The sequence below is a fragment of the Ovis canadensis genome, chromosome 8, assembly GCF_042477335.2.
Source record: "Ovis canadensis isolate MfBH-ARS-UI-01 breed Bighorn chromosome 8, ARS-UI_OviCan_v2, whole genome shotgun sequence".
Lineage (NCBI taxonomy): Eukaryota > Metazoa > Chordata > Mammalia > Artiodactyla > Bovidae > Ovis > Ovis canadensis.
Window position 1 is genome coordinate 28,653,466 of NC_091252.1, and position 72,089 is coordinate 28,725,554.

A 72,089-nucleotide genomic window follows, 5' to 3' on the forward strand; every position below is an offset into this window, starting at 1 on the left:
CATGGCACATGAATCAATAGATGGAATAAAGCTATACACAGAGAAAAAATTGTGTAGATCTACACACACACACACACACATGAATATGTGTGTATATATATATACACACACACACAAATACATGAACGCAGCTTTTTAAATGTTGATAAGTTGAATAGGTCTAAAGTCTAGTTAATAGTTATGTTCAAAGGTAGTTCCCTGATTTTGAAGTTGTACTACCTCTGTATGAAGTGTCACAATTGGGGGGAAGTCGGATGAAGAACGTATGAGTTTCTTTGTATTATGTTTGTAACTTTAAAGAAAAAAAATAGCCTGAGTCAATTTGGCTGTTTGCATCCCACCCTTATCTATCACTAACTTGACTGTTGAACAAAACAGGTTATCTTTATTTCAGAAATTTTAGTTTTGAGACAATTATTATTTATGCGATTTCAGTCACATCTGAGTAACAGTTAAGGGGAGAATTAATCTGAAAATAAGGCTGCTTTTATTTCTTTATATAATCTTAGTATATCTGTTGTGTGAACTTGAGACAGACACATAATCTTTCTGTTCTTTAAGTTCCCCATAAGTATTCAAAATAATGGTTGCTAATGGTATTCACTGGATTGTTAAAAAAAAAAAAAAGCAAGGGAATTTCAGAAATCCATTTATCTCTGTTTCATTGACTATGCTAAAGCCTTTGACTGTAGATCATGACAAACTGTGGAAAGCTCTTAGAGAGATGGGAATACCAGACCACCATACCTGTCTTCTGAGAAACCTCATGTGAGTCAAGAAGCAACAGTTAGAACCCTGTATGTAACAACTGATTGATTCAAGATCAAGTGAGGAGTACGATAGGGCTGTCTGTTGTCACCCTGATGTTTTATCCCTACACTGGGTACATCACGAGAAATGTCGGGGCTGGATGAGTTACAAGCCAAAATCAAGATAGGCGGGAAAAATACCAACAACCTCAGATATGTGGATCATAACACTTTAATGGAAGAAAGTGAAGAGGAACTAAAAAGCCTCTTGATGAGGGTGAAGGAGGAGAGTGAAAGAGCCAGCTTAAAACTAAATATTAAAAAACAACAACAACAACAAAAAAACTATGATCATGGCTCTAACCCCATTACTGCTTGGCAAGTAGAAGGGAAATGGTGGAAGTAGTGACAGACTTCCTCTTCTTGTACTCTAACATCAATGCGGATGGCAAGTGAAGCCACAAAATCAGAAGATGTTTGCTTCTTGGCAGGAAAGTGATGACAAACCTAGACAGTGTGTTGAAAGCAGAGGCATTACTCTGCTGACAAAGTATATAGTCAAGGCTATGATATTACCTGTGGTCACATATGGTTGTGAGAGCTGGACTGTAAATAAGGCAGTACACCAAAGAATTGACACCTTTGAACTGTGGTGCTGGAGAAGACTCCTGAAAGTCCCCTGGACAGCAAGGAGATCAAACCAGTCAATCTGAAGGGAGATCAACCCTGAATATTTACTGGAAGAACTGATGCTGAAGCTGAAGCTCCAGTATTTTGGTCATCTGATCTGACGAGATGACTCATTGGAAAAGTCCCTGATGCTGGAAAAGATTGAGGGCAGGAGAAGAGGACATTAGAGGATGAGATGGCTGGATGGCATCAGTGATGCAATGAACATGAACTTGGGCAAACTCCGGGGGATGGTGAGGGACAGGGAAGGCTGGCATGCTGCAGTCATGGGGTCTCAAAGAGTCGGACACAACTGGGTGACTGAACAACAAGGTATAAGGAGGATGAAATGAGTTAGCATAATGAAGCACTTGGACCACATTTCTAGATGATATTATCTTAATGATCAGTATTTGCTAGTAATTTCCAGCAAAATGCCTTGCCCATATTAAAAGAATACTTTCAATTATATTTATGTCAACTATTTTTAAAATCACATTATTTAATTGCTTATTTCAGTATGCAGTACTAAGCAAAAATGTTTTAGCTACTTTTGCTGACACTAAAGCTTTTAATGTTTCTAAATTAATGGACATTCTTATAATCATAGATCTCAAGAGTCCATCACAAATAGCAATTTAATGAAGACAGTATACAGTAGCTATCCCTTAAATATTTATTAGATAGTGATTTATCTACATTTTGTGGAGGTCTGATTTTCCAAGAAGACATTGATTTTGCAAGAATATATAAATTTTGACCAACTCACACTGTTTTAAACAGATTCATTTTTTTTCCTTAAATATACACATGGTTAAATAGCATTTGATTTATACTATTATTAACCAGTCAATAATGAAAAAGATGAAAAACATAGTTAGCTAAGTTTGAGTTAAAGGAAGAGGAGGAGGAGATGGGGAGCAAGGAAATGGGAGTGGATACAGAAGTGGAAGAGGAAGGGGAAAGGTAGGGGAAGGAAAAAATGGACAGCATTCATGACTGACACTTCAGAAGGAATATAGGTACCTATTGGCCTCAGCAATATGCCTTGGAGAGAATATTCTTTCTCATTGAAATGGTCTTGGTACTTTTGCCAAAAATCGATTCATGATAAATACAATAACTTATTCCTGGACTTTCCATATGAGTCTTGCAATTTTTCTCTATTATTTCAAAGACTGTTTTGGCTATTCTGTGTCCCTCACATTTCCGCATGAAAATCTGTAGAATATTTTGAAAATATTGTTTTATCTCCACAATATTAATTTTCCCATCCGTAAACATGGTATTTCTATTTATTTAGGTCTTCTTTAATTACTTTTATTGATTTTTTTTAGTACTTACTGTACAAGTCTTGAATCTTTCTTGTTAAACATATTCCTAAATGTTTTATTCTTTCTGATGCTGCCGGAATTAAGGTTGATTTCTTAATTTCACCTTTAGATTATTCATTGCCAGTTATGTAGAGATACAGTTGACTTTTGTATGTTGATTTTGCATGCTGAAATCCTTACTGAATTTGTTTATAAAGAACTTTACTGGATTTATTTATTTATTTTAGTTTTTTATTTTTTTAATTTTAAAATCTTTAATTCTTACATGCGTTCCCAAACATGAACCCCCCTCCCACCTCCCTCCCCATAACATCTCTGTGGGTCATCCCCATGCACCAGCCCCAAGCATGCTGTATCCTGTGTCAGACATAGACTGGCGATTCAATTCTTACATGATAGTGTACATGTTAGAATGCCATTCTCCCAAATCATCCCACCCTCTCCCTCTCCCTCTGAGTCCAAAAGTCCGTTATACACAGCTGTGTCTTTTTTCCTGTCTTGCATACAGGGTCGTCATTGCCATCTTTCTAAATTCCATATATATGTGTTAGTATACTGTATTGGTGTTTTTCTTTCTGGCTTACTTCACTCTGTATAATCAGCTCTAGTTTCAACCATCTCATCAGAACTGATTCAAATGAATTCTTTTTAACGGCTGAGTAATACTCCATTGTGGATATGTACCACAGCTTTCTTATCCATTCATCTGCTGATGGACATCTAGGTTTATAAGGAATCTTACTGGCTTTCTTTATAAGCTCTAATGATTTACGTCTGCATGTGTGTCTGTTGCATGTTCCTCAGGATTCTATGTGGACAAGACTGGGTCATCTGCAAACACAGATAGTTTTACTTCTTCCGTTCCTATCTGGATATCTTTTATTTCTTCTGCTAAACTAATTGCCTTGGCTACGATCTCTAGAAGTGGTTAAAGAGGTTATCTTTGATTTGCTTTTGCTCTTAGAAGAAAGGTTTTAATTTTTTATTTTATCATTCGAAATGTTGTCAGTTCTGGTTATTTTGCAGATGTTCTTTCAGATCAAGAAGTAGCCTTATCCTTAGTGAGTTTTTCTGAAAATGTGTTGGTTTTGCCAGATGCTTTTTCTGCATCTACTGAGTTAACCCCATGAGTTATCCTTTATTCTGCTGATGTGCTATATTACATTGATCTTCATAAGTTGAATGTATATTAATCTTCTATCCTACAACATTGCTAGACACACTTGTGAGTCCTAGTAATTATTTTTTTTCAGATTCTCTATAAAAAGTTTTAGTCATTTGTGAATAAAAGAGGTTGTATTTTATCTCTTCCAATCTAGAAATCTTTTTTAAAATTCATTTGACTTGCTTTATTGCACAGCTGTCAACACTAGTGCTTTGTGTTGCCAGTGGATATCCTTGCCTTATTCATGCTTTTAGGAAGAAAGCATTCAATCTGTAATCATTAAGCATGATGTGAGTTTTAGGTATGGATGCTCTTTATCAAGCTGAATGAGTTACTTTTGTTGATAGTTTGCATAGAGGATTTTTTTTTTAAATCAGGAATGAACACTGAATTCTGTCAGATGATATGTACTATATCTGTGAAGATGATCATATAGCATTTACTTTTTTTAATTTGTTAATGTGGTGAATTATGTTGATTGAACTTCAAATGTATATCCTAAAGTAAAATCCACTGAATAATAATGTCGTTGCTGTTTAGTTGCTCAGTCATGTCTGACTCTTTGCAACCGTATAGACTATAGCCCACCAGGCTGCTCTGTCCACGGGATTTTTCAGGCAAGAATAGTGGAGTGGGTTATCATTTCCTTCTCGAGGGGATCTCCCCAACCAGGGGACATCTTCCTAAGCCACATATCCTGCTTGGCAAGCAGATTCTTTACCACTGAGCTACCCATTCATATATGTTATATTTAATTTGCTAAATCTTTGTTGAAAAATTTTACATTTATGCACGAGAGGTGCTGATCTATATAGTTCACTTTTCCTTAACATCTTTACTTGGTTTTGGTATCAAGATAATGCTGACTCCATAGAATAAGCTATAAAGAAGTAGTCCTGCCTTTTCAATTTTCTGGAAGAAGTTATGTAAGAAGTTGGTATTATCTCTCCCTTAAATATTTATTTGAATTCACCAGCGAAGCCATATGGCCTACAGGTTTTGTTATAGATAACGTTTTAACTATAAATTCAATTAGAAGAAAAGATCAATACAGAAATATTGAAGCTGTCTTGATTTTTCTTTAGTGAGTTTCAGTTCATCTCATTCAAGAAATTTGTCCATTTAACCTAAGTTGTTAAATTTATTGGCTAAATTTTCTTTATTCCATTATTATATTTTTCATATATGTAGAATATCAATGGATACTAGACATTTGATTCATGATATTGAAAATTTGTGTCTTCTTTCTTTTCCCACAATCAATCTAACTATACATTAATCAATTTTACTGACCTTCTCAGAAAAGAGAGTTTTGGTTTCATTGATTTTTCTCTATTTTTTTTTCTACTTCCTATTTTATTGACTTCCTCTCTGATATTTATCATAGCGACTGAACTGATGCTCTTGCTTACTTCTGTATCTTATTTCTGAAATTATGAAAAAATGATAATGCATTTACAGGAGACTTGGAAAATACAGAACAAAGTTATATATAGCTTTACTATATATTACAATTGTTTGTGTAAAGAATTTTAGTTGGTGTTTCAATACCAAACTCTCAGAAATTAATAGAATGAATGTACAGGGAAGTAGAAGAATACAGTAGACCTGAAAAGCCTTATGAACCAATTCAAAATAATTAAGATCTACACAATTTTCATACAGCAGTAGGATATAAATTCTATTTAAGTTCCCATAGACTATAAACTAGCAGACACTGGAACATATCCAGAGACATAAGACCAGGTGCATGAATTTCATGATCTAAAGGTATTGAAATGATACCGAGTCCATTTTCCTATTACTGTGGAATTATGTTAAAGATCAGTACCAAAAGATATTTGAAAACAGCTCACATATTTTCAAGCTTTTGCATAATATATATGTAAATAGTATGTATAATATATATATTAGAAAAGAATTTTTGCCTAGATAAAAAAATTGTAATATTCTGATTCCACTTGTTTGACTTAGTATGAATAGAATGCTAGATTTCTAATTTATATTCATTCAAAATTTTGATGTAGTTCCATGTATTTGGAATCTAGTATTACTACCAAAATCAAGAAAGTTTTTTATCTTAATGATTTAAAAAAAGATGAAGGAGGCTTGAAATTTCGAGTCCAATTTTGAGAATATAAGAAATATGCTATGAAAAAAAAGATTAGCATTAACTAAAATACAGATTTTGCTTTTGTCTAAATCTCACAAAATTTATGCTAGCATCCATTATTTGTTTTCATACCTTATGCTTTTGCTTATGTTGGATTCAATGAGCTCTCCTTTTGTTTGTTTAATTTTGGGTTTTATTTTTGAAGCTGACAAAACTGATTTGAGAATTTTCTTCCTTTGAACATATGATTTCATTCTCCCTCAGTTCACAATATTTTCTAGTTTCCCTTTTTCTATATTACTTTATCTATGGGCTATTTAGAAGTGTTGTATTTAGTTTCCATAAATGTGCAGATTTCTTCAAATAGTTTTTGTTATCTTTAATATTATTATTAGAGAACATACTTTTTACTTATGTCTTTTTAAAAGACTTGTTTATTATTTAGTGCATTTGTTAAAATCATTGGCTTTGAGCAATTATATTGTAATTTGCTTTCATGATGTTTTTCTCTTATTTTTAAATATTGAGCCATTATTTGTTCAAGTAATCTTCCTCTACCTCTGCTGAGCCTCTTCAGACTAACCTGTCCCACCGTCCACTGATGTTATGATCAGTTTGAATTTGTCGGTGTGTTTCATAGTGAATAGTTTTTGCTGTAATGTATTCAAATTCAATCATCTTATTTTGCCATATACAATACTCCTTTAATTCCATCCATGGTATTTTAACTTAAATATTAAAATTTTCATTTGCAGAGGTTTAGTTTAATAAATGTATAGGCTTCATTTTAGACCAGTTTTAGGTTCACAGAAAAATTGAGAGGAAAGTATAGAGATGTCATATACTTCACTAGCATATCCTACACTGACTCATTCACTATCGAATCCTATATCACTGTGGTATATCTGTTACAATTGATGAACAAATTTTGACACACCATTATCAACCAAAGCCCATAGGTTACATTCCAGTTCACTCTGTGTTGTCCATTCTGTGGTTTTGGACAAAAGTAGAATGACATGTCACCATGGTAGAATTACACAGGATAGTTTCACTGCCCTAAAAATACTTTGTGCTCAGCTTATTAATCCCTTTCTCCCCCATCCCCAGTCATTGATCTTTTTAGTGTCTTTATAGTTTTGCAGAGTTGGAATCAGTATGTAGCCTTTGCTATATTTTGTTTCTTTGACTTAGCAATATGCATTTTAGATTCTTCCATGTCTTTTCATGGCTTAATAACTCAGCCCTTTTTAGCACTAAATGTTTTTCTATTTTCAACTGAATGTTTATTTCCTCACCTACTGAACAACATTTTGGTGGCCTCCAAGTTTGGACTATTATGAATAGAGCTGCTATTTGAGTGCAGCTTTTTGTTTGACATAAGACTTCAACTTCTTTAGGTAAATTTCAAGGAGAAAAATTATTGGATCACACTGTAAAATTATGTTTAGTTTTATCAGAAACTGCCAAGCTCTCTTCCAAAATGGCTGTACCATTATGCATTCCCAACAATGAATTTCTGTTATTGTATAACCTTGCCAGCATTTGATATTGTCAGTGTTCTGAATTTTTGCCATTCCTACAGGGATGTAGTGGTATTTTAACTTTAAATTACATAATGACATATGATGTTGAATATGTTTTCATACGATCGCTTCCCACCATATATCATCTTGGTAAGGTGTGTGTTCAAGTGTTTGGCCCATCTTTTAGTTGGGTTTTTCATTTTCTTGTTTTGAGTTTAATAGTTCATACATTCTGGATAGCAGTCCTTTATCACTCCTTAATGGATCACTGCCTTGTTGTGGTGAAAGGGCTTGCATAAATTGATGAAACTATGAGCCATGCCATGTAGGGCCACCTAATATGGGTGGGTCATAGCAAAGAGTTCTGACAAAACGTGATCCACTGGAGGAGGGAGTGGCAAACCACCCCAGTATACTTGCCGGGAGAACTTCATAAATTATATGAAAGGACAAAAAGACACAACACTGAGAGATGAGTTCCCCAGGTCTGAAGGTGTCCAATATGCTAGTGGGGAAGAGCAGAAAACTACTAATAGACCCAAAAAGAATGAAGCAGCTGTGTCAAAGCAGAAATGGCATTCAATTGTGGATGTGTCTGGTTATGAAGGTAAAATCCAGTGCAAAGAGCAATATTGCATAGGAACCTGGAATGTAAGTTCCATGAATCAAGGTAAACTGGATGTGATCAAGCAGGATATTGTAAGAATAAACCTCAACATATTAGGAATCAGTGAAATAAAATGGACAAGAATGGGTGAATTTAATTGAGATGACCTCTATATCTACTACTGTGGGCAAGAATCCCATAGAAATAATTGAGTAACCATCATAATCAACAAGAGTCAGAAACGCACTACTTGAGGCAACCTCGAAAATGACAGAATGGTCTCAGTTCATTTCTAAGCCAAGCCATTCAACATCACAGTAATCCAAGTCCATGTCCCTATCACTGATGCCAAAGAAACTGAAGCTGATTAGTTCTATGAACACCTAGAAGACCTCTTAGAACACACACACAAAAAGATGTTCTATTTATCACTGAGGATTGAAGTGCAAAAGTAGGAAGCCTAGAGATACCTAGAGTAACAGGCCAAGTTTGGCCTTGGGGAACAAAATGAAGCAGGGCAAAGGTTAACTGAATTCTGCCAAGACAATACATTGATCATAGCAAATATCCTTTTTCAATAACACAAGAGAAGACTTTACACATTGACATCACCAAATGACCAATACCAAAATCAAATTGATTACATTCTTTGTAGCCAAAGATGAAGAAGATGTATACAGTCAGCAAAAACAGGACCTGGAGCTGACTGTGGCTCAGATCATCAGCTTCTCATAGGAAAATTCAGGCTTAAGCTAAAGAAAGTGGGGAAAACCACTAGGCCAGCCAAGTATGACTTAAATCTTATTCCCCACGAATATTCAGTGGAGGTAATGAATGGGTTCAAGTGATTAGAACAGGTAAACAGTGCGCCTGAAGAACAATGGACAGAGATCCATAATACTGTAGAAGAGGCAGCTAACAACAGCATTCCAAAGCAAAAGAAAAGCAGTAAGGCAAAGTGGTTATCTGAGGAGGATTTACAAGTAGCTAAAGAAAGAAGGCAATGGCACCCCACTCCAGTACTCTTGCCTGGAAAATCCCATGGGTGGAGGAGCCTGGAAGGCTGAAGTCCATGGGGTCGCTAAGAGTCAGACACGACTGAGCAACTTCCCTTTCATTTTTCACTTTCATGCATTGGAAAAGGAAATGGCAACCCACTCCAGTGTTCTTGCCTGGAGAATCTCAGGGACAGGGGAGCCTGGTGGGCTGCCATCTATGGGGTCGCACTGAGTCGGACACGACTGAAGTGACTTAGCAGCAGCAAAGAAAGAAGAGATGTGAAAAGGAAGTAAGGGAAAGGTATATCCAACTAAACACAGATTACCAAAGAATAGCTCAGAGAGACAAGAAACCCTTCTTCAATAAAGAGTGTATAAAACTAGAAGAAAACGACAGAAGGAAAAAGACTAGATATCTCTTCAGGGAAACGAGATATCAAGGGAATTTTGCCTAAAGATGGACACAATAAAGGACATAAATGGTAAAGACCTAGTGGACACTGAAGAGATCAAGAAGAGATGGAAAGAATGCATTGAAAAACCATATAAAAAAGATCTAGATGAACTGGATGACTACGACGGTGTGGTCACCCAGCCAGAGCCAGACGTTCAGGAAAGTGAAGTCAAGTACTACTGCTAATAAAGCTAGTGGATGCGATGGGAATAAAGGATAAAGGCATCTATGTGTTGCTTTCAATACATGAGCAAATCTGAAAGACCCACCAGTGGCTGCATGACTGGCAAAGGTCAATCCTCATCCCAATTCCCAAGAAGGTAGGACTAAAGAAAGTGCTAACCATAGAACAATTGCACTTATCTCCCATGCTAGTAAGGTCATGATAAAAATCTTGCATGCTAGGCTTTAGCATTATGCGGACCAAGAACTTCCAGATGTCCTAGCTGGATTTAGAAAAGGAAAAGGAACGAGAGATCAAATTACCAACATTTGTTGGATCATAGAGAAAGCTAGGGATTTCTAGGAAAACATCTACCTCTGTTTCATCAACTCTGCCAAAGCCTTTGACTGTGTGGATCATAATAAACTGTGAAAATCTCTTAAAGAAGTGGGAATACCAAACCATCCTACCCGTCTCTTGAGAAACCTATATGCTGGTCAAAAGCAAAAGTTAGAACCCTGTATGGAACAACTGATAGATACAAGACTGAGAAAGAAGTACAACAGGGTTGTCTGCCGTCACCCTGTTTGCTTAATTCATACAGTGAGCACATCATGAGAAATGTCAGGGCTGGATGAGTTACAAACTGGAAACAAGATCATTGGAAAAAACAGCAACAACCTCAGATATGAGGATGATACCATTCTAAAGGCAGAAAGCAAAGAGGAACTAAAGAGCTTCTTATGAGGGTGAAGGAGGAGAGTGAAAGAGCCAAATTAAAACTAAATATTAAAAAAAAAAAAACTAATCTTGCGGCATCTGGCTCCATTACTTCATGGCAAACAGAGAGGGAAAGATGGAAGTAGTGACAGATTTCCTCTTCTTGGGCTCTAAAACCACTGCAGATGGTGACTGCAGCCAAAAAATGAGAAGACGTTTGCTTCTTGGCAGGAAAGTGATGACAAACCTAGACAGTGGGTTCAAAAGCAGAGATATTACTCTGCCGACAAAGGTCTGTATAGTCAAGGCTATGGTTAGACGGTAGGCACTGAGAGAGGGCATCAGAGGACAGATAGATGGAAACCACAATCACAGACAAGTAGCCAATCTGATCACATGGACCAGAGCCTCGTCTAACTCAATGAAACTAGGCCATGCTGTGTGGGGCCACCCAAGACGGATGGGTCATGGTGGAGAGACCTGACAGAATGTGGTCCACTGGGGAAGGGAATGGCAAACCACTTCAATATTCTTTCCTTGAGAACCCTATGAAAAGGCAAAATGATAGGATACTGAAAAAGGAACTCCCCAGGTCAGTAGGTGCCCAATATGCTACAAGAGATCAGTGGAAAAATAACTCCAGAAAGAATGAAGGGATGGAGCCAAAGCAAAAACAATACCCTGTTGTGGATGGGACTAGTTATAGAAGAAAAGTTCAATGCTGTAAAGAGCAATATTGCATAGGAACCTGGAATGTTAGGGCCATGAATCAAGGCAAGCTGGAGGTGGTCAAACAGGAAATGACCAGAGTGAACATAGACATTCTAATAATTAGCAAACTAAGATGCTGGAATGGGTGAATTTAACTCAGATGACCATTATATACTACTGTGGGAAGGAATCCCTTAGAAGAAATGGAGTAGCCATCATAGTCAACAAAAGAGTCTGAAATGCAGTACTTAGATGCAATTTCAAAAATGACAGAATGATCTCTGTTCGATTTCAAGGCAAACCATTCAAAATCATGGTAATCCAAGTCTATGCCCTGACCAGTAATGCTGAAGAAGCTGAAGTTGAACAGTTACATGAAGACCTACAAGACCTTCTAGAACTAACACCCCAAAAAGATGTCCTTTTCATTATAGGGGACTGGAATACAAAACTAGAAAGTCAAGAAACAACTGGAGTAACAGGCAAATTGGGCCTTGGAGTACAGAATGAAGCAGGGCAAAGGCTAGTAGATTCTGCCAAGAGAATGCACTGGTCATTACAAACACTCTCTTCCAACAACACAAGAGAAGACCCTACACATGGACATCACCAGATGGCTGACACTGAAATCAGATTGATTATATTCTTTGCAGCCAAAGACAGAGAAGCTCTATACAGCCAGCAAAAACAAGCCCGGGAGCTGACTGTGGCTCAGATCATGAACTCCTTATTGCCAAATTCAGCCTGAAATTGAAGAAAGTGGAGAAAAACAATAGACCATTCAGGTATGAGCTAAACCAAACCCCTTATGACTATACAGTGGAAGTGAGAAATAGATTTAAGGGCCTACTTCTGATAGACAGAATACCTGATGAACTATGGACAGAGGTTCATGACATTGTACAGGAGACAATAATCAAGACCATTACCAAGAAAAAGAAATGCAAAAAAGCAAAATGGCTGTCTGGAGAGGCCTTGCAAATAGCTGTGAAAAAAAGGGAAGTGAAAAGCAAAGGAGAAAAGGAAAGATATACCCATTTGAATGCAGAGTTCCAAAGAATAGCCAAGAGAGATAAGAAAGCCTTCCTCAACGATCAATGCAAAGAAATAGAGGAAAACAATAGAATGGGAAAGACTAGAGATTTCTTCAAGACAATTAGAGATACCAAGGGAACATTTCATGCAAAGATGGGATAAATAAAGGACAGAAATGGTGTCCTAACAAAGTTCATTTCAGTTCAGTCGCTCAGTCATGTCCGACTCTTTGCAACCCCATGAATCGCAGCACGCCAGGCCTCCCTGTTCATCACCATCTCCCGGAGTTCACCCAGACTCACGTCCATTGAGTCAGTGATGCCATCCAGCTATCTCATCCTCGGTCGTCCCTTTCTCCTCCTGCCCCCAATCCCTCCCAGCATCAGAGTCTTTTCCAATTAGTCAACTCTTCCTATGAGGTGGCCAAGTACTGGAGTTTCAGCTTTAGCATCATTCCGTCCAAAAAAATCCCAGGGTTGATCTCCTTCACAATGGACTGGTTGGATCTTCTTGCAGTCCAAGGGACTCTCAAGAGTCTTCTCCAACACCACAGTTCAAAAGCATCAATTCTTTGGCGCTCATTCTTCTTCACAGTCCAACTCTCACGTCCATACATGACCACAGGAAAAACCAAGGCCTTGACTAGATGGACCTTAGTCAGCAAAGTAATGTCTCTGCTTTTGAATATGCTCTCTAGGTTGGTCATAACTTTTCTTCCGAGGAGTAAGCGGCTTTTAATTTCATGGCTGCAGTCACCATCTGCAGTGATTTTGGAGCCCCCAAAAAACAAAGTCTGACACTGATTCCACTGTTTCCCCATCTATTTCCCATGAAGTGATGGGACCAGATGCCATGATCTTCGTTTTCTGAATGTTGAGCTTTAAGCCAACTTTTTCACTCTCCTCTTTCACTTTCATCAAGAGGCTCTTTAGCTCCTCTTCACTTTATGCCATAAGGGTGGTGTCATCTGCATATCTGAGGTGATTGATATTTCTCCCAGCAATCTTGATTCCAGCTTGTGTTTCTTCCAGTCCAGCGTTTCTCATGATGTACTCTGCATATAAGTTAAATAAGCAGGGGGACAATATACAGTCTTGACGTGCTCCTTTTCCTATTTGAAACCAGTCTGTTGTTCCATGTCCAGTTCTAACTGTTGCTTCCTGACCTGCATACAGATTTCTCAAGAGGCAGGTTAGGTGGTCTGGTATTCCCATCTCTTTCAGAATTTTCCACAGTTTATTGTGATCCACACAGTCAAAGGCTTTGGCATAGTCAATAAAGCAGAAATAGATGTTTTTCTGGAAATCTTTTGCTTTTTCCACGATCCATCGGATGTTGGCAATTTGATCTCTGGTTCCTCTACCTTTTCTAAAACCAGCTTGAACATCAGAGAGTTCACGGTTTACATATTGCTGAAGCCTGCCTTGGAGAATTTTGAGCATTACTTTACTAGCATGTGAGATGTGTGCAATTGTGAGGTAGTCTGAGCATTCTTTTGCATTGCCTTTCTTTGGAATTGGAATGAAATCTGACCTTTTCCAGTCCTGTGGCCACTGCTGAGTTTTCCAAATTTGCTGACATATTGAGTGCAACACTTTCACAGCATCATCTTTCAGGATTTCAAATAGCTCAACTTGAATTCCATCACCTCCACTAGCTTTGTTCATAGCGATGCTTTACAAGGCCCACTTGACTTCACTTTCCAAGATGTCTGGCTCTAGATTAGTGATCTCATCATCATGATTATCTGGGTTGTGAAGATCTTTTTTGTACAGTTCTTGCGTGTATTCTTGCCACCTCTTCTTAATAACTTTTGCTTCTGTTAGATCCATACCATTTCTGTCCTTTATCGAGCCCATCTTTGCATGAAATGTTCCCTTGGTATCTCTAATTGTCTTGAAGAGCTCTCTAGTCTTTATCAATCTGTTGTTTTTCTCTATTTCTTTGCATTGATCCCTGAAGAAGGCTTTCTTCTCTCCTCTTGCTATTCTTTGGAACTCTGCATTCAGATGCTTATATCTTTCCTTTTCTCCTTTGCTTTTCACCTCTCTTCTTTTCACAGCTTTTTGTAAGGCCTCCCCAGATAGCCATTTTTCTTTTTTGCCTTTCTTTTCCACGGGGATTGTCTTGATCCCTGTCTCCTGTACAATGTCATGAACCTCATTCCACAGTTCATCAGGCACTCTATCTATCAGATCTAGGCCCTTAAATCTATTTCTCACTTCCACTGTATAATCATAAGGGATTTGATTTAGGTCATACCTGAATGGTCTAGTGGTTTTCCCTACTTTCTTCATTTGAGTCTGAATTTGGCAATAAGGGGTTCATTTTCTGAGCCACAGTCAGCTCCTGGTCTTGTTTCTGTTGACTATATAGAGCTTCTCCATCTTTGGCTGCAAATATAATCAATCTGATTTCGCTGTTGACCATCTGGTGATGTCCATGTGTAGAGTCTTCTCTTGTGTTGTTGGAAGAGGGTGTTTGCTATGACCAGTTCTTGGCAAAACTCTATTAGTCTTTGCCCTGCTTCATTCCACATTCCAAGGCTAAATTTTCCTGTTACTCCAGGTGTTTCTTGACTTCCTACTTTTGCATTCCAGTCCCCTATAATGGAAAGGACATATTTTTTGGCTGTTAGTTCTAAAAGGTCTTGTAGGTCTTCATAAAACTGTTCAACTTCAGCTTCTTCAGTGTTACTGGTTGGGGCATAGACTTGGATAACTGTGATATTGAATGGTTTGCCTTGGAGACGAACAGACATCATTCTGTCGTTTTTGAGATTGCATCCAAGTACTGCATTTCAGACTGTTTTGTTGACCATGATGGCTACTCCATTTCTTCTGAGGGCTTCCTGCCCGCAGTAGTAGATATAACGGTCATCCGAGCTAAATTCACCCATTCCAGTCCATTTTAGTTCGTTGACTCCTAGAATGCTGACGTTCACCCTTGCCATCTCTTGTTTGACCACTTCCAGTTTGCCTTGATTCATGGACCTGACATTCCAGGTGCCTATGCAATATTGCTCTTTACAGCATCGGATCTTGCTTCTATCACCAGTCACATCCACAACTGGGTATTGTTTTTGCTTTGGCTCCATCCCTTCATTCTTTCTGGAGTTATTTCTCCACTGATCTCCAGTAGCATATTGGGCACCTAATGACCTGGGGAGTTCCTTTTTTGGTATCCTGTCATTTTGTCTTTTCATAAGCAGAAGATATTAAGAAGAGGTGGTAAGAATACACAGAAGAACTATACAAAAAAGATCTTCACGATCCAGATAATCACGATGGTGTGATTACTAACTTAAACACCATGGAAAGTGAAGTCCAGACATCATGAAATGTGAAGTCAAATGGGCCTTAGGAAGCATCACTATGAACAAAGTTAGTGGAGGTGATGGAATTCCAGTTGAGCTATTTGAAATCCTGAAAGAGGATGCTGTGAAAGTACTGCACTCAATATTTCAGCAAATTTGGAAAACTCTGCAGTAGCGACAGGACTGGAAAATGTCAGTTTTCATTCCAATCCTAAAGAAAGGCAATGTCAAAGAATGCTCAACTTACTGCACAATTGTACTCATCTCACATGCTAGTAAAGTAATGCTCAAAATACTCCAAGGCAGGCTTCAGCAATACATGAACCATGAACTTCCAGATGTTCAAGCTGGTTTTAGAAAAGGCAGAGGAACCAGAGATTAAATTACCAACATCTGATGGATCACTGAAAAAGCAAGAGAGTTCCAGAAAAACATCTATTTCTGCTTCATTGACTATGCCAAAGCCTTTGACTGTGTGGATCACAATAAACTGTGGAAAATTCTGAAAGAGATGGGAATACCAGACCACCTAACCTGCCTCTTGAGAAATCTGTATGCAGGTCAGGAAGCAACAGTTAGCAACTGGACATGGAACAACAGACTGGTTCCAAATAGGAAAAGGAGTACGTCAAGGCTGTATATTGTCACCCTGCATATTTAACTTATATGCAGAGTACATCATGAGAATCACTGGGCTGGAGAATGCACAAACTGGAATCAAGATTGCTTGGAGAAATATCAATAACCTCAGATATGCAGATGACACCACCCTTATGGCATAAAGTGAAGAGGAGCTAAAGAGCCTCTTGATGAAAGTGAAAGAGGAGAGTGAAAAAGTTGGCTTAAAGCTCAACATTCAGAAAACAAAGATCATGGCATCTGGTCCCATCATTTCATGGGAAATAGATGGGGAAACAGTGCCTGACTTTCTTTTGGGGGGCTCCAAAATCACTGCAGATGGTAATTTCAGCCATGAAATTAAAACCTGCTTACTCCTTGGAAGGAAAGTTATGACCAACCTAAATAGCATATTGAAAAGCAGACATTACTTTGCCAACAGAGGTCCATCTAGTCAAGGCTATGTTTTTTCCAGTGGTCATGTATGGATGTGCAAGTTGGACTGTGAAGAAAGCTGAGCGCCGATTAATTGATGCTTTTGAACTGTGGTGTTGGAGAAGACTCTTGAGAGTTTCTTGGACTACAAGAAGACCCAACCAGTCTATCCTAAAGGAAATCGGTCCTGGATATCCACTGGAAGTACTGATGCTGAAGCTGTAATTCCAATACTTTGGCCACCTGATTCAAAGAGCTGACTCATTTGAAAAGACCCTGATGCTGGGAAAAAGTGAGCGCAGGAGGAGAAGGAGACGACAGAGGATGAGATGGTTGGATGGCATCACTGAATCAATGGATATGGGTTTGGGTGAACTCTGGGAGTTGGTGATGGACAGGGAGGCCTGACGTGCTGCAGTTCATGGGGTCACAAAGAGTCAGACACAACTGAGCGAATGAACTGAACTGATGGTTTCCCAGTGGTCATGTATGTTTGTGAGAGCTGGACTGGAAAGAAGATGAAGCATCGAAGAATTGATGCCTTCGAACTATAATGCTAGATAATCCCTGAAAAATCACTTGGACTGCAATAAGATCAAATCAGTCAATCTTAAGGGACATCAACACTGAATATTCATTGGAAGGACTGATGCTGACACTGAAACTCCTTTATTTTGGTCATCTGATACAAACAGCTCTTTCATTGGAAAAGTTTCTGATGCTGGGAAAGATTGAGGGCAGAAGGAAGAGATGACATCCGGGGATGAGATGGCTTGATGGCACCACCAATGCAATGGACATAAGTTTGGGCAAACTATTGGAGATGGTGAGGGACAGAGAGGCCTGGTGTGCTACAGTCCATGTGGTCACAAAGAGTCAGACATGACTGGCCCCTGAACAACATTTATCATATGTGTCTTTTTCAAATATTTTCTCCAGCACTGTAGCTTATTCGAATTCTTTTGGCAAAGTCTTTCACAGAGCCAATGCTTTTATTTTTAATTAAATTTCAATTTTCATTTTTTTTTCTTTCATAGATTGTGTCTTTGGTATTATATCTAAAAACATTACCACCAAAGCCAAGTCCTCTAGATTTTTTCCTATGTTATCTTCTTCTAGGAGTTTTATAGTTTTTCTGTTTTACATGTAGGCCTGAGACAGTAACAGATTGGAAGACCAGAGGTCCACAAGCAACAAGGAGAAATAAGCTGCAAGTGGCAGAAATATTTTTCCTTACACAAAATTAAAAGAAGCTTCTTTCAGTTCTCTTAATGACACCTGACTCTACATTTTCTCACCTTTTCTCAAACCTTGAGCTAACCAATGATTTTTCTAAGGAAATATTTCTCTTAAGCTATGTTAATGAAACTCTATATTTGCTTTGGAATCTGCCTTTCTTCAAAATGTTTCCACCTAAGACTAACTTGTTTGATTTTCTCAAACCTTGGACTGAATTGCTCAACAAATTAGTATTTATGTCAATTTTTTCATGGCCAGGGATGACACACCTTGTGCCATTTTATCTACAAAAGGCGTATTGTGGAAGAGGGGCCTGATGAAACTCCCTCAGCCTTGAGGTGTTTGTCTTACTGGATTAGAAACTTGCTGCTGCTGCTAAGTCACTTCAGTAGTGTCCGACTCTGTCCAAACCCACAGACTGCAGTTCACAAGGCTCCTCTGTCCCTGGGATTCTCCAGGCAAGAACACTGGAGTGGGTTGCCATTTCCTTCTCTAATGCATGAAAGTGAAAAGTGAAAGTGAAGTCGCTCAGTTGTTCCCGACTCTTAGCGACCTCATGGACTGCAGCCTACCAGACTCCTCTGTCCATGGGATTTTCCAGGCAAGAGTACTGGAGTGGGGTGCCATTGCCTTCTCACAGACATAAAACACCTAAAACACCTTGCTAAAAACTAGCAAGTGGGCGGGCATTCTTTCTGCCCCCTTCTTATGTCTATGACAGAAGCTTTCTCAATCTCTTTTATAGTTTAATAAAATTCTGTTGCACAAAAAGCTCTGAGTGATCAAGCCTGGTCTCTGGGCCCAGATCAAAATTCTCTCCTCAGGAGGTCACAAATCCTGGCATAGCAAACGTCTCAGAGCAGCAGCCTTTCAGGCCTATGACCCATTTTCAGTTAATTTTTGTAAAATAAGTAAGATCTGTGTGTTTAGATTCATTGTTTTGCATTTGGAATTTTTCAAGTTCAATCCATTTTATCATTAATGTTTCACTTAATGCATTTAATTTTTCTTCTAGTTTAACATGAAAAATATAAAAATATATCAATGCTTGCTGATCCTTACATATGTGTCAATTCTATGTATGTTCTAATGGATTATTCTCCTAGTTATGGGATGTGTTTCCCTGCATCTTTTCATGTCTGACTTTTTTATTGGATGATATACAATTTGAATTTTACCATATTTGAATATCTCCATTAGAAACAACACCATTTCAGGATTATGAACTGAAAATTACTTTTAAAGAGTTTCTATTTATACAGACACAGGAAAAAAATCCTTGAGAACTCAAAATACAATCCCCTGTCTCTCAAAGATATTAAACACTTTAGTGTTATTTTAGTAGTAGAGAAGATATCTAGTTACTGTTCTGTTGTTTATGCCAGGAGTGTCCCTTGAGAAATCATTTTAAAATAGTATAGACACCAACCTACTGGATATTTGTTCCTAGAAAATAGCTATATCTGTTTTTAAGATGAAAAAGAATGTTTAATTCAGAATGATGAAAGGTAGAAAAAAATGACATAAAGCAAACCAACCAAAAAGTGAACTTCATAGAAAAGAAAGACAGATTTAGACTTAAATATTAAAAGGGGGGAATGAGACAGTCATTTCCTAGGCAGGTTGATAAGAAGGCTAGGGGTCCCCAAGGAGAGAAGGGTCTGGAATTCTCAAGGAGGGAGAAAGGACAAACTTTTTCCTTCTCTACATTCCTTAGGATTATATAACAACAATGTATTCTGCCTGAGGATAGTCTCTGGATTAAACCTTCTGGCTAATTCTGTAAATTATGGGAATAGACCTGTTCTTTACAAGGATTATATAACAACAATGTATTCTGTCTGAGGACAGTCTCTGGATTAAACTTTCTGGCTAATTCTGTTATCTTAAAATGTAAATTATGGGAGTAGGTCTGGTGAGGTCTTTACAACCTCCAGACATTCTTTGGATTTACTGGAGAGTATATAACTTCATTGCTAACACTAACAAGTGGGTACTCTTTCTACCCCCTTCTGATGCCTATGTCAGAAGCTTTCTCTATCTCCTTTATACTTTAATAAAACTTTATTACACACACACACACAAAATGAGTGTAGATGGTAAGTGTTGAACAGTGCAAGATCATTTAAATATATATAATATTATAAAAAGGAAGGTAATTAAAAATTGATCATTAGAAAATTTCCAAAATGAGAGCAAGTTTCAATTCTAGAAAGGCAATCTCATAGGTTTTATTTTTTATTTTTATTTTTTCCTATGATTTCCATTTACTTTATTTATTTATTTTTTTTAGTTTTTTATTTTTTAAATTTTAAAATCTTTAATTCTTACATGTTTTAGGAGTCACTGCACTAAATTAAGGAAGTTGTGTGGCTACAGAGTAAGATGCTTCTACTATTTAAAGCAAGCAATAGGGTATTTCTGATGTCACAGTAGTAAATGCCCTTCAGAGACAATTTTAAGTTAATCAGAAAGGAGACATGGGGCTCTAACGTGACTCTTCTAGGAAGAGAAACTAGCCTCACACAAAGTAGGCACCACCTTCTGACACTGTATCAACTCTGGGAGAACATCCAGTGTTTAGAAGGACTCTTTCATATCAGTCTCCTTTGGTCTTTTTTAGAGCCACATACAAGCTAAATGTGAAACGGAAAACTTGTCTTTAACATCATCCCTATTCTTTTTTGAATAATCCTTCCTGGTTATGCTCTATCATGGGGAGGGAGGTGGGGGGGTTCAGGATGGGGAACACGTGTATACTCGTGGCGGATTCATGTTGATGTACGGCAAAACCAATACAATATTGTAAAGTAAAAAAATAAAATAAAATAAAGGTATTATAAAAAATGATATTGATCCTATTGATAACTATATATCTCATTCCATACTTCTCTGTTATTTTAAGCATACAATCTGAAATCTCCAAAAAAGACTCTCAAGTCATTGAAAATAAAATGTTCTATTCTGGGAAATTCTTCAGACTATCATATTTAGCAAGAAAACTCAGATATTGTCAGTTCCCAATAGCAACTCTATGTGAGTACTATTACTTCTGAAAATACAGCTTTGAAAAATAGGAAGATAGCAACACATCTATGTAGATATCATATTATAAGATATACTCTAATTTTCTGCAATAAATATCACTATAAAAACAGAACATTGAAGCTATCCACTGTGCATTAGTTTAAATATGATTGAAAAACTTGAAGTATCATTAATACAAACGAATATGAAAAAAACTGAAAAAATTAAAAGCACTGCAGTTTATTTGTTACAAAATACTCTCAGTGCGACATTAGGACCTAAGGTGAACTAACATAATTGATCACAGCATTTATACATACTTATGTAGTGGTGTTTACATGACTGTTTATGCAGCTCAATAGCATGGCATTAAAATTTTGGAGAGGCTTCCTCATGGAATAGATGTAAATTCTACAGCTTCTGGGTGCTACTTTCTTTTTATAGAATTCCTTTTTATTTTTTTAATATAAATTTATTTAATTTGAGGCTAATTACTTTACAATATTGATTGTGTTTCATTCTAAAGTGATTAGCTAACTCAAAGATTCTCCTGAATCAATTAATCTTTCTCACTATTTCATATCTTTTCAAGTATTATTAATTCTCATTAATCTTAGCACTTCCCCTTTAATCTGAAGAATTCCGTTATCATTTCTACTAGAGAATTTTGCTTCTTGTGCTCCAAAACCCATACCAATACATCTATTATGCTTCACACACTACATTGTGGTCACTTGTTCATGTATCTGTTTCTCCTACTAGAGTATGAGCTTTTTGAGATCAGGGACCATTATCTTTTCTAACATATGCATTCTGGAATATTCCCTTTGATCCACACAACTTCTCTATTTTTACATAATGGTTATCAATCGAAGTGTAGTCATTAAATACTTTGAATATAATATACATACTAGATGTGACTAAGTTGTGTTTGTGTGTGTTTTCTGTGCATAGGTGAGACTAGAGTAATAGATCTCAAAAATCTCCACAAACCTCATACAACTAAAAAAAACAAAAAAAAAAGGGCAGAAGACCTACATAGACATTTCCCCAAAGCAGACATACAAGATCACCAACAAGCATATGAAAAGATGCTCTGCATCACTAATTATCAAAGATATGCAAATCAAAATACAAGGAGGTATCAATTCACACCAGAATGGCGATCATCAAAAAGTCTATAATAATAAATGCTGGAGAGGGTGTGAAGAAAAAGAATACCTTCTACATTATTGGATGGAATGTATGTTGGTATAGCCACTATGGAGAACAGCATGGAGGTTCCACAAAAAACTAAAAACCGAGTTACCATGTAATGCAGAAATCCCACTGTTGGGCATATATCCAGAGAAAACTCTGGAAAGAAACATGCCTCAATGTTCATAGCAGCACTATTACAATAGCCAAAACATGGAAGGAACTTAATTGTCCATTGTTAGATGAATGGATAAAGAAGATGTGATATATGTATATGTGTGTGTGTGTGTATGTATATACATACATATGTATAAATACATACACAGACACATAATGGAATATTATTCAACCATAAAAAAGAAAATAATGTCATTTGTAGCAACATTGAAGGATGGACTCAGAAGTGATCATACTGAGTAAGGTAAGTCAGACAATGAAAGACAAATGTAGCATGATCCCATTTTTATGTGGAATCAAAAAAAATAATACAAATGAACTTACTTACAAAATAGAAACAGATTCACATACATAGAAAACAAACTTATGGTTACCAAATGGAAGGCAGAGGTGGAGGAATAAATTAGGAGTTTGGGATGAGCCCATACAAACTATTATGTATGAAATAGATAAACAACAAGGTCCTACTATATAACACAGGAAACTATGTATTCAATATCTTATAATTAAACTATAGTAGAAAAGAAAAAAAAACCCCTCCCCCCAAAGTACTTAAAGTAAAATACCAATTTAACTGACCCACACAAAACCACTATTTAAAGTGAATCAAAATGCAATTATATAGAACAATTTTTATTAACACAGGACAAAAAATAAGCAAGTAATCATGACCCTATAATTGTTAAGAAAAATTTACCTTGTATTGCAAAACTGATGACAGTAAGAGAGATATCAGAGTCCTGTTCAAAACTTGAGAAATGCATGCTATACATGTGAGGGAGTCTGAGTAGGTTAGGAAGTTTTGTGTCCACTAAAATAATATTTATAAGTGTATTATATAGAACAGCCTCAAATTAGAAATAATCCATATGATCACTATCAGTATGATGGAAAAAAATTGGTATTTAAATAATGAAATGATTTAAATTACTGTTACATATAATGGCATAAGTCAATTAAAAAAATAATGTTGAATAAAAGATGGCATTATTTCCTTGCCCTTTAGGTTACCACAGACCATTTGAGTACAGTTTCCTGTGCTATACAGTAGGTTCATATTAGTTATCTATTTTATGCATAATAGTGTATACATGTCAATCCTAATCTCCCAATTCATCCCCCCTTCCCCTCCTGCCCCTTGGAGTCCATACATTTATTCTCCACGTCTGTGTCTCTATTTCTGCCTTGTGAATAGGTACATCTGTACCATTTTCCTATATTTCACATATATGCATCGATATAAAGTATTTTTCTTTTTATGACTGATTTCACTCTGTATGACAATCTCTAGGTCCACCCATGTGTCTGCAAATGACACAATTTCATTCCTTTTTATGGCTGAGCAATTTTCCACTGTATACATGTGCCACAAATTCTTTATCCATTCCTCTGTTGGACATTTAGCTTGCTTCCATTCCCACGTACACATGTAGTTGATTCACTTTGCTATACAGCAGAAACTAACACAACTTTGTAAAGCAACTATACTCCAATAGACAAATTTTAATAAAGGATGCTATGGACACAAAATTGTCTAAATACTTTCATTTACATTTGTGAAAGCTGATTATCTAACTTAGATGTGGTTTTGGGGGGAAACTAGATAAGTTTATTTGTGAATGTTGTTCCACTGCATTGCAGAGTTGAAAATTTCTGATATAGGGGGTAGAAAACAGCCAAAGACAAGTGTCACTTACTTGAAAACTTTACTTAGTTGTGTCCAAAGTATTCCCATAAATGCAGTCAATCTTAAAGCAAGATAGCATTCTTATATACTGTTTTGACTTTTACTATTTTGAAAATATTTTTATTAAAAAATATTATTTGAGATAAAATATTTTTTCTAAAGGTAACTTCTACTCTATGTGTTTGTTTTAAAATCTAAATACAAGCATTTGATAATTCAATATATTTTTGATTTGTAGATTCTCCAGATCCATGTTATTTCCATAAAAGAAATAATAAAATATTTTATATTACCAATAGCAAACATTTATTTTATTGTGTGACATTTTAGGAATTTGTTTATACCTTAATTTTATAGTTAATTAAGAATATGAGGTGTATATAACATGTGAAGATAGGCAATATCCTGTCATATTTTAAAACTTTCATAATAAGATAAGTTAATGATAAATAACTGCCTGTTATGTCAGGGATACAAAAAAGTTATCAATTTATTTCTCTGAACATATATAATATGACACTAAGTGGTCTCATCGATCTTGCTTTAGTGATAATGTTTCTGACACAGGTTTAGGAGAACTTAAAAAGGAGAGCTTAAAACTATGCATGTTTTATAATAGCAATACCTAATGAAAAAGTAATTCTTATTAGTTATACTCTTTGTTCATAGAATTGTTGTGCTGCTTGGTGATTCCACTATGGCTATTTACTGAAGACATTTTCTGAGTACTTTAGTAAGTTTTCTTATGACATAAAAATCATAATAAAAATACAGGTATGGCAAGATATTTTTGCTAGGCAGTTTGAACTATTTCTAAATGCCATTATGTGGTTAAGCAGTAAGACACAACAGGTTATATATCATAGTGAACTTCTCTAATAGGTGTTGAAATTGCCTCTCAACATCACACCCGGGAGTGTCTCTGAGATTTTGTATAACAATTTCCAGGGTTATTAAAAAAAAGAATAAATGAAGTCATTAAAAAACACTTTTCTTAGGTAAATTTAAAACCTTTCAATCACCCAGTGTACAGACATAAAGCCTAATGCCTTTTCCTGGAAAAAATATTTCATATAGTTTTTTTTAGCTTCCTTAACTGGTAACAAATTTTGTTAAATTTGACATTTAAATTTCATTTCTATCTTGAAAAATAATGCAAGCAATTATCTTCAACTCAATTTTCAAGGTGACAGTTTATCAATCACAGTGATAAGTGCTTGGGCTTCTTTGTAACATATTTGATACCCTGTCTTTTCCCTATTTCCCCACCCCTCAGTTTGCCTCCAGAAATTTGTGAAATCTTCTGTCTTAGAAGAGAGTAAGAATGCTCTCTCTAGGGAGTGATTGTGGAGGTTTAGGAAACAGGAGTATTCTCAGGGTAAGGGAACCCAAGGGTACGTAAAATTGAGGACAATAGCCTCATTGTTTAATTATATATAAGAGCACAAGAATCAAATATTTGAATTCATCCTTTGGTTACACAAAGTTACTCATAAAGTTATTGCTTATTTATCAAATGGCAAAGTTACATCCACATTCACAATGCTTTTTCCAAATCACTTAGAGCAATTAAAAGCTTTTGGCTTTTCGATTTAGATGAATTTTAAGTTCCCTGTTCTAACAGTTGTCACTTGGTATTTTGGGGGGATTGATTCCAACAGACCTCACAGACACTAATACCCGCAGATGCTCAAGGATGAACTAAAGAGATGATTCTGTGCAGTGGATTGTTCCCAGTCTGACATGTTAAATGAAGAGCAACTAAAACTCCAAAAGAGAAGATCAGGAATTTAATGATATCCAGCATCAGTTCAGATCAGTTCCATCATCAGTTGTGTCTGACTTTTTATGACCCCATGGATTGGAACAAGCCAGGCCTCCCGGTCGATCATGAACTCCCAGAGTTTACTCAAACTCACGTCCAGTTGGTGATGCCAGCCAATCATCTCACCCTCTGTCGTCCCCTTCTCCTCCTGTCTTCAATCTTTCCCAGCACCATGGTCATTTCCAGTGAGTCAGTTCTTTGCATCAGGTGGCCAGAAGTACTGGAGTTTCAGCTTTAGCATCAGTCCGTCCAGTGAATATCCAGGACTGATTTCCTTTAGGATGGACTGGTTGGATCTCCGTGTAGTCCAAGGACACTCAAGAGGCTTCTCCAACACCACAGTTCAAAAGCATCAATTCTTCAGTGCTCAGCTTTCTTTATAGTCCAACTCTCACATTCATACATGACCACTGGAAAAACCATAGCCTTGACTAGATGGACCTTGGTTGAGAAAGTAATGTCTCTGCTTTTGAATATGCTGTCTAGGTTGGCCATAACTTTCCTTCCAAGGAGTAAGTGGGTTTTAATTTCATGGCTCCAATCACCATCTGCAGTGATTTTGGAGTCCCCAAAATAAAGTCTGACACTGTTTCCCCATCTATTTGCCATGAAGTGATGGGACCAGATGCCATGATCTTCATTTTCTGAATGTTGAGCTTTAAGCCAACTTTTTGACTCTCCTCTTTCACTTTCATCAAGAGGCTCTTTAGTTGTTCTTCACTTTCTGCAATAAGGGTGGTGTCATCTGCATATCTGAGGTTATTGCTATTTCTCCCAGCAATCTTGATTTCAGCCTGTGCTTCCTTCAGCCCAGGGTTTCTCATGATTATCTTTGCATATAAGATAAATAAGCAGGGTGACAATATACAGCCTTTATGTACTTCTTTTCCTATTTGTAACCAGTCTGTAGTTCCATGTCAAGTTCTAACTGTTGCTTCCTGACCTGCATACAGGTTTCTCAAGAGGCAGATGGGGTGGTCTGGTATGCCCATCTCTTTCAGAATTTTCCACAGTTTATTGTGATCCACACAGTCAAAGGCTTTGGCATAGTCAATGAAGCAGAAATATATGTTTTTCTGGAACTCTCTTGCTTTTTCGATGATCCAGCGGATGTTAGTGATTTGATCTCTGGTTCTTCTTCCTTTCCTAAAACCCACTTGAATATCTGGAAGTTCACGGTTCATGTATTACTGAAGCATGCAAAAGGAGGTAGGACAGAATATAAAAGATAGAAGGAGATACAGAAGAGTTAGGGATGGAGACCCATCCTGGAAGGGAGTCGTAAAAGAGGAGAAGTTTCCAAACACAGGAAACCCTTTCACCGGCAGGTTTGTGGGGAGTTTTGGAATCTCGGAAGGCAACATAACCAGGAGGAAAAATAAATAAATAAAACTCACAGATTATGTGCCTAATGGCAACTCCCAGCAGCGTAGCAGCCCAGATTCTCGCTTCCACCACCAACAAGCAGGGGTTGTACAGGGAGGCGCACGCTGCATTGCTTAGGGTAAGGACTGGGCCTGAATGCCCTGAAGAAAATCTGAAGGAGCTAACGTGAGATCGTGACCCAAACTGTGGGATAGCCAGAAAGAGAGGGAAAAAAAGAGAGAGAGAGAGAGAGAGAGAGAGAGAGAGAGAGAGGGAGAGGGAGAGAACTTTCCCATGAAAAGACCTAACCTAAGGTACTGCCAGACCTGCTCACAGAGCAAAGGACTGAGCGAATACCAGAGGAGAGCTAGCCAGCAGGAGATTGGCCCATCCACTGCTGGAGGCAGAGAGGCAGATGGGCAATAGTCAGAGCCAGAAAGGGGCAATCTCAGCCCCAGAGATGGCATCCTCTACCAAACCGCAAGCAGGCTCCCAGCTGCTAACCAATTCTTCCTGGGATTCTGGATGGTTGACATCCACCAGAAGGGTCGCAGCCAGAGATCAGCTCCCCAGAAGAGACACACGGCACATCTGAGATGGCACTTCCACTGCACACCGAGGAAACCAAGTGGCTGGGACAGAGGAGGTGATAAGACGCACCACACCTGGGGAGTGTGTGCTCACCAAGCACCTGTTGCCTGAGCTGCTCGGACCTGGAAAGGGCACACAATGCAAGCCCAACTGAGTCTGTGACTTTGTGGAGTACCCAAGAACCTGAACCTGAGCAGCTTAGACCTGAGAAGTGCATGCAAACCAGGGCCCACTTTAGACAGTTCCCCTGCACAGCAGCCTGGAGCATGAGACTGGGAGAGCACACATGCCATGAGCAGGGGCAAAACCAGTGTGGCTGAGACACTATGAGCACTCCCCGCACATGCCAGTGATATTTGTTTGCAGCGTTCCTCCCTCCCGACAGCACAACTGAACAAGTGAGCCTAAATAAGTAACCATCTTCATCCCCTTGTGTCAAGGCAGAAATTAGACGCTGAAGAGACTTGCAAACAGTAGAAGCCAAAATAAACAGAGGGAACCACTTTGAAAGTGACTGGTACAACAGATTAAAACCTTGTAGTTAGCACCGACTTCATTGGACTGAGTGACTTCACTTTCCCTTTTCACTTTCATTCATTGGAGAAGGAAATGGCAACACACTCCAGTATTCTTGCCTAGAGAATCCCAGAGATGGAGGAGCCTGGTAGGCTGCCATCTATGGGGTCACACAGAGTCGGACACGACTAAAGCAACGCAGCAGCAGCAGCAGCAGCACATTGGAAGGGGCCTATAGATCTTGAGAAGTATAAGCTGGAACAAGGAACTACCTGGAACCGAACCGACCCACCACTGCCCACAACAGCTGCAGAGAAGTTCCTAGATATATTTTTACTATTATATATTTTTTTTAATTTTTAAATCCTCTATTACTCTGTTATTTTCTTTTTTTTAATTATTATTATTTTTTTTTAATTTTTATTTTTACTTTATTTCACTTTACAATACTGTATTGGTTTTGCCATACATTGACATGAATCCACCACGGGTGTACATGCGTTCCCAAACATGAACCCCCCTCCCACCTCCCTCCCCATAACATCTCTCTGGGTCATCACCGTGCAACAGCCCCAAGCATGCTGTATCCTGCGTCAGACATAGACTGGCGATTCGATTCTTACATGGTAGTATACATGTTAGAATGTCATTCTCCCAAATCATCCCACCCTCACCCTCTCCCTCTGAGTCCAAAAGTCCGTTATACACATCTGTGTCTTTTTTGCTGTCTTGCATACAGGCTCGTCATTGCCATCTTCCTAAATTCCATATATATGTGTTAGTATACTGTATTGGTGTTTTTCTTTCTGGCTTACTTCACTCTGTATAATCGGTTCCAGTTTCATCCATCTCATCAGAACTGATTCAAATATATTCTTTTTAACGGCTCTGTTATTTTCATTTTTATAACCTACTATTTGACAGGGAGGCCTCAAGTGCTGCAATTCATGGGGTCACAAAGAGTCGGACACAACTGAGTGACTGGACTGAACTGAACTGAACTGAATTCCTTGCAAAAAAAAAAGACTATTTTTAAAACAAACTTCATATATATATTTTAAAGTTTTTGTGATTTTGTTTTGTTTTTTAATATTTTATTTTTGAGAGTCTAACCTCTGCTATAGATTTTTGATATTTGCTTCTTGGTATTTGTTATAAATTTTCTACCTTTAAGAATCCAATTTTCGGTACCCATTTTTACTTAAGCGTATGATTAATGGTTTAATTGCCCTCTTCCCCTTTTGACTTTCCTTTTTCTCCCCTAGGTCACCTCTATCTTGTCCCTCCCCCTTCTCTTCACTACCCAACTCTGTGAATCTCTTTGGGTATTCTGGGCTGTGGAAAACACTTAGGGAACTGACTTTTGGCTAAATCTGTCTCTCTCTTTTTAAAGCCTCCTATTCTCCTCCTGGTCAGCTCTATCTCCTTCCTCCCTCTTCTCTTCTCCATGTAACTCAGCGAACATTTCTGGGTGTCCCTCATCATGGAATCTTTCCTCCATTAACCTAGATGTTTTATCTTCAGTGCTGTATGGATGGAAAAGTCTTAAGGCTACTGTAAGAATAAGACTGAAAACTGGAGGCAGGAGGCTTAAGTCCAAAACCTGAGAACACCGAAGAACTCCTGACTCCAGGGAACATTAATAGATAAGAGCTCATCCAAATGCTTCCATATCTACACAGAAACCAAGCTCCACCCAAGAGCCAACAAGTTCCAGAACAAGACAAGCCATACAAATTCTCCAGCAAGGCAGGAACATAGCCCTGAGCTCTAATATATAAGTTGCTCAAAGTTATGCGAAACCCTCAGTTCAGTTCAGTGGCTCAGTCATGTCCGACTCTTTGCCACCCCATAAATCACAGGACACCAGGCCTACCTGTCCATCAACAACTCCTGGAGTTCACTCAGACTCATGTCCATCAAGTCAGTGATACCATCCAGCCATCTCATCCTCGGTTGTCCCCTTCCCCTCCTGCCCCCAATCCCTCCCAGCATCAGAGTCTTTTCCAATCAGTCAACACTTCACATCAGCTGGCCAAAGTACTGTAGTTTCAGCTTTAGCATCATTCCTTCCAAAGAAATTCCAGGGCTGATCTCCTTCAGAATGGACTGGTTGGATCTCCCTGCAGTCCAAGGGACTCTCAAGAGTCTTCTCCAACACCACGGTTCAAAAGCATCAATTCTTTGGCAGTCCGCCGTCTTCACAGTCCAACTCTCACATCCATACATGACCACTGGAAAAACCATAGCCTTGAGTAGATGGACCTTAGTTGGCAAAGTAATGTCTCTGCTTTTGAATATACTATCTAGGTTGGTCATAACATTTCTTCCAAAGAGTAAGCGTCTTTTCATTTCATGACTGCAGTCACCATCTGCAGTGATTTTGGAGCCCCCCAAAATAAAGTCTGCCACTGTTTCCCCATCTATTTCCCATGAAGTGATGGGACCAGATAGCATGATCTTCATTTTCTGAATGTTGAGCTTTAAGCCAACTTTTTTGCTCTCCTCTTTCACTTTCATCAAGAGGCTTTTTAGCTCCTCTTCACTTTCTGCCATAAGAGTGGTATCATCTGCATATCTGAGGTGATTGATATTTCTCCCGGCAATCTTGATTCAGCTTCTGTTTCTTCCAGCCCAGCATTTCTCATGATGTACTCTGCATAGAAGTTAAATAAGCAGGGTGACAATATACAGCCTTGCCATACTCCTTTTCCTATTTGGAACCAGTCTGTTGTTCCATGTCCAATTCTAACTGTTGCTTTCTGACCTGCATACAGATTTCTCAAGAGGCAGGTCAGGTTGTCTGGTATTCCCATCTCTTTCAGAATTTTCCACAGTTTATTGTGATCCACACAGTCAAAGGCTTTGGCATAGTCAATGAAGCAGAAATAGATGTTTTTCTGGAACTCTCTTGCTTTTTCCATGATCCAGCAGATGTTGGCAATTTGATCTCTGGTTCCTCTGCCTTTTCTAAAACCAGCTTGAACATCAGGAAGTTCACGGTTCATGTATTGCTGAAGCCTGGATTGGAGAATTTTGAGCATTACTTTACTAGCATGTGAGATGAGTGCAATTGTGCGGTAGTTTGAGCATTCTTTGGCATTGCCTTTCTTTGGGATTGGAATAAAAACTGACCTTTTCCAGTCCTGTGGCCACTGTTGAGTTTTTCCGAATTTGCTGTCATATTGAGTGCAGTACTTTCACAGCATCATCTTTTAGGATTTGAAACAGCTCAACTGGAATTCCATCACCTCCACTAGCTTTATTCGTAGTGATGCTTTCTAAGGCCCACTTGACTTCACATTCCAGAATATCTGGCTCTAGATTAGTGATCACACCATCATGATTATCTGGGTTGTGAAGGTCTTTTTTGTATAGTTCTTCTGTATATTCTTGCCACCTCTTCTTAATATCTTCTGCTTCTGTTAGGTCCAGACCATTTCTGTCCTTTATCGAGCCCATCTTTGCATGAATTGTTCCCTTGGTGTCTCTAATTTTCCTGAAGAGATCTCTAGTCTTTCCCATTCTGTTCTTTTCCTCTATTTCTTTGCATCAATTGCTGAAGAAGGCTTTCTTATCTCTTCTTGCTATTTTATGGAACTCTGCATTTAGATGCTTATATCTTTCCTTTTCTCATTTGCTTTTTGCCTCTTTTCTTTTCACAGCTATTTGTAAGGCCTCCCCAGACAGCCATTTTGCTTTTTTGCATTTCTTTTCCATGGGGATTGTCTTGATCCCTGTCTCCTGTACAATGTCACGAACCTCATTCCATAGTTCATCAGGCACTCTATCTATCAGATCTAGGCCCTTAAATCTATTTCTCACTTCTACTGTATAATCATAAGGGATTTGATTTAGGTCATACCTGAATGGTCTAGCGGTTTTCCCTGCTTTCTTCAGTTTGAGTCTGAATTTGGTAATCAGGAGTTCATGATCTGAGCCACAGTCAGCTCCTGGTCTTGTTTTTGTTGACTGTATAGAGCTTCTTCATCTTTGGCTGCAAAGAATATAATCAATCTGATTTTGGTGTTGACCATCTGGTGATGTCCATGCCAAACCTTAAAGATCTCAAAACTCACTAGTGGACACTTCTTTGCACTCTAGAGAGAAGAAATCCCGATCTACCCACCAGAACACCGACACAAGCTTCCCTAACCAGGAAACCTTGACAAGCCACTCGTCCATTCCCACCCACAGAGAGGAACCTCCACAATAAAGAGGAACCGCAAACTACCAGAATACAGAAAAGAACATGATAAATGACCACCAAATCAAACCAAAGAGGAGGAGATAGGGAGTCAACCTGAAAAAAATTCAGAATTATGATAGTAAAAATGATCAAAAATCTTGAAAACAAAATGGAATTACGGGTAAATGGACTAGAGACAAGGATTGAAAGGATGCAAGGAATGTTTAATAAGGACTTAGAAGAAATAAAAGAGTCAATCAATAATGAATAATGCAATAACTGAGATCAAAAACAGTCTGGAGGGAACCACAGTTGAATAACTGAGGCAGAAGATAGGATAAGTGAGGTAGAAGATAGAATGGTGAAAATAAATGAAGCAGAGAGGAAAAAAGATAAAAGAATCAAAAGAAATGAGGACAACCTCAGAGACCTCTGAGACAATGTCAAACGCCCCAGTATTCAAACCATAAGAGTCCCAGAAGAGGACAAACAGAAAGGCCATAAAAAATACTTGAGGAGATAATAGTTGAAAACATCCCTAAAATGGCACAGGAAATAGTCACCCAAGTCCAAGAAACCCAAAGAGTCCCAAACAGGATAAATCCAAGGCAAAACACCTCAGGACAAATATTAATCAAATTAACAAAAATCAAACACAAAGAACAAATATTAAAAGCAGCAAGGGAAAAACAACAAATAATACACAAGGGGATTCCTATAAAGATAACAGCTTATCTTTCAATAGAAACTCTTCAGGCCAGAAGGGAGTGGCAGGACATACTTAAACCGATGAAAGAGAAAAACCTACAACCCAGACTACTGTACCCAGAATGGATCTCATTCAAATATGAAGGAGAAATCAGAAGCTTTACAGACAAGAAAAGCTGAGAGAACTCGGCACCACTAAACCAGCTCGTCAACAAATGCCAAAGGATCTTCTCTAGACAAGAAACACAGAAAAGGTTTATAAATTCGAACCCAAAGCAGCAAAGTAAATGGAAATGAGGTCAAACTTATCAATAATTATCTTTAATGTCCTTAAATGTAATTGGGTTGAATGCCCCAAACAAAAGACAAAGACAGGCTGAATGCGTACAAAAACAAGTCCCCTATATATGTTGTCTACAAGAGACCCACTTCAAAACAAGGGACAAATATAGACTGAAAGTGAAGGGCTAGAAAAAGATATTTCATGCAAATGGAGACCAAAAGAGAGCAGGAATAGCAATACTCATACCAGATAAAATAGACTTTGAAATAAAGGCTGTGAAAAGAGACAAAGGACACTACATAATGATCAAAGGATCAATCCAAGAAGAAGATATAACAATTATATATGCACTCAACATAGGAGCAATGCAATAAGTAAGGCAAATGATAAAAAGTATGAAAGGGGAAATTAGCAATAACACAATAATAGTGGGAGACTTTAATACACCACTCACATCTATGGATAGATCAACTAAACAGAAAATTATCAAGGAAACACAAACTTTAAATGATACAATGGATCAGTTAGACCTCAGTCAGTTCAGTTCTGTTCAGTCACTCAGCCTTGTCCGACTCTTTGCAACCCCATGAATCACAGCACACCAGGCCTCCCTTGTCCATCACCAACTCCCGGAGCTCACTCAGACTCACATCCATCGAGTCAGAGATGCCATTCTGCCATCTCATCCTTTGTTATCCCCTACTCCTTCTGCCCCCAATCTCTCCCAGTATCAGAGTCTTTTTCAATGAGTCAACCCTTCACATGAGGTGGCCAAAGTACTGGAGTTTCAGCTTCAGCATCATTCTTTCTAAAGAAATCCCAGGGTTGATCTCCTACAGAATGGACTGGTTGGATCTCCATGCAGTCCAAGGGACTCTCAAGAGTCTTCTCCAACACCACAGTTTAAAAGCATCAATTCTTCAGTGCTCAGCTTTCTTCACAATCCAACTCTCACTTCCATACATGACCACTGGAAAAACCATAGCCTTGACTAGATGGATCTTTGTTGCCAAAGTAATGTCTCTGCTTTTCAATATGCTGTCTAGGTTGGTCATAACTTTCTTTCCAAGGAGTAAGTGTCTTTTAATTTCATAGCTGATATCACCATCTGCAGTGATTTTGAATCCAAAAAAATAAAGTCTGACACTGTTTCCACTGTTTCCCCATCTAGTTCCCATGAAGTGATGGGGCCAGATGGCATGATCTTCATTTTCTGAATGTTGAGCTTTAAGCCAACTTGTTCACTCTCCACTTTCACTTTCATCAAGAGGCTTTTTAGTTCCTCTTCACTTTCTGCCATAAGGGTGGTGTTATCTGCATATCTGAGGTTATTGATATTTCTCCCAGCAATCTTGATTTCAGTTTGTGCTTCTTCCAGCCCAGAGTTTCTCATGATGTACTCTGCATAGAAGTTAAATAAGCAGGGTGACAATATACAGCCTTGATGTACTCCTTTTCCTATTTGGAACCAGTTTGTTGTTCCATGTCCAGTTCTAACTGTTGCTTCCTGACCTACATATAGGTTTCTCAAGAGGCAGGTCAGGTGGTCTGGTACCCACTTCTTTCAGAATTTTCCACAGTATATTGTGATCCACACAGTCAAAGGCTTTGGCATAGTCAATAAAGCAGAAATAGATGTTTTTCTGGAACTCTCTTGCTTTTTTGATGATCCAGCAGATGTTGGCAATTTGATTTCTGGTTCCTCTGCCTTTTCTAAAACCAGCTTGAACATCTGGAAATTCATGGTTCATGTATTGCTGAAGCCTGGCTTGGAGAATTTTGAGCATTACTTTACTAGCATGTGAGATGAGTGCAATTGTACAGTAGTTTGAACATTCTTTGGCATTGCCTTTCTTTGGGATTGGAATGAAAACTGACCTTTTTCAGTCCTGTGGCCACTGCTGAGTTTTCCAAATTTTCTGGCATATTGAGTACCATACTTTCACAGCATCATCTTTCAGGATTTGAAACAGCTCAACTGGAATTCTATCACGTCCATTAGCTTTGTTCATAATGATGGTTTCTAAGGCCCGCTTGACTTCACATTCCAGTTAGACCTAATGGATATCTATAGGACATTTCACCCCCAAACAGTGAATTTCACCTTTTCTCCAGTGCACATGGAACCTTCTCCAGGATATATCACATCCTGGGCCATAAATCTAGCCTTGGTTAATTCAAAAAAACTGAAGTCATTCCAAGCATCTTTTCTGATCACAATGCAGTAAGATTAGATGTCAACTACAGGGAAAAAATATTAAAAATTCCAACATATGGATGTTAAACAACATGCTTCTGAATAACCAACAAATCACAGAGGAAATCAAAATATGCATAGAAACTAATGAAAATGAAAACACAGCAACCTATGGGACACTGTAAAAGCAATGCTAAGTGGAAGGGTCAGAGTACTACAGGTTTACCTGAAGAAACAGAAAAAAGTCAAATAAATAACCTAACTCTACAACTAAAGCAACTAGAAACGGAAGAAATGAAGAACCCCAGGGTTAGCAGAAGGAAAGAAATCATAAAAATTAAGGCAGAAATAAATGCAAAAGAAACAAAAGAGACCATAGCAAAAATCAACAAAGTCAAAATCTGATTCTTTGAGAAGATAAATCAAATAGACAAACCATTAGCCAGACTCATCAAGAAACAAAGAGATAAGGATCAAATCAACAAAATTAGAAATGAAAATGGATAAATCACAACAGACAACACAGAAATACAAAGGATCATAAGAGACTACTATCAGCAACTATATGCCAATCAAATGGACAACTTGGACGAAATGGACAAATTCCTAGAAAAGTACAACCTTCTAAAACTGAACCAGGAAGAAATAGAAAATCTTAACAGGCCCATCATAACCATAGTAATTGAAACTGTAATCAGAAATCTTCTAGCAAACAAAATCCCGGGACCAGACAGCTTCACAGCTGATTTCTACCAAAAATTTTGAGAAGAGCTAATACCTATTCTACTCAAACTCTTCCAGAAAATTGCAGATGAAGGAAAATTTCCAAACTCATTCTATGAGGCCACCATAACCCTATTACCCAAACCAGACAAAGATGCCACAAAAAAGGAAAACTACAGGCCAATATTTCTGATGAACATAGATGCAAAAATCTTTAATTAAATTCTGGCAAACAGAATCCAACATAGCAAAAAGATCATACATCAAGACCAAGTGGGCTTTATCCCAGGGATGCAAGGATTCTTTAATATCCACAAATGAATCAATGTAATACACCATGTTAACCAATTGAAAGATAAAAACCATAAGATTATCTCAATAGATGCAGAGAAAGCCTTTGACAAAATTCAACATCCATTTATGATAAAAACCCTCCAGAAAGCAGGAATAGAAGGAACAAACCTCAACATAATAAAAGCTATTTTTGACAAACCCACAGCAAACATTATCCTCAATGGTGAAAAATTGAAAGCATTTCCCCTAAAGTCAGGAACAAGACAAGGGTGCCCACTCTCACCACTACTATTCAACATAGTTTTGGAAGTTTTATCCACAGCAATCAAAGAAGAAAAAGAAATAAAAGTAATCCAGATTGGAAAAGAAGAAGTAATACTCTCACTGTTTGCAGATGACATGATCATCTACATAAAAAATCCTTTAGACTCCACCAGAAAATTACTAGAGCTAATCAATGAATATAGTAAAGTTGCAGGATATCAAATCAACACACAGAAATCCCTTGTATTCCTATACACTAACAATGAGAAAACAGAAAGAGAATTTCAGAAAATAATTCCATTCACCATTGTAACAGAAAGAATAAAATACTTAGGAATAAATCTACCTAAAGAAACAAAAGATCTATATACAGAAAACTATAAAACACTGATGAAAGAAATCAAAACGACACAAATAGATGGAAAAAATATACCATGTTCATGGATCAAAAGAATCAATATAGTGAAAATGAGTATACTACCCAAAGCAATCTATAGATTCAATGCAATCCCTATCAAGCTACCTATGGTATTTTTCATAGAACTAGAACAAATAATTTCACAATTTGTATGGAAATACAAAAAAAAATTTTGGAATAGCCAAAGCAATCTTGAGAAAGAAGAATGGAACTGGAGGAATCAACTTGCCTGACTTCAGGCTCTACTACAAAGCCACAGTCATCAAGACAGTATGGTACTGGCACAAAGACAGAAATATAGATCAATGGAACAAAATAGAAAGCCCAGAGATAAATCCAAACACCTATGGACACCTTATCTTTGACAAAGGAGACAAGAATATACAATGGATTAAAGACAGTCTCTTTAACAAGTGATGCTTGGAAAACTGGTCAACCACTTGTAAAAGAATGAAACTAGAACAGTTTCTAACACCATGCACAAAAATAAACTCAAAATGGATTAAAGATCTAAATGAAGACCAGAAACTTTAAAACTCCTAGAGGAAAACATAGGCAAAACACTCTCTGACATAAATCACAGCAGGATCCTCTATGACCCACCTCCCACAGTAAAGGAAATAAAAGCAAAAATAAATAAATGGGACCTAATTAAACTTAAAAGCTTTTGCACAACGAATGAAACTATAAGCAAGGTGAAAATACAGCCTTCATAACAGGAGAAAATAATAGCAAATGAAGCAACTGACAAAGAAGTAATCTCAAAAATATACGAGCAACTCCTGCAGCTCAATTCCAGAAAAATAAATGACCCAATCAAAAAAAATGGGCCAAAGAACTAAACAGACATTTCTCCAAAGAAGACATACAGATGGCTAACAAACACATGAAAATATGCTCAGCATCACTCATTATCAGAGAAATGCAAATCAAAATCACAATGAGGTACTATATCTCACACCAGTCAGAATGGCTGCTATCAAAGTGTACAAATAATAAATGCTGGAGAGGGTGTGGAGAAAAGGGAACCCTCTTACACTGTTGGATGCAAACTAGTACAGCCACTATGGAGAACAGTGTGGAGATTCCTTAACAAACTCGAAACAGAGCTGCCATATGAGCCAGCAGTTCCACTGTTGGGCATACACACCGAGGAAACTAGAATTGAAAGAGACTCATATACCCCAATGTTCATCGCAGCACTGTTTACAATAGCTAGGACATGGAAGCAACCTAGATGTCCATCGGCAGACGAATGTATAAGAAAGCTGTGGTACATATACACAATGGAATATTGCTAAGCCATTAAAAAAATACATCTGAATCAGTTCTAATGTGATGGATGAATCTGAAGCCTACTATACAGCATGAGTGAGTGAGTGAGTGAGTGAAGTCGCTCAGTCGTGTCCGACTCTTTGCGACCACGTGGACTGTAGCTTACCAGGCTCCTCCATTCATGGGGTTCTCCAGGCAAGAATACTGGAGTGGGTTGAAGTAAATCAGAAAGAAAAATACCAATACAGTATACTAATGCATATATGTGGAATTTAAAAAGATGGTAATAATGACCCTATATTCAAGACAGCAAAAGAGAGACAGATATATAGAACCGTCTTTTGGACTGTGGGAGAAGGCCTGGGTGGGTGATTTGAGAAAATAGCATTGAAACATGTATATATATGAAACAGATCGCCAGTCCATGTTTGATGCATGAGACAGGGTACTCAGGGCTGGTGCACTGGGATGACCCTGAGGGAGGGGATGGGAAGGGAGGTGGGAGGGGGGTTCAGGATGGGGAAAACATGTACACCCATGGCTGATTCATGTCAATGTATGGCAAAAACCACTACAATATTGTAAAGTAATTAGCCTCCAATTAAAAGAAAAAAATAACTGTTGCTTCCTGAACTGCATACAGATTTCTCAAGAGGCAAGTCAGGTGGTCTGGTATTCCCATCTCTTTCAGAATTTTCCACAGTTTGTTGCAGTCCACACAGTCAAAGGCTTTGACATAGTCAATAAAGCAGAAGTAGATGTTTTTCTGGAACTCTCTTGCTTTTTCAATGATCCAGTGGATGTTGGCAATTTGATCTCTGGTTCCTCTGCCTTTTCTAAAACCAGCTTGAACATCTGGAAGTTCACAGTTCAAGAACTGTTGAAGCCCGGCTTGGAGAATTTTGAGCATTACGTTTCTAGTTTGTGAGATGAGAGCAATTATGTGGTAGTTTGAGCATTCTTTGGCATTGCCTTTCTTTGGGATTGGAATGAAAACTGACCTTTTCCAGTCCTGTGGCCGCTGCTGAGTTTTCCAAATTTGCTGGCATATTGAGCATAGAATTTCACAGCATCATCTTTTAGGATTTGAAAGAGCTCAACTGAAATACTATCACCTCCACCAGCTTTGTTCGCAGTGATGCTTCCTAAGGCCCACTTGACCTTGCAACCCAGCATAACACTTGCTAAACATTTTTCTATCTGGAACCTACAGGAAAAAAAAGGAAACATAGTTGAAATTATTTTATTCATTCAAAAAAAAGGTGTGTTTTCCTTGTTTTATTTTCTGTACAGGAACAGAAAACTTAAAATCAAAAATCAAGAAGTTACTAGGATAAAGGCTGCCTATAAATAGGACCATAATCCAAAACATATTTTTCTTTCAGAAATTTTGGTAGTATTTTTAAAGCATAACATACCTCTGTACTCCTATACCCATTTATTTATTTTGTAAAGCTGTGGGAATTCAGAAGGTAGGTGTAGGGAATATGGTCCACTTCTCTAGGTAGCTCTTGATGTGACACTATAATCTCTTAATCTTATTTAGTTAAGGAGTATCAATATTGTCACCCTACTTATTTAACTTATATGCAGAGTATATCATGAGAAGTGCTGGGTTAAAGGAAGCACAAGCTGGAGTCAAGAATTGCTGGGAGAAATATCAATAACCTCAGATATGCAGATAACACCACCCTTATGGCAGAAAGTGAAGAACAACTAAAAAGCCTCTTGATGAAAGTGAAAGAAGAGAGTGAAAAAGTTGGCTTATAGCTCAACATTCAGAAAATTAAGATCATGGGATCCATTCCCATCACTTCATGGGAAATAGACGGGGAAACAGTGGCAGACTTTATTTTGGGGGGCTCCAAAATCACTGTAGATGTTCATTGCAGCCATGAAATTAAAAGACGCTTACTCCTTGGAAGGAAAGTTATGACCAACTTAGAGAGCATATTAAGGAACGGAGACAGTACTTTGTCAACAAAGGTCCATTTAGTCAAGGATATGGTTTTTCCAGTGGTCATGTATGGATGTGACAGTTGGACTATAAAGAAAGCTGAAGAATTGATGCTCTTGAATTGTGGTGTTGGAGAAGATTCTTGAGAGTCCCTTGGACTGCAAGGAGATCCAACCAGTCCATCCTAAAGGAGATCAGTCCTGGGTTTTCTTTGGAAGGAATGATGTTAAAGCTGAAACTCCAGTACTTTGGCCACCTGATGCAAAGAGCTGACTCATTGGAAAAGACTCTGATGCTGGGAGGGATTGGGGGCAGGAGGAAAAGGGGACAAGAGGATTAGATGGCTGGATGGTATCACCGACTCGATGGACATGAGTTTGTGTGTACTCCAGGAGTTAGTGATGGACAGGGAGGCCTGGTGTGCTGTGGTTCATGGGGTTGCAAAGAGTCAGACACGACTGAGCAACTGAACTGACTGATCAAGTTCAATATCCCTGCTGTGACAAAGTTCTGATTCAGTGTTGGCACTGCCTTTGCTCAAAGGTTATCACCATCTACCATTTGCTTACTGTTCACTGTTCACAGCTCAGTTTTAGTTATATGGTAGGGGTAGGGAGGCTCAGAGTAGTCTCTTATTTCCCAGAAGCCTCGGTTTAAAAAAAAAAAACGAGTAGAGTTGTTGCTCTGAATCTGTGCATTCCATATCAACCCACCTGATTTAAAACAAAAAAAAAATTGAATTTTCCCAGTACCATAGAGGCACAGTATCTACTTACTATTCATACTGTATTCACAACTACTTACATAGCATTTACATTGTATTAAGTATAATAGAGATGGTTTAAAGTATTAATATATGGGTGGATTTGTGTGATTAAACACAAATACTACACCATTTTACATGAGAGACCTCAGCATCCTCAGATTTTTGTATCTGAAATCCCATGGGCAGATGAGCCTAGTGGAATATAGTCCATGGGGTCTTAAAGAGTTGGACACGACTTAGTGATTAAACAACAAAAACAAAATCCCAGAAGCAATTCCTTGTGGATACCTAGGAATGAATGTAAATGCTTTTTCATGATAGAGTTGCTTTCAGTGGGAAGACATTTTAGAAAACCTAATCTGCCATATAGACTTCCCTGGTGGCTCAATTGGTAAAGAATCCTCATGCAATGCTGGAGACCTGGGTTCCATCCCTGGGTTGGGAAGATCCCCTGGAGGAGGTCATGGCAACCCATTTCAGTATTCTTGACTGGAGAATCCCCATGGACAGAGGAAACTGGCAGGCTACAGTCCACAGGGTTGCAAAGACCCAGACATGACTGAGTGACTAAGAACACACAATCTGCCATACAGTTGGGACAGAATGTATTTTTATGTTTTAGAGTTTAACTCTAAATATTTTATAGAGTTTAAAACTAAAGCTAATTATAATTAAGATAATATATAAAGCTTAAGCTAATTAAAAATTATTAAGCTGAAAGAAAACAAACCTAACATGATTACTCAGCATGACTGATGTGAAGAACCATCACCTATTTTAGACATCACAAACTAAGGTACTTGGGAGAATGAACATGCTTATCAGGACCAGGAAACACAAAAAGGAAACTAATATGTTAAATTATTATTCTTGACACCATGACCATAGTACCAGAAGTAAAACATACATAAGGAACTGACCTTTTGGTTGACATTAATTTTGAGCATATAAAATTAAAAGGGGCTTCTATGACTTAAAAAGTTGCAGTATGTATTAATATTCTTATTTGACCCATATCTGAAAGATACCATTTTGAGTATACTAAAAATGACTTATTAAAATTAGACTTTTAAAGACATGAAGTCATGTTCTCATTTTATGTATTGCCTTTTCAGTTAGTTTGTTGACACCAAAAAATTTGTTATTGGTTGTATTGTTATGTATTGTCTGAGAGTTTTGAATTTACTTTTAAAATCTGAAGTCCTAAAATTCTTGGAAGAAAAGAGTCAGCATCACTCTAACTCATCCAATTGCTTAAACCATGTATTACAAACTATGACCTTTTAAAAAAAATTTTGAGGACCTCTGGCTTAAACTAATTTTCAGTTTTCTCTCTCATTCATCTTATATGTTTAGTTAACTGCCAACTTCCATTAAAACTTTCAGTTATATAATACACATCCATCCAATTTGTTTTCCCTCTATCCCCACTCCCACTATTCTATTATCCCTCCTTTTGATTGCTTTAACCATCCCTAAATGTTTTTAAGCTTCTATCCGTTCTCTTCTATACTTGATTCCAGCTGCTGCACTGATATTTCAAATGCAAACAAAATTATTATGGCTTGAAATCCTTCATTGTTTTTTAATTGCTAAGTTCTTTTATTTTCCATTGTTAACTTATATGGCTCTTGGTATGGTGCTTAAGATTCTTTACAACCAACCCTTCAACAGTCTCTTTAGTTACCCACTTCACCAATATCCATCCAACCTCTGTCGTTTTTCACCCTTACAGAACTGTTCGGTAGAGCAATGTTCTGTGATACATAATTTTCTTGGCTTTACACAGGATGCTTTTTTTTTTTTTTTTTTTTTGCCTAGAACACAGCGAAGATGTACGAAAACAGCTAAGACATAAATTACGATAGAGACCAGGTTGAAAGTAAAAAATAAAGAAAGCCCATATTTACCTAGAAGACTTGACTAGAAAAATTATAGCAAAATAATTAAATTATATCAATTCCAAAACAGAGAGAATAGGAGAAAAAAATGGCACCCGACAAAAGATGAACACAGTAATATAATGCATTTTTTTTGCTAGCTATTTTAGGAGTTAGTGAAACCCTATCTCAAGTAAATTCACCTAGAGAATTGAGGAGAAAATGGGAGTTATTGACGGTTTGTATCTTGCTTGTATCAATAAACAATCAAAGTTGTAATACGTTTCTTTGAATTTAGGCTTTCTCACATACTTAAAGAAAAACTGGAGAATAGAAGAAAATATAGCTTTGGTTTCTCTTCATTATCTCAATTCTATCCTTTTCTCAAGGCTTTTCTAGGAGTCAGCACAGAGTGGATGCTTATTAATTATTCCTGAAATTAACTGTTTTTTTAAGGAAATGCCTGTCTATGACTCTGATCTCTCTAGAATTTAGATGCTTCCACAGAGCAAAAACTGGGTTTATATCAGCTTCCATAAAGAGGGTACTCCCCAAAATATTCACAAGGAGACTGGTTCCAATATTTCTTGACACTTTTTATTGTTCTGTCTCAGCTACATGTAAATATTTATTATATCATTTTCCCTTTCAGAATAATTCTACACACTGATGGCAATTAGATTAGAAAAACACAAAGGTTTATTACTTTCAAGGGACCTTTTATTTCTTGTAAAAATAGAAAAAAAGTTGCCTCAATGTCATCACTTTGCAGTTTGTTTTCAGAGTAAACAAGTATGGCAGGGACAAAAGGCTTTAGATAATATTCCATGTCATTTTCATCTTTTACAGAGCTACAGTTAGAGGAATGGTTCTGCAGTTAATGTATTAGTAAGTACTTTTATGATAAGTTCTAAATGTGTTTATGCTGATTTATACTGTAGTTTACAGTTGTATTACATAGGCAACCCTTCATTTTCTGGAAACTATGTTAATAGCAATGTGCTATAAAAACTCTAATGGAAGGATCAAGATATTAACTTTAAGGGACATTTGTCACTAATATGCAAAACTGTGTGGTAGGAGAATAAGTGTTATCATTTTATTAATTGTTTGTTATGCCATTTCTTTGTAATGGTTGCACTCAGTTTAAAAAAAATGATTTCTATTGTGAATTTATGTGGCAGTTTATAAATAAAACCCACAATTTCCAAATTTATATGTGTTGGTGGAATGATAAATGTAGTTAAATAATATGTCAATGTCTTTGCTTTGAACAAAGTCTCAAAAGAGAAAAAACCAAAATCTTAATATTTAGATGTTTTAAAGACTAATAAGATAACTTCAGAGATTAGATTTAGATTTTAACTAGATAATTTATCTCTCTAAATTGAGAGACAGGAGTACTGGAACTCTAGAAGGAGCGGTTATTTCAAGTGTACAAGAAGTCAGGCTGTAAAATATAAAAGCCAAGATTAAAAAAAAGTATGAGAATATTGAGAATTAGCAAAAATATTAAGAAGAAAAACAGTTTTAAGTCATCTTAGCCACATAGAACATTAAGATTTTTTGTTCTCAAGATAAAAATGACAGGAACAAAAGACAATTATGTAGTTATGTTCAGAAACTATTTAATTTTAATGACATTTAACTTTTTTACTATAAATTTATTTTTATTATCTAAATGTCAATGCAAAGTTTCAATTTTGGTAAACAGTGAATATAAGTAAATATATATTTAAAATACACCATCTTTTTAACTAAGAACAATAAGCAAATGTGGTTTTTACATGTAACTAGTAGGGAGTTCCCTGGAGGTCTAGTGGTTAGGGTTTGACACTCACTGCTGCGGACCTGGGTTCAATCCCTGGTCAGGAAACTAAGATCCTGCAAGCTATGTGGTATAACAAACAAACAAACAAACAAAAACAGTAATTAGTGAAGGTATTGGAGAAGGCAATGGCACCCCACTCCAATGGACAGAGGAGCCTGGTGGGCTGCAGTCCATGGGGTCGCTAAGAGTCAGACACGACTGAGCGACTTCACTTTCGCTTTTCACTTTCATGCATTGGAGAAGGAAATGGCAACCCACTCCAGTGTTCTTTCCTGGAGAATCCCAGGGATGGGGGAGCCTGGTGGGCTGCCGTCTATGGGGTCGCACAGAGTCGGACACGACTGAAGAGATTTAGCAGCAGCAGCAGAGAACTATCACATGTACACAAATTGCTTAACTTGGAACTGTTATGTAAAGAAATCCTCTTTTTTCTAAGTTACTTTGCTTTAGATTATGCTGTTTCATTAGTTTGGGTTGTAATTTCATGTTTCATTCAAGTTGGTATGGCTTGTTCTGGCTAAAGAAAAGTGAGTAAGGATGAACTACTTTTAGGAAGGTTGCTCTAAGAATCAGTTTATTGACTATTATGTCACTTTTTTCTGCATCACAATAATGTCAATATTTCAAATAGAGGTTTCTCTGTCTGATCAATTTCTGGACCAAAGACAACATGGAGTGATGCTTAAGCCAATCTCTTCTGGATACTTAGTGAGTAAGTAAGACATAAACCTTGGTTATTACAAGCTGCTATGATTTATAAGTTATTTGTTACTAAACCATATTGTACTCTAACTTGGTTAATTTAAGAAGCTTAGCCAGAAACATTTTTGATACAATCTCTCTTAGTCATTTCACAGTTTAATCAGGCTATAATAAGTGAGTATTGTGGTAAAATACAAAGTGGAAAATTCAGTTACAGCTTGTGTATGATGTATAAAAGAAGATACAGTACAAAATGAAAATTCTTTTCTTTTTTTTTTTTTGCAGACATAGAAGAGTGTATTTTCTAAAGATTTAATGGAGAAAAGGAAATAAGTAGCTCAATTCTAAAACTGATAAAATCCAAAGGTACTTTAGTAAAGGAGTAGATATAGTGAGGAGAGCTGAGATTTTTAAGATAAAGCACTGGTGAGATTCTCATTTTAAATTAAAATTATAGAGGAAGAGATATTAAAAAGTACAGGGGAAGAGTTATATTTAAATCCAAAACTATGTTTGAAAGAATAGTGAGCAAACATGGAATCTGGGAGAAAGGTTAAAAATTGGGTAGAATGATTCACCATAGTGTTTACAACACAGATATTAAGGCAGTTTAGAAGAGGGTTTAGAGATGCTTTTGATGATGTCACTGGATGTGTTACAGGTATGGCCTCAGACAAAACCAATTTAGTGTGGGCCAAGGGGAGGAAAGTGTATGGCAGGAAAAGCCTACCACTCTAACAATTTTGAATTGAAAAGGAAACCAAATGAGAATAAGAGAGAAGGGTAAACAAGTTAAACAGAAGTGTTTTAAGGATCATTGGAAGTGCCTGAAAGTAGAAAGGTAAGGACAAAAGTTGACTAAATAAAGGAAAGTGAAAAGTCTGAAATAGCTACTCCACAGGTGAAAAAAGATGGGGAGCCAAAATATGAGTGAAGTAGGGAAAGCAGGAATTTCTGCATAAAAAATGTCAACAAGCAGAAGAGAGCAGGAGAGGATATGGAATCAGGGAGCAGTCACCAATATAGAAAATAGTGGGAAATAAATTGATTTTATAGACAATATCTCCTGTTACCCTTTAAATTAGTTGAGCTGAATACTAATACTTACACATTCAGTTTTCTTTTCATGAAATAATATTATAAATGCTTTCATATTATTGTAGTTTGGTTGCAAGTCAATTAATTTTATGTACTTTTTTCTGCTTCATTTTTAACAACTTTATTGTGGAATGCAACATACATAGAAAAACCTATCTGCACAAAATATTTATGTACAAGTTAACAAATAGTTTTAAAGTGGTTTTCCATGAACAGTCAAAGTCAAACATGTGAGGGATAGATTATAGCAATAAACATTGCTATATTTAAAATGGATAACCAACAAGGACCTACTGTATTGCACAGGGAATTCTGCTCAATGTTACATGTGGCAGCCGGGATGGGGGGTGAGTTTGGGGAAGAATGAACACATGAACATGTATGGCTGAGTTTTTCGCTGTACACCTGAAACTATCACTAAACTGTTAATTGGCTGTACTCCAGTACAAAATTAAAAGTTTTTAAAAAGAAACAGAACCAAATAGAAATTTTGATTAAAAAGCACAACTTAAATAATTAAAAAGAATATTACCAGAAGGGTTCAATAGCAGATCTGGGCAGACAGAAAAAGAATCATTAACTTGAAAATTAACCTGAAGTGCTAGTTTAAGTGATTTTCCATTTGAGAAATAAAAAAGGCAAGAAAAATAGTCCATTACACTCCAAAAATCGTCATTAAGAGTTTGTGTTTATCAGAAACCATATAGGTCAGAAAACAGTTCATGTGACATAGTCAGAGCAATAAGAAAAACACTGATGGACACAACTCACTTTTCAGAGGGACCTCACCCTTCCCAGAGTGATTTGCTACCACGTATTGAGAGAAGACTGGATGATGCCACATTGCCACGTGATACCATAAGAGCTCAACTGAACCTCTCTGAGTGTCCCTCAATGTGGAGAAACTTTTCATCTTTAACCTAGATGTTTTATCATTGGTGCTGTATAGATGGAGAAGTCTAGAGGCTACTGTAAAAATAAAACTGAAAACCAGAAGCAGGAGGCTTAAGTCCAAAGCCTGAAAACATTAGAGAACGCTTGAATTCAGGAAACATTAAGCAATAGGAGCTCATCAAATGCCTCCGTACCTACACTGAAACCAAGCTCCACTCAAGGGCCAACAAGTTCCAGAACAAGACATACCACACAAATTCTCCAGCAACACAGGAACACTCCCCTGAGCTTCAATATACAGGCAGCTCAAAGTTATTCCAAAACCTTTGATGTCTCATAACCCATTACTGGTCACTCCACTGCACTTCAGAGAGAAGAAACCCAGCTCCACCCACCAGAACTCCAACACAAGCCTTCCTAACCAGGAAACCTTGACAAGCCATTGATAGAACCCCACCCACAGTGAGGAAGCTCCATAATAGAGAGAACCCCACAAATTACCAGAATATAAAAAGGCCACCCCAAACGCAGCAATATAACCAAGATGAAGAGACAGAGGAATACTCAGCAGGTAAAGGAACAGGAGAGTTGCCCACCAAACCAAACAAAAGAGGAAGAGGTAGGGAATCTACCTGAGAAAGAATTCCAAATATTGATAGTGAAAATGATCCAAAATCTTAAAATCAAAATGGAATCACAGATAAATAGCCTAGAGACAAGGATTGAGAAGATGCAAGAAAGGTTTAACAAGGACCTAGAAGAAATAAAAAAAGAGTCAATATATAATAAATAACGCAATAAATGAGATCAGAAACACTCTGGAGGCAACAAATAGTAGAATAATGGAGGCAGAAGATACGATTAGTGAAATGGAAGATAGAATGGTAGAAATAAATGAATCAGAGAGGAAACAAGAAAAACGAATTAAAAGAAATGAGGACAATCTCAGAGACCTCCAGGACAATATGAAATGCTCCAACATTCGAATTATAGGAGTCCCAGAAGAAGAAGACAAAAAGAAAGACCATGAGAAAATCCTTGAGGAGATAATAGTTGAAAACTTCCCTAAAATGGGGAAGGAAATAATCACCCAAGTCCAAGAAACACAGAGAGTTCCAAATAGGATAAACCCAAGGCGAAACACCCCAAGACACATATTAATCAAGTTAACAAAGATCAAACACAAAGAACAAATATTAAAAGCAGCAAGGGAAAAACAACAAATAACACACAGGGGGATTCCCATAAGGATAACAGCTGATCGTTCAATAGAAACTCTTCAGGCCAGGAGGGAATGGAAAGACACACTTAAAGTGATGAAAGAAAATAACCTACAGCCCAGATTACTGTACCCAGCAAGGATCTCATTCAAATACAAAGGAGAAATCAAAAGCTTCACAGACAAGCAAAAGCTGAGAGAATTCAGCACCACCAAACCAGCTCTCCAACAAATTCTAAAGGATATTCTCTAGACGGGAAACACAAAAAGGGTGTATAAACCCGAACCCAAAACAATAAAGTAAATGGTAACGGGATCATACATATCAATAATTACCTTAAACGTAAATGTGTTGAACGCCCCAACCAAAAGGCAAAGACTGGTCGAATGGATACAAAAACAAGACCCCTCTATATGCTGCTTACAAGAGACCCACCTCAAAACAAGGGACACATACAGACTGAAAGTGAAGGGCTGGAAAAAGATATACCATGCAAATAGAGACCAAAAGAAAGCAGGAGTGGTAATACTCATATCGGATAAAATAGACTTTAAAACAAAGGCTGTGAAAAGAGACAAAGAAGGCCACTATATAATGATCAAAGGATCAATCCAAGAAGAAGATATAACAATTTTAAATATATATGCACCCAATATAGGAGCACCGCAAATGTAAGACAAATGCTAACAAGTGTAAAAGGGGAAATCAACAATAACACAATGATAGTGGGAGACTTTAATACACCACTCACACCTATGGACAGATAACTAAACAGAAAATTAACAAAGAAACGCAAACTTTAAATGATACATTAGATCAGTTAGACCTAAATGATATCTATAGGACATTTCACCCTAAAACAATGAATTTCACCTTTTTTTCAAGTGTTCATGGAACCTTCTCCAGGATAGATCACATCCTGGGCCATAAATCTAAATTGATAAATTCAAAAAAATCGAAATCATTCCAACCATCTTTTCTGACCATAATGCATTAAGATTAGATCTCAATTACAGGAGAAAAACTATTAAAAACTCCAACATATGGAGGTTGAACAACACACTTCTGAATAACCAACAAATCACAGAAGAAATCAAAAAAGAAATCAAAATATGCATAGAAACTAATGAAAATGAAAACACAACAACCCAAAATCTGTGGGACACTATAAAAGCAGTGCTAAGAGGAAAGTTCATAGCAATACAGGCATACCTCAAGAAACAAGAAAAAAGTCAAATAAATAACCTAACTCTACAACTAAAGCAACTAGAAAAGGAAGAATTGGAGAACCCCAGAATTAGAAGAAGAAAAGAAATCTTAAAAATTAGGGCAGAAATAAATGCAAAAGAAACAAAAGAGACCATAGCAAAAATCAACAAAGCCAAAAGCTGGTTCTTTGAAAGGATAAATAAAATTGACAAACCATTAGCCAGACTCATCAAGAAGCAAAGAGAGAAAAATCAAATCAATAAAATTAGAAATGAAAATGGAGAGATCACAACAGACAACACAGAAATACAAAGGATCATAAGAGACTACTATCAGCAAGTATATGCCAATAAAATGGCCAACGTGGAAGAAATGGACAAATTCTTAGAAAAGTACAATTTTCCAAAACTGAACCAGGAAGAAATAGAAAATCTTAACAGACCCATCACAATCATGGAAATTGAAACTGTAATCAGAAATCTTCCAGCAAACAAAAGCCCAGGTCCAGACGGCTTCACAGCTGAATTCTACCAAAAATTTCGAGAAGAGCTAACACCTATCCTACTCAAACTCTTCCAGAAAATTGCAGAGGAAGGTAAACTTCCAAACTCATTCTATGAGGCCACCATCACCCTAATACCAAAGCCTGACAAAGATGTCACAAAAAAAGAAAACTACAGGCCAATATCAATGATGAATATAGATGCAAAAATCCTCAACAAAATTCTAGCAATCAGAATCCAACAACACATTAAAAAGATCATACACCAGGACGAGGTGGGCTTTATCCCAGGGATGCAAGGATTCTTCAATATCCACAAATCAATCAATGTAATACACCACATTAACAAATTGAAAAATAAAAGCCATATGATTATCTCAATAGATGCAGAGAAGGCCTTTGACGAAATTCAACATTCATTTATGATAAAAACTCTCCAGAAAGCAGGAATACAAGGAACATACCTCAACATCGTAAAAGCTATATATGACAAACCCACAGCAAACATTATCCTCAATGGTGAAAAATTGAAAGCATTTCCCCTAAAGTCAGGAACAAGACAAGGGTGCCCACTTTCACCGCTACTATTCAACATAGTTCTGGAAGTTTTGGCCACAGCAGTCAGAGCAGAAAAAGAAATAAAAGGAATCCAAATTGGAAAAGAAGAAGTAAAACTTTCACTGTTTGCAGATGACATGATCCTCTACATAGAAAACCCTAAAGACTCCACCAGAAAATTACTAGAGCTAATCAATGAATATAGTAAAGTTGCAGGATATAAAATCAACACATAGAAATCCCTTGCATTCCTATACACTAATAATGAGAAAGTAGAAAAAGAAATTAAGGAAACAATTCCATTCACCATTGCAATGAAAAGAATAAAATACTTAGGAATATATGAAACTAAAGACCTATATATAGAAAACTATAAAACACTGATGAAAGAAATCAAAGAGGACACTAATAGATGGAGAAATATACCATGTTCATGGATCGGAAGAATCAATATAGTGAAAATGAGTATACTACCCAAAGAAATTTACAAATTCAATGCAATCCCTATCAAGCTACCAGCCATATTTTTCACAGAACTAGAACAAATAATTTAAAGCTTTGTATGGAAATACAAAAAACCTCGAATTGCCAAAGCAATCTTGAGAAAGAAGAATGGAACTGGAGGAATCAACCTGCCTGACTTCAGGCTCTACTACAAAGCCACAGTCATCAAGACAGTATGGTACTGGCACAAAGACAGACATATAGATCAATGGAACAAAATAGAAAGCCCAGAGATAAATCCACACACATATGGACACCTTATCTTTGACAAAGGAGGCAAGAATATACAATGGAGTAAAGGCAATCTCTTTAAGTGGTGCTGGGAAAACTGGTCAACCACTTGTAAAAGAATGAAACTAGATCACTTTCTAACACCACACACAAAAATAAACTCAAAATGGATTAAAGATCTAAATGTAAGACCAGAAACTATAAAACTCCTAATGGAGAACGTAGGCAAAACACTCTCCGACATAAATCACAGCAGGATCCTCTATGATCCACCTCCCAGAATTCTGGAAATAAAAGCAAAAATAAACAAATGGGATCTAATTAAAATTAAAAGTTTCTGCACAACAAAGGAAAATATAAGCAAGGTGAGAAGACAGCCTTCTGAATGGGAGAAAATAATAGCAAATGAAGCAACTGACAAACAACTAATCTCAAAAATAAACAAGCAACTTATGCAGCTCAAGTCCAGAAAAATAAACGACCCAATCCAAAAATGGGCCAAAGAACTAAATAGACATTTCTCCAAAGAAGACATATGGATGGCTAACAAACACATGAAAAGATGCTCAACATCACTCATTATTAGAGAAATGCAAATCAAAACCACAATGAGGTACCACTTCACACCAGTCAGCATGGCTGCGATCCAAAAATCTGTAAGCAATAAATGCTGGAGAGGGTGTGGAGAAAAGGGAACCCTCCTACACTGTTGGTGGGAATGCAAACTAGTACAGCCACTATGGAGAACAGTGTGGAGATTCCTTAAAAAATTGCAAATAGAACTACCTTATGACCCAGCAATCCCACTGCTGGGCATACACACCGAGGAAACCAGAATTGAAAGAGACACATGTTCATCGCAGCACTGTTTATAATAGCCAGGACATGGAAACAGCCTAGATGTCCATCAGCAGATGAATGGATAAGAAAGCAGTGGTACATATACACAATGGAGTATCACTCAGCCATTAAAAAGAATTCATTTGAATCAGTTCTGATGAGATGGATGAAACTGGAGCCGATTATACAGAGTGAAGTAAGCCAGAAAGAAAAACACCAATACAGTATACTAACACATATATATGGAACTTAGGAAGATGGCAATGACGACCCTGTATGCAAGACAGCAAAAAAGACACAGATGTGTATAATGGACTTTTGGACTCAGAGGGAGAGGGAGAGGGTGGGATGATTTGGGAGAGTGGCATTGTAACAGGTATACTATCATGTAAGAATCGAATCGCCAGTCCATGTCCAAAGCAGGATACAGCATGCTTGGGGCTGTTGCACGGTGATGACCCAGAGAGATGTTATGGGGAGGGAGGTGGCAGGGGGGTTTATGTTTGGGAACGCATGTACACCCGTGGTGGATTCATGTCAATGTATGGCAAAACCAATTTAAATTAAAAAAAAAAAAAAGAAAGAAAAACACTGATGACCATGCACTCCATATTCAACAAAATTATCCTTTAAAATGTTGAGAAATTGAAATATTTAAAGAAAAACAGAATTCATTGTTAGCAGATTTGCCTTATAAGAGATACTAAACTGTAACTGAAGTCCACATGAAGAAATAAAATGCTCTGGTAAATGTAATTACATAAGCAAATATAGAAGACAGTATAAGTGTGTTTTTTGGCAGCTCTTTTCTTCTATATCTGATTTAATAGACAACTGCAAAAAGCAATTATTATAAAACTGTGATAATGGGCTTATAATGTACAAAGTTGTGATTTGACTGACAATAATAGCAAAAGAGTGGGGAGAGAACAAATTATATTAGTATAAAGTTTCTGAAAACTATTGAAATTAAGTTGGTATTATTCCAAACAAGATTATTTTAAATTAAGATGCTAATTTTAATCCCAGAGCAGTCACTAAGATAAAAAAGCTACAAAATACAGCAAAAAGAAAAATTAATGATATTAAAATATTACACTAGAATTGGTCTATTTAATATAGAAGTGGAAGGAAGAATAGAGAAACAAAAAGACATGGCCTATAGAAAATAGCATGAAATCATACTTAAATTCTCCCTTATCAGTGAGTACATTTAAAGTAAAAAAAAAAACACTGTAATCAAAAAGCAGAAATTGGCAGGCTGAATTAAAAACAAAAGTGATCCAGCTATACATAAAAGACAGTTTAGAATCAAAGACGTGAATTGAAAGTGAAACAGTAAAAGAAACAAAAAGGTGTATCTTATCAGTATTAAGCAAAATATAACTGAAATAGCCATACTCAAAAACAAAGCTTAAAAAAGCTACTATAAGAAGGACATTTTATAATAATGAAATTATCTTGTCTTCAGTCTTAAAACAAAATAGTCATACAAACTGCTAGTTAATGAGATTTCTTGAACTTATCAGAGAGCTAAGGTAACAGCACAACCAATTAACCTAAAATCTATAGAGAGGCATCTCTCTGCAGTAGACAGGAGACCTGGGCATTGCTCACCATGCGTAGACTTGGATAGACATTTGTCAGAAAAACTCAGCTGGCATTTTGAAATAATTCAGAGCCTAAATATGCACTACTAAGTGTGGTGGAGACCTTGAGAGCCACAGATACATAGAGTTTGCAACCACTTGACATTTCTTCTCTGTAGACCCCACTGGGCCTCAATAAACACTCACAAAAGAGATTAGTAAGAGTAGAAATAGCTTTCTTTGCGGTACACACCTAAAAGGACACAATAGCTTTTGAAAGAGGGACAAAGAGCAACTAAGCCATGGTAATTCCATATTCTTTTTCTTGGAACTCACTTTTAAGCCTTCCTTATAATCAGTAACGGTCATAAAGTAAGCTATGGTCAATGAAATGGAAGCATCTTGGAGGCTTTCTAAAAGAATTTTCTTCTCCCAATAAAAGGAGTCAGACACTAGAAGAAATATTTACTCCTCAGCCCTCAGACTTCTTATACTGTGGGGTCATCTAATATTTTTGTTACACAGGCTATTATAATTAAATGAATTTGGATGTATTTATAAATTATACAATGGTCTCCCATTTCCTAAGTTTTATTGAAATTTTACTATAATAAAAGTCCATGAATAACAACAATCTATTTAATAATTAGAATATACTAAACAAATACTTTGTGTGATGAATCCTACTTTCATGAAGCCTAAGTAAAAAACAAAAAAAATAGCAGGCTGACTAGGCTCCAAAATCAATGTTAATGGTGACTAGAGCAACAAAATTAAAAGATACTTGCTCTTTGGGAGAAAAGCTATAACAAACCTAGACAGTGTTTTAAAATGAAGAGATATCAGTTTGCCAACAAAGGTCAGTATAGCCAAAGCTATGGTCTTTCCAGAAGTCATGTACAAATGTGACAGTTGGACCATAAAGAAGTGCTGAAGAACTGATGCCTTTCAAATTGTGGTGCTGGAGAAGACTCTTGAGAGTTCCTTGGACTGTAAGGAGAACAAACCATCTATCCTATAGGAAATCAACCGAAATATTCATTGGAAGGACTGATGCTCAAGCTCCAATATTTTGGTCACCTGATACAAATAGCCAATTCATTAGAAAAGACCCTGATGCTAGGAAATATTGAGGGCGAGAGGAGAAGGGGGTTGACAAAGTATGAAATGGTTGGAATGCATCACCAACTCAATGGTATGAGTTTTAGCAAACTCCAGGAGATAGTGAAAGCAGGGAAGCCTGGCATACTGCAGTTCATGTTGTTGCAAAGAGCTGTGCATGACTTAGTGACTGGACAACAGCAAAGAACTCAGAACCACCTTTGTATTCAGTCTGTACTCACATCTTCATTTTAAGAATGTGCTTAGCTTTATTGCACTACAATTAAATGAAACAAATGAATAAAATAATTCTGCATGTGTATCTTTAAAAATCAGTGTGAGACTAAAGTAATGACCCATAATTTATGTTTCAGGTATATGCAGAATTTCAAAAATAACTGCAATGAGTATTCTTTGTTCAATTTTAGACAAGTAACGTATGTCAACTATAAAACTGTGTCTATTTTATAAGCCAGAGACACTTTTCCATCTTTGAATTGAAAACCAATTAGTGGCTAATAATGAAATTCCTTCTCCTGTACAAAGTAAAAAGAACTCTCAGAGGACCTTATGTTTTTTGCTGTTGTTGCCAGATTAAATCTCTACTCTCCAGTTTATCAGGATCAGTCCCATTAAGCTCAATTTTATCTGTGTAATTTGACTAAGGATTTCCCTGTTGGCTCAGTGGTAAAGAATATACCTGCCAAATGTAGGAGATGTGGGTTTGATCCCTGGTTCAAGAAGATCCCTTGGAGAAGGAAATGGCAACCTACCCCAGTATTTTTGCCTGGGAAATCCCACTGGACAGAGAAGCCTGGCTGGTTACAGTCCATGGGGTCACAAAAGAGTCAGACACAACTTAGCAACTAAATAACAACAGCAATCTATAGGATCTTTTTGGTTCCACTTGTCATTCTGTCACTAAGTCATGTCCAACTTTTTGTGCCTCATTAACTGCAGCACAGCAGGCCTTCCCTGTCCTTCACTGTCTCCCAGAGTTTGCTGAAATTCATGTCCATTGAGTCTGTGATGCCTTCCAGCTCTCATCCTCTGTCACCCTCTTTTCCTTTTGCTTTCGATCTTTCCCAGCATCAAGATCTTTTCCAATGGGTCAGCTGTTTGTATCAGGTGGCCAATGTATTGGAGCTTCAGCATCAGTATCAGTCCTTCCAGTGAACATCCAGGGTTGATCTCCTTTAGGATGGATTGATTTGATCTCCTTGCTGTCCAAAGGACTCTCAAGAGTCTTCTCCAACACCACCATTCAAAAGCATCCAGTATTGGTTCCACTGAGTTCTGACAGAAAATGTGTCCTATGGGGCTTCAGTAAATAGCACATTTCTTCCTCTTCTAAGAGCTAAGTCAATTGAGAAATAAGCAAAAAGAGTAAGCGGTTACAGGCCTAGATGTCATTTTCATTACTGATAAAACTTATTTGGAGAACATGGCTTTTATCTGCGGGAGAGTGAGATTCATAACCTTGAATCTCATGGTTAAACCCACCAAGCAGTCCTTCTCCCTATAAATTAGTATAATAGAGTGTTAGGAACAATGCATGCTTTATTCAGATAGCTCACTTCCTTGGAGGAAAATTTTTTTGAACAACTCTTAATTGGATCTCATTCCAAAGTCATTTATCAGAGAAAGTTACATTTTGTGCCTTAGAGAGAGGCAGCTCAAAGTGTAAGATAAACCAAGAGTGGGTTGTTTATTGTATAATAAATGACCTTAGTGTATAATGGTCAAATGAGTTTTATTCAAGAGACAGATATTTAGCTTAACATTAACAATTAATCAATGTGATTTACAATATTAACTGAATAACGGTGAATATTTATGATCATACCACCAGATAAAGAAAAAGTCTAACAAAATCACAAAAACATTTATAATAAAAAATAATTTCAGTAAAAGAAAAATAATTTCAGTAATAATAAAAATAATATATAATGAAAAGGAAGTCCATCACTTTGAAAAAGGGATTTGATAAAATCTGCAGTTGATATCATAAATAATGATGAATGTGTTCTTAAAATTGGGAACAAGATACATAAAGCAAAAATCAATAAAGAAGACATAATAATGCTCATTAAGCATGTGAAAAAATACTCAATAACAATAGTTATTAGAGAGAAGTAAATTAAAATCCCAGTGAGATATGAACTCAGATTCACTAGAATGGATAAAATTTCTCAAACAGAAAACTGGCATTACCAAAACTTGGTGAGGATGTGGAACAACCATGATTCTTAATAACCAGAAGGGGAAAAGACAAAATGCCCAACAGCAATAAAACTGGGCAAATTATTTATTTATTTAATATGACAGCTACTCAGCAATAAAGAGAAAGCATATAGTGAACATGAAACTTTTTTTTTGCTTTCATAAATGGAAACTTATGTGGAAATAAGTTTCTTACACTAGAAACTTTCCCTCTATAACAATTGCATCATTTTCTTCTGAATTTATTGTTCAAATGGGAAAATTTGAAAATTGTTAATTCCTAATTATTTTTTTCAGTATGAATGCTGGTAGGACCAATACAATATTGTAAAGTAAAAAACAATAATAATTATAAATAAATGATAAATGGTTTTAAAAAAGTCATAACAACATGCATAAAGCTGTGGGTTTCCTTTAATTTTTCCATGAATTATGTTCCACATTCTCTGTTTCATCTTAAATACACCTAGTTTGTTAGTTTTTCCATTATCTTCTGTTTCGTGCTTTCAAATTCATAGTCTTGCTTCTCTGAATCCTGGGTAATGTTTTACATTGTTTCTCCACATCTCTAGCTTGCTTTTGTGCACTGTCCCTTCTGGTCATTCTACTACCTACTCCTGATTTTATCTTAGTAAGTTTTAAGTGGTGAAGAACAGAGATGGAAAAAGGTTTATTTTAGTCAAGAATTTTCCTCTGTTCTCACATATGTGGGCAGCCAATTTTATTTCTCAGAACATTTCTTTTAAAATTATAGTTTATTGAGTTCTCTCAGGGTCTGATTATAAGCTGCCTAACATGTACAAACTAACAGGACAATAATACATGTTATTATTATTAAAGTTTTTAAGATGTTTCCATAGGACAGAGTGGAGATTGCTGCTGAAAATGAAGGCAATATTGGAATAGTCCTTAATGCTTTGTCTCTGTTCACCCATTCCCTCCCACTGAATAGCTAGTTCAGTTTCATTGAGGAGAGTCTGATATCCTCTGATATACATTTCCTACAAGATCCCATAAAACAGTAAAGCCTGTTTCTGGCTGTTTCATTCTTGCAGTATCTGTGCTGCTGGCCACTGGATTTCTGAGGCATACAGGATGTACACATGAGCTCAAAATCTTCTTTGCAAATACAATTTAATTTCATATTTTGGACCAGAGATAATTTCTCACTTTAGTCACTATACTCCTGTCAAGAAAATGGGGAGTTTTTCTTTGGGGAATACCGAACCATCAATAAAATGTTGAATGCATATATGCAATAAAGTGTTTAATGCATATATGTATGTGTGTGTGTGTGTATATATATATATATATGTATGTATGTATGTATAAATATATGAGAGAAGAGCTAGAGGAGGGGACAGAAGAGGAGGGGATGGCCAAGTACCTGACATCCCTAAAGTTCACACTGAGATAATTGATCTGGGGGTATTACATTCCCCAACATTTTTAGGGATATTTTATGGAAATTATTAAAGTAATGTTTTAGCAATAACAACAAAATTTTTGGTGTTATTGCATTGCCTCCAACGCCACTTAGCAAGATACTTTTCATTCTGCCTATTATGAAACTAACCTGTGTGTTACTGTACTGAACACAGATGTGTGTTCTCTGTTGTAAAGAAGGACTCGGATCATCTAAAAGTTCAAAAGTGTAAATTTCCATTTTGTAATCAGAGGCATCTGCCTTATGAAGCATTTAATCTCAATATTACTAAAAGCTCATAGACCAACATTAAGAATCTCTGACATAGAATGTATTGAAAGTCTAAAATTTTATAACATGCCCAGCATTTGAGTAACACAAAAAAGCATTTTAAAATAAAAATACATCCTTAAATGATCACCTTAGGAATACCAAACCCTAATTTTAGATATTTGTCAAGTTGATCTTTGATCTAGGAGAAGTCATTTAATTTCAAGTTATTTCCACTGCAAAAGAAGAATTACATAACTAAGAATAATTGTAATAGGGAATGGTTATACATTAAAAGACTAAGGAGTCAGTACTAATAGGAAATTTATAGGATAAAATTTGCATATTAGGCAAGAACCTCCCTTACAAACAAAAGCCTTCCTTCTCTGTAAAATATTTAGCTCAGGAAGTGCTAAGTGATGATAATTGGCCTATGATTTTCTTTGTTATGCCAGTATCATACTACTAGTTAGAAGGCTATTCAAATTTCTTAATTAAAATATTTCCAGGAACAATAAAGTTGCCTTAATATAAAATCCACCTGCAGAAGGAAACTGTCATATTTTTACTGTGACCTGTTATATCAAACCTGAATTAGGACTTTTATGTGTGTCATCTATCATAGGAAACCATCCCTCTTGTCTTTAGAAGACCCTGGTTGATGAAAGAGCCCTTGACTACTCATTCAAATAAAGAACTTAATTTGTGACCTTATTTTCTGAGGATAGGGCAAATATAGGACATAGGAGTTTCTAAAATATTCTTTAAAAATTGTAAGTTTAAAAGCATAGTTCATCAGTTTTAATGAACAGCATAGGAAATCTTCCAGGGAAAGTCCAAATTCTTGCTCCTATTACTTACAAAGCACTCTGTTTTTGTCCAGAAATAGTTAATTATACACCAAAGATATATAAGAGGAATATTTTAAAGTGGACTATATGATATTCTTTATAACTTAGATTTATAGGTTTATGAAATTTAAAGAAAAAAAAAAGCATGCTATTTAAAAACTGGCCTAAGGTGTGTTCTATAGGTTTATTACTGAAAAGGGAGAAAATTATAGTAGGATAAGACAAAAGGAAATTGATTTAGGATAAACACATATGTTAATACATTCAGAAGTTATTTCTTGATTATATATATTATATAAAAAACAGTTTTCTAGAGCAAATTATGACTGTATATATAGGGAAGATACTGTCGACAGTAATGAAGATTCATACCCAAAAGATAGAACATTTTCTCCTACATTATTTGGAGTTCATAATTTCAAAATAAATGTGGTTCAGATATTTCACTCATCTTGTAGCATCAAGTTCTGCTATAGGGATGTTTCTCGGAAACTGAGTCAGAATTATTGCTCTTCCGCAGAAAAAGAATATTTTTAAATAAATGAAATAAAAAAATGTGGACACCAAGTATCTAGAGGATTAAATCCCCAACATGGTCATTTTGTCTATGTCTATATTCTGTGTAGATCAAGCCATGACAACTTTCAATATGCGAGCCAAAGTTCAGCATCTGTTGAACCAACTCCCATCCTAAATGGACAGAACTACACGTATAAATATGAGACAAGAGAATCACATTTTTCTAATATTTGGCTACATAAGAATTATAACAGTTGCACAATAACGTGAAGAAATCTACAGTATTGTGAAATTCACAGAAACATAATACAGGGGATATTGTGAGAGACTGCAAACCACCAATTGACTCATTCCTTTTTTTCTTTTTTTCCCCCTGTCTCACATGTTTCCCATTCTATGGTATTAGTTTTCATGATTCTGAAAATATTAGCAATCCCAAATTAAATTGGTTTAAAAATAAGAGTCATTGTGATGGTTAATTTTATGTGTACTTGGCTAGGCTAAGGTACCCAGTTGTTTAGTCAAACATCAGTCTAGATGTTTTGGCAAAGATTATTTTTAAAATGTGATTAACATTCAAATCAGTAGACTGAACAGGGCTTCCCTTGTGGCTCAGCTGATGAAGAATCCAACTCTATTTGCAATGAGGGAGACCTGGATTCAATCCCTGGATTGGGAAGATCCCCTGGAGAAGTATCCCCTGAAGGTATCCCCTGGGTTGAGAAGATCCCCTGAAGATCCTCCACTCCAGTATTCTGGCCTGGAGAATTCCATGGACTGTATAGTCCATGGAGTCGCAAAGAGCAGGACACAACTGAGCAGCTTGCACTCACTCAGACCGAGTAAAGCAGATTACCCTCACATGGGGCCGAACCTCATCCAATCAGTTGAAGGCCTTAAGAGAAAAGACAGACTATAAGACAGTAGGAGATTTTGCCTCCTTCCTGCCTTTGGCTTCAAGAGTGTAGCATCAACTCTCCCTCAGGTCTCTTGCTGACCTGAATTGCAGATTTTGAAATTTCCAGCCCTTATAATTTCCTTAAAATAATTCCCACCAGGACTTCCCTGGTGGCTGAGACGGTAAAGCATCTGCCTACAATGTGGGAGACCCCAATTCGATCCCTGGGTCAGGAAGATCTTCTGGAGAAGGAAATAGCAACCCACTCCAGTACTCTTGCCTGCTACTGCTGCTAAGTCGCTTCAGTCGTGTCTGACTCTGTGCGACCCCATTGACAGCAGCCCACCAGGCTCCCCGTCCCTGGGATTCTCCAGGCAAGAACACTGGAGTGCGTTGTCATTTCCTTCTCCAATGCATGAAAGTGAAAAGTGAATGTGAAGTTGCTCAGTCGTGTCCGACTCCTAGCCTGGAAACTCCTATGGACAGAGGAGCATGGTACGCTACAGTCCATGAGGTCGCAAAGGGTCGGACACAACTGAGCAACTTCACTCTTACTTTCACTTTCTTTCAAGCACTAAAGGAAAAAAAAAAAAGATTACTTTGGAAGAAGACTGTTTTCTCAATAGCACAACAGAAGAATGGTTTATTTTTGGCAACTCCAAACATGATTTATTTCCTAGACTACATCCCAAATATTAGGATATTAAGATAGGAGTTTCACTTCTAAAAACTTTATCAGTTGGTGTATTTTTAAAATTTTGAATAGTAATCAAAGTATTTACTCCCATAACTTCTACTTTTTATGAGAATGGAAGAAATAAGTATAGGAACAGTAGACAGTAAGTGGATTCATTTCAAATCTAGTTAAGAAGAACACAAGTCGTAATCCTTAGGGCTTTATATAATAATATTTTTTCAGTACTGGATGATTTGTGTAGAAGCAGTCTACTCCTATTGGTGGTCTTTTAATTTTTCTTTCATTTAACCTTAATTAACCTTATTTAACCTTAATAGCTAATTTCTTTACATGTTTTCAAAAAAGAGTCAGTTGTGGAAAGCCAAGCTTTCTTTAGCAGAAAAGTTATTTTCCAGCAAGGAAAGAGATATCTCAATCAAAAAACACCCTAGAGGAAATAGAGATTTTTTTAAAGTAATATTATTGCATAGTAAGCATAGACTGCATATGTTACTACCCTCAAGGTTTAGCTACTGAACCTTGAAAGTTTCAAATTTTGTATTCAGTATAAAGCAACAAAAGTTCCTAAACAAAATTAATTGCACAGATTCACAAAATACCTTAGAGGATTTATTTTCTAAGCTCCAGTTTCATTATAAATACTTATCTTATTGGCATATTATATTTTGGCAAACTCTGCTATTTTATTGCTCTAGGAGCCATCTAAGTAAGTGTAACACATGTTTAAGGATAAAGCATTTTTAAAACATATTATCACTAATGGATTAAAAATAAAATACAATTATAGATATATTTGTGCAAAAGGACATTGAACTAGACAGCATCATACAAGGATTATATTATAATAATCAAGAGTTTTTAAAAGGGGATTTGTATATAAAATAGCTATTTTTACCTACTATATACAAAATAAGAAATAAATACTCAAGAATACCAAATAACTTCAAGTGCAACCTCATATGCTAGTCACTGTGAGAGGGACAAAATATAATGATAAAATACAATAGAATAATATATGTTCTTAAGAAAACTGCATTTTTATTTGTAAAATCAAGGTTATTGTTTAATTGCTTGGTCATGTTTGACTCTTTTGTATCTCCCTAAATTGTAACCCACCAGGCTTCTTTTTCCAGGGATTTCCTAAGCAAGAATCCTGGAGTGGGTTGCCATTTCCTTTTCCAGGAAGTCTTCCTGATCCAAGGATCAAACCCACGTCTTCTGCATTGGCAGGCAGATTCTTTATCATTGAGCCACGAGGGAAGCCCAAAATCAAGGTACAAAGGTACAAATATGTTAAATACAAATATTTAACAAATATGTCAAATAAAATAAGAAAGGTAAATTAGGTGTATGAAAATATAAAATGTTACTTAGTGACTAAACAACAGTAAGAACATAAGTGAAGTATAATGTTTACAATGAATTCAATAAAATATTGAGGGATCTTTGGAAACTGAGGTATTCTGGAAGGACTCCGAGGGACAGGAAACATTTTAGGGGCAAGAGTGTGAGTATAATTAATATATGCAATATATTTATGTACTTATATACTAATTATATATGCAATATTATTAATGTAAATATGCAAATATTGTTCCACCAGAAATAATATCAACATTTTGATACAAATCACAGGCCTGGAAAATAATAATAAATATAAAACATTCCATAATATATAAATAGCACTATGTCAGTCACTCAGTTTTGTTTGACTCTTTGCGACACCATGGACTGTAGCCCGCAAGGCTTCTCTGTCCATGGGATTCTCCAGGCAACAATACTGGAGTGGGTTTCCATTTCCCTCTCTAGGGGGTCTTCCCCATTCAGGGATCTAACCTGGGTTTTCCATATTGCAGGTAGATTCTTTACGCTCTGAGCCACCAGGGAAGTTTGTTTGTAAATTAACAAATAGAAACAAAACTCAAATGAAAATTACACACACAAAAAAATGCGTAGAGATTTACAGAAGCATATGAAAGATCTCCAGCAACATTTGAAAGCATGTACAATGTTACCAGTAGTTGATAAAACATTATTTAAAAAACAGTATTTAAAATTATAAAATTAGAAAAATTTTAAATTAAAATAAAGCCAGTAAACTTAGTTTGATACAATGTTGTCACAAACTTTCAATTTGTAAAAAAAAAAAAAAAGTATCTATGAAGTGCAATAAAACTAGGTATATCTGTATATATAGTCATCAAAGGGAAAAAGTATCTGCACTCTCATGTTCAATGAAAATACTGTTCACTATAGACAAGATATGGAAAGAACCCAAATGCCCATAGACATGTATTTGAATAGAAAATTATGATATATATCTATAACAATATGAGCTTGCTTGGTGGCTCAGTAGTAAGAATCTGCCTACCAATGCTGGAGATAGGGGTTCAATCCCTGAATGGGGAATATCTCCTAGAGGAGAAAATGGCAACCACTCCAATATTCTTGTTGGGAAATCCTATGGATAGAGGAGACTGGAGGGCTACAGTCCACGGAGTCACAAAAGAGTTGTATATGACTTTGCAACTAAACAACAACATCATCTATAGCAATAGAATATGATACAGCTAAAAATAAGAAAATCTTGCCATTTTCAACAACATGGATGAAACTGGAGGATATTATGCTAAATGAAATAAGTCAGTCACAGCAGGGTAAGTATTACATAATTCCTCTTCTATGAGATACCTAAAACAGGCAAATTCAGAAACAGAGAATACAATAGTGATTGCCAAGTGTGAGGAGTAGATTAAGTAGTTGTTATTTAATGGGCATAAATTTTCAGTTAAGCTAAATGAATAAATTTTGGAGAGCTACTCTATACTGTGGTGACTATACAGCCCTTCCTCGACTTACATGAATTTACATCCAGATAAAGCTACTGTAAATTGAAAATGCTCTTAAGATACTTAATCTACTGAACATCATAGCATAGCCTATCTTAAATATGTCAGAACATTTACAGTAGCCTACAAATGGGAAAATCATCTAACACAAGGTCTGTTTGATAATAAAGTATTGGATAGCTCATGAAATTTATGGAATATTGTACTGAAAGTAAAACACAGAATGGTAGTATGGGTACAGGATGGTTTTAAGTATATTACTTGTTTATCCTTGTGATCATGTGACTGACTGGAGCTGCAGCTCACTACAGCTCCCCCAGAATCATGAGAGGGTATCTACTGTATATCACTAGCCTGGGAAAAGGTCAGATTCAAAATTGGAAGTGCAGTCTCTACTGGATGTCTATCACTTTGAACAATGGAAAAGTGAAAAGTCAAGCCATCATAAGTTAAGCCATCATAAGTTGGGGACTGTAGATATCAAGACAGTAGTGTACATTTAAAAATCTAAGAGGGTAGGCTTCATGTTAAGTGTTACAAAAACAAACAAAAAATACAAAAGTGACATAAGAAACTCTGAGAGGTGTTGGATGTATTTCCACGATTAAGGTGACAATATGATTGTTGCAAACTCATCAAATTGTATATGTTAAATATATGCAGCTTTTACATCAACCATACTTTTTTAAAGCGAGAGAGAGAACCCAGAATACATTTTACCATACAACAATAATTTCAAGTGAATTACAGTGGAAAGTGCATAATCATAGATGATTCAGAGATTTCCAACTCTCCCCTGTAAGACATAGTGACTTATAGGGTAATGAGTTTCTAATTTCAGACTTGCCATTTAAATCCAAAAAAAAAAAAAATTCCACTGCAGCTTTTTAATCTTAATAGACGTATGTATATCAAAATTCTTGAGTCCTAAGTTTTAAACTAAGGAGAACATAACTTGTCATAAAATATGTAGATACTTTTAGGTGATCCTTGATATTATTTTCATATCCTTGGACTGTGACACTGAGGTTTGGTTTGAAATTGCTTAGTGCAGGGCTTTGAGTAGTATGTACACTGTACACTTCTCAGCCCACATGATTTCTATTGATACTGAACCAAAATGAAGTGATATATAAATGCTCAGCTATTTAATTAAAGATTACCATCTACGTTAAATATCCTCATGAGATTTGCATCCAGTACTACCCATCAGGCTGCTAATTAACTTTCCATAACCTAGACAACTGCATGTGGTATACTTTAACAAGTACAGAGAACTAGCTTATCTCAAATTGGCAAGAGGTATCTGTAAGGCATTTCCAGGATGGCACTAACGTATGGTATGATGTGAGAAATATCACCTTATCTTCAATACCTTCTCTCTGTCTCAACATATGTATCTAAGAATTTAGCAAGGATATTTTCATACTCAATGGCAAATGTTTTTAATAGCTTATTTCCTATAAATTTTATTATTTTGGCCCAAGCCTGGTCAAAATTTAGAGAGCAGTCTTTAACTACAAATAGTTTCTCTGTGCATCCTATTCAGTATCACAAACTGTCTCAGCCACTTTTGATTGCAACTGTAATTGCTGTTTAAGACACTGACAACTTTTTTACTATCAGTTTCTACTGAAGACTTGTGTTATCTTATTCATGCCACATTTGGTTGTCCCAGTAGTTACTATGTCATGATTATCTCTTGATAAACAGTGATAAGAGAGAGGAATGTGACAAATGTGATATTATGGCAGGGGTATAAGTGCTAATATTTTAGATATAATATCTTTATTAGGATTGGAAAATCCTAGCTATTTATGGAATAGGGAAGAAAATAATCTTTATCAATGGGGTGTACACTTAGTAAAGAATTGAAAGCAATAATGCAAAAAAATATGCAGTCATAGTCTTTTACTCTTCCAGTCCTCAATTATAATATTTAAAATTAAAAATAGGTAATCATGTATAAAATCGTATAAAAATAAGTATATTCAGAGTATGAAGAGATCACATGAAATTTTAAAATGTTACATAGAATTCTTTTTAACGGCTGAGTAATACTCCATTGTGTATATGTACCACAGCTTTCTTATCCATTCATCTGCTGATGGACATCTAGGTTGTTTCCATGTCCTGGCTATTATAAACAGTGCTGCAATGAACATTGGGGTACATGTGTCTCTTTCAATTCTGGTTTCCTCGGTGTGTATGCCCAGCAGTGGGATTGCTGGGTCATAAGGTAGTTCTATTTGCAATTTTTTAAGGAATCTCCACACTGTTCTCCATAGTGGCTGTACTAGTTTGCATTCCCACCAACAGTGTAGGAGGGTTCCCTTTTCTCCACACCCTCTCCAGCATTTATTGCTTGCAGATTTTTGGATCGCAGCCATTCTGACTGGTGTGAAGTGGTACCTCATTGTGGTTTTGATTTGCATTTCTCTAATCATGAGTGATGTTGAGCATCTTTTCATGTGTTTGTTAGCCATCCGTATCAGTTCTGATGAGATGGATGAAACTGGAGCCGATTATACAGAGTGAAGTAAGCCAGAAAGAAAAACACCAATACAGTATACTAACACATATATATGGAATTTAGGAAGATGGCAATGACGACCCTGTATGCAAGACAGGGAAAGAGACACAGATGTGTATAACGGACTTTTGGACTCAGAGGGAGAGGGAGAGGGTGGGATGATTTGGGAGAATGACATTCTAACATGTATACTATCATGTGAATTGAATCGCCAGTCTATGTCTGACGCAGGATGCAGCATGCTTGGGGCTGGTGCATGGGGATGCCCCAGAAAGATGTTATGGGGAGGGAGGTGGGAGGGGGGGTTCATGTTTGGGAATGCATGTAAGAATTAAAGATTTTAAAATTTTAAAAATAAAAAAACTTAAAATTTAAAAAAAAATAAATAAAATAAAATTCATAAATGTAGAAACTGCAATAAATTTGATGATAAATCTGAAAAAAAAAATAAAATGTTACATAGAACATATGATTCTATTAGCTGTTATAAGGAGAGTGAAATGTATGTTATAACAACAGTAGAAACTAATAAAAAGTTTAGATAATAAATAAGATCGTAAATTTTAAATATCCTGTGCTATTCAGAAAAAGACACTAAGTCAGAGTACCATTTCATTAATGATATAATTCCCAACACCCGAAGAAAAGAATGTGTGTACAGACTGTTAAGTCCTTTTCATAAGTCATTAATTTGTTTAACATTCACAAATTAGATATCCCATTTATTTTTCATGCCCCCTGATCATCTAAGCAGATGCAGTTATCATTGTACTCAGCTATGTTCCTCTTAGTGAGGATGCTGACAAGAGAAATGAGATCTTAACAGTCTCTTAAAGTGAATCCAGTTGACAAATAGATTGAATAATACTTTAAATGGCTAGATAACCTTACCAAACATACTGTGAAGATTAAGTATGAGACTTAGAATTGAATGTATTGGCTGTTTGTGGAGATAATTCCTTAACATAAACCTAGAGAATCAATGAAAATCTCTGATAAAAATGTACCAGGGACATTATATTTTAAATTTCATATAAGCATTTTGTGTCATACAAAATATCCAAAGTGAAAAGTTTTTTGAAAGTATAGATTTAAGACATGTCAGTAGAATTCCAAGTAGATAGGGCTAAGCAACAATCAATGGTTGTAATATTTCAGGAAATAGGCTAGGGTTGAGGAATATTCTGAGTGACAAAAAAATAACCATGAATATAACTTGTGATACCATTCCAAAAGCATAAGATTGAATAGGGGAAAATATAGTCAGTATAAAAGTGAGCCAGAAGAAGAAGATAAAGGGAAAAAAAAAAAAAGGTGAATAGGATGGCTATCAGATTCCTCCTAACCCTGTCTATTTTACAAGACAATTTGATGGTAATAAAGATAAGTTGAACAAACTTTTCTTAGCTTAGCAACTAACTAGAAGCAGGAGAAAATATTTTACTGTTATCTATGTTTCCCTTTACAACAATCTATTTTGAAAATGTTTTATATGATGTCAACCAGAAAATACTGAAGAAAATATTTGACGTTTTTCACCAGCCTGTATTTATCACATGTGAAATAAAGTCAACATATTAGAGAGATAAATTTCAAAATATTCATTGTCATAGTTTAAAGATGTATACAACCAGGTAATAGCATAGAAAACAGTGTAATGTACATGCTTTCAGATGTTATAAATTAGAGGTTTCATTTATAATTCCCTGAAATCACTCAACATTTAACACTGGAATGCATTTAACACTGATGGCATCACTATCCCATTTTGGCAGTTTGATCAGCTTGGTCACTTAGACATCTAGTAGTTTTAATATTGATTCATGCATTAATCAGAGCCATTTTATTTCAAAATTGGCATACCAAGATTGTTCTGAGTTATAGTGATAATATGCCCTACCAAAGACTAGATTAACATTTTGCTGCCATTAACCACAGTCAATATCTCATTTTTTAAAAAAGAAAAAAACTTCCCAAACTTCGCAACCCAATGTTTAAGTTTCAGGATGTCTGATCAGGCTTCCCATGAGGCGCTAGTAGTGAAGGACCCTCCAGCCAATGCAGGAGACACGACAGACACCAGTTCAATCCCTGGGTCAGGAAGAGCTCCTGGAAGAGGACATGGCAACCCACTCCAGTATTTTTGCCTGGAGAATTCCATGGACAGAAGAACCTGGCACGCTGCAGTCCATGGGGTCTCAAAGAGTTGGACACAGCTGAAGCAACTTAGCAAGTATGCATAGTCTAAACCTACCACTGAAAAGGAGGAGGCATATCTTTCTTTCCCGACGTCGAAATGAAATGCAGGTTTTGAATGTCTAATCAAAGTTTTGATATTCCATCGATCTAACTATGTGTTTACCAGCAATTTATGAAAACCTAACAAGATCATTTAACACCCTTAATAAAAATTTATATAATTAGTAAAGTCATGAATTTAAAGATAAGCAAATATAGATGCTTATTAATATTATATTTCTAATCATCTTCTAGTATTACTGATTACTTTATGCAACAGGGAAAGTTCATTTCAAATACCTTCTAATTTCATCCCTAAAAGATGATAACTGGCTGGAAAGAAAAATAAAACTTTGTTTCTGTGAGCATAATGTGTAAATTTTTACTTTAGCAACTCACCTAAGGCAACAGTTATGCATTAGTGTTCATCCCTGAGAAATTCTGGCTCCTAACCCTTGGGGGTTTACACAGCAAATGTCACACTTTCCATGTGTAGATAAATTCATAAATCAATGTGTACAGCTCATATTGCCTGAATTGTTACAGCAAATTTTAATCAGTTAAGCACACACAAATTTTGCCACATTTCATCCACTGCTATGATGAGATCAGAATACAGCAGATGTAGCTGCATGACAAAGATATATTGCAATTAATGTCAAGAAGATTCTTGGTAAAATATCTTAGGAAAATGTAACTAATGTTTACTTTCAGTGATTCAATCATGTCTTCACACTATAAAACAGAGTGAGAAGATAATCTTGCCATTCATATGAGAACAATTTCAAATATAATAAACAGATATTTTGGCAAGTTTCCTGCAGAGTCAAATTGTGTTTGGTGCCTCAGAGAGGACACACATACAAATCTGTAAGAATGGAAGAAGAGGTCAGAAGAAAGGAGAAACACTAGAGTATACCTCATCTTGTCTTGTGACTTTAAGAATATGTATCTGATTCTATTCTTTGAGTAGAAGAAACAGTTGAGAAAATATTCTAAACTGGTCAAGGTAATGGATAAAATGAAACGAAAATGTGTTCTCATGGGAGTGTAGGAGAGAGATACGAAGATGAACATACCAGAAAGGCCACAGAGTGTAAAGACAATCTGTGTTCATCGAAGGAGCCAACACTGGGCCCTGCATGATACTCTTCACTGTGGGAGGGGAGCAAAAAGCTACTCAGTGGCAAGGTGATGCTGGCAGGCTGATTATACAAAACGGTGTTGACTTAGCTGGAGTCGAGCCTGTACTCAAGGAAATGCATGATTGGAATATGAGTATGCTTTTGGTCTCAGTGCATATACTGACTGACATCACCATTTGTGGTCTACAGAATGCCTGAGTCTCCACCACACAATACTGTTGCTGACTAAATGACATATTTTATATGAAGGAAATATGTCTGTGAGTTGATACTCAAAGTGTAAAGCCTATAGCTTGATAGAATAATGAGACAGACTGGTAGAAGCTCAACTGCAGAACATGCTAGAAGAAAAAGTATAAGAAGGCTGTAGCACTGTGCTACAGGATACATTTTATGCCTTAAATCAGTGGTCAACATATGATGTCATTTCCCACATAGACAGATTGCACAAATCCAGGGATTAAATGTTAGAAGTAGGAATGGCCTTCTCAGAATTATAAATAATAGTAACACATGCAAGGCTTTTTTTTTTTTTTTGTCTCACAGTCATTAAATACTTAAGATGAAGGAAATGGCAACCCACTCCAATGTTCTTGCCTGGAGAATCCCAGGGACTGGGGAGCCTCATGGGCTGCCATTTATGGGGTCGCACAGAGTCGGACACGACTGAAGCGACTTAGCAACAGCAGCAGCAGCAGCATTCACATGCCTAATAATGCTATCAGTGGAAAACTAGAAACTAACTATAAACACATGACTACTCAGGGCTTCTGTTTTCCTATATTGAGGGCTTCGTTTTCTTCAACCAAACAGAGGACCAGAGTGGTTACTAAGGGGGACATGTGTATACAGTACACTAATTTGTGTACTGCACTGTTTGTGTAGTCTACATTTGTGCCTCTAGAGCTAGTCTTCATCCTCTCTACCCTTCTCTGTGCACAAGACAGCCTGACTTCTAGGACTTCCACTT